A 72089-nucleotide genomic window follows, 5' to 3' on the forward strand; every position below is an offset into this window, starting at 1 on the left:
ACCCCGTATAAATGATATTTCAGCTATGTGAAATGAGTAATCCACCATTTATTTTCGTTTGGTCAAGCTCGAAGGAGATCATCCTTTACTTACTATTCGCCAGATAGAAGCTATAGATTCCATGTTTATGTTAGCGCTCCCACTCAATTGCACTACCGTGTTCCCAAAATGTACATATCACCCTGACCCAAAAGTAGGCTTAACTAACAAATCAAAGAACACGAATAACACTCTTGAGATTGAGCCTAATCATAACAGGATTAAGATCATTTGATCTAGGATCAACTAGGCGATATTGACTTGAATAGATATTACAGTAAGTTTGATAAATCTAGGTCAAAGTTCAATATCGGCCCCTTCCGATGCATACTCCATGCACCCAATCTAAGCTTTACTTTAACCAATGCTCTGGAAAGAACATAGGATTTCTCCAAATGCAAGTAAACTCTGTTGTAGATTATCATATCAGTAAAACCCTGTGTCTGATAAATCTAGGAATCTTTATTCACATAGTCATGTTTACTTTCCAATGTGTTGACAACACAATAAACAGGATCAAGTATGTGAAAAGGGTTTCACATGAATTTATAAATCAAATAGACAAGCAATTGATAACATGAACCAAAACATACACAAATGAATGAAAAATACTTCTGTTTCTTTATTGATGTTGAATAAAATGGATTACATTGAAATGGAGTTTTATTTAGGGCATAAAACCCAATAGATATATCATCAAGTCGATTAATAAGTGCCCAAGTATTCTTCTTATTAATTAAATCTGGGAAGCCATAAACAGCAGAGAAATGCCATATAAGGCCATCATAAAATACATGTAACATTCGAAATAGTTTGTATTCATTGAGAGAAGAGTTACATCAATATTGTCTGTCCATAATAACATAATTCCACCACTTAAGCTCACCCAAGGAACCTCTAACCCATTATTGAAATGTAAAGACTGTTTAAAATGAGAAATAGCACCAGCAATAGCCTTAGTTTCCATAAGAAATAACAAGTGAGGAGTTAGCTTACAAACAAGCAAACGCAAACGATAGAATGCACTCAGATTACCCAAACCCCGTGCATTCCAACTTATGATATTCATGGTTGTGAACGGGGTTGTTTAATAACAACACCCGTTGAAAAGTCAGCCATCAAGGTAGCATAATCTTGTGTTGAAGAAGAAACTTGTTGTATTGAGGAGCCATCAGTAATTGTGGTATCATGTGTGTTATTTTTGCATCTTTTCAAAACATTTCTGAGGATTCTAGGATCAACTTGACGCTTATACATGTGGTCATTTGCTCGATCATCATGTATAGCTAGGGTGAACATTCAAACTGAAAAACCGACACTGACCAGTAAACTGATTGTTAAAAAACCGAAAAAATGGCGCCACGTCATAATCGAAACCGTTTAAAAAAAAAAATCAACCACACCGTTGTAACTGGCAGTCGGTTACGATTTTTCCAATAAGCTGGCAGTTATAACCGTAACCGACCGTTTAATGATTAATCTAACATTTACATTTAATATATTATATAATATATATTAAACGTTTTTTCATTTATATATATAAATAATGTTACTTTATTTTTGTGTCAAGAAGGAGGGTAGGGAATCTTTACTTTACATTGTTCACATTTCAAAATAATAATTGATAATTTTTTCAAAAAAAATATTAAATTATTAAGATCACTCCTCTCACCTACCTCACCTCACTCCACGCCTCACCAATTACCACTCACAATAATTAATATTTCTCTCTCTCACTCTCAGCCTCTCCTTAACATTTATCTTTCTCTCTCTACTAGGGTTACCACCAACTAAACTCAAAATCAAAAGAAGGAAGGAAAGAGGAGCGGCTGGAGCGCTGGTGGCTTGCTGCCTGCTGCGACTGGAGTGGGAACGAAAATTATAAAAAAAAAAAAGGGTTTGAGCTAAAAAATTTTAGCGAACCGTCAAACTGGTATGTCTATGATCTATCAAATCTAATGTATTTTTTTTCTATAAATTTTTTTCCTTATTTTTAAATTTAAATTAGAGTATGATATGTATTATTCTCTTTATTTCCTTGTATATTTTTTTTTTTGAAAGATTTAATCAAAAAGATTAATGGTGTTCATATGAGTAAATAGTTGAATATCAAATATCTTAGGCAGTCACTCACACTAGTGTTTTGCTATTTTTCAGATCAGTCAATAAACTCATATCTCCCTCACTTCGTCGCTCATTGTTCAGTGTTCACTAGATCAATTAGTCTCTTTATTTTTGCTAGTAAGTATATCTATATATATACATGTACATTGTTAATAAATTTAAAAAATATTTGATATTTTATTTCTTGTAAATTATCATATATGTCCAAATATATTTGACTAACGCAATATATTATGGGAATGTGGATCAAATATTTGAGAGAGATCTCTCCAAAATACTTTCAGATATCCTATTTTAATATTCCCAGTTTGATTATTTAATTAAGTGATTAATTAAATGCGGAATAATGAAACTGGTACTGAAAACAGTTTTTCCGTAGTTACAGAATACAACTCTGTAATTCTAGAGAAACCCAGAAAAACAAACAGTGCATAAAAGTAAAAACACACAAGATTTTTGTACGTGGTTTCAACAATCTTTTCAGATTGTTACTAGTCTACGGGGCCACGCCCAGAGATAAGATTCATTAGATTGGTATCAAAAATACAAAGTAATTGACTTATGCATAAATAGACTCCCTCTTATTGTATGCCGCAAGCTTGATGTATTCCACCTACTAACCGAATCATGATAAAACTCCAAGACCTCGAACTCCCTTCAATCACCTTGAAGAGTGCTTGAATCCTCCTGATTAAAGGCTTAAAGGCTATCTCCCGAAAGCCTATACAACCATCTCCCGAAGGTTGTGTGCTTGTATCATCCCGATGCAAGACTTCAAAAGCAATCTCCCGAATGCTTGTAAAAACCCTTCTCCCGAAGGTGTGCTTGTATCCTCCCGATGCAAGACTTCCAAAGCAATCTCCCGAAAGCTTGTAAATACCCTTCTCCCGAAGGTGCACTGATGTTCTTCTTCATTGTAGACTTGAATACAGACTCAAGACAATACAAACAACAAATAAACAGAGTAAGAGTAGAACAACTCTTCTCTACAAAACAAAGACACTCTTTTCTTAAGATATGAAAGTGAATAAAAGAGTTACAAAACCTAGCAGCTATAGGGTGTATTTATAATGAATATACATCTCATAGACAGGTTACATTCGGTCTGAACAAGATCTCAACCCACTAGAAACTTCCCTAAAAATATTCTTTAATCAGTCCAGGAATTTCCGTTTCTGTACCTACAAAATCGTGGGCAGTAACTACAACTTTCCTTTTATAGAAAAGGAAAGTTTAGCTCCGATTTTCTCTTCAAGAAACCTGATCTAAGAAAATGGGAAACTCAACACAAGATCAGATTAACAGCTGGTTAGAAAAGAATAAATGTGTAATCAAAACTTACCATATTTACCTCAATTTCCATAAATAGGAAAGCTAGACAACTTTCCTTCCAAGTTTAGATATACACAAATAGGGAAACCATATTAAACACTCCAGCCGAAATATACATTGAATAATAAAATATTTTTGTCAATTAAATATGCTAAAAATAGAATTAACATCATATAATTTATATAATAAAAATTTCTCTTAAAAATAAATAAATATATTAATAAATCAAACTTTGAGATATACATATTACTTTCGAACACAAACACTCTTACACTTTGAAAAATATTAGACCTTTGAGAGAAAAAAAAAATTGAAAGAGAAGAGAGAGTGGTGATCGTGGGTGAGTGGGTAGTTGAGGAGATATAACATTTGATTTTACTTACCCAAAATCAGAAAAAAAAAAAAAAAAAAAAAAAAAACTGAAAAGGAAAGTAACTTCCTTACCTTTTGAATCACGTGTGGAGAGAAAAAGAAAAAAGGAAACCAAAAAGGTTTTTTAAAAAAAAATGGTCAATGTTTCTTTAAATGGAAAAAGAATCCAAATATCCCCACAAAATCTAAGAATTTAAGTACACCACCAAAACTGAAATTGCCACCAAAAAGGAAACAAAAAATAATTAATTATTTAAGGATAAGTTTCCTAAAAAACACCAAAATAAGACCAAATCTCCAAAAATAAAGGAAACACAAAATAGAGAATACAAGTAAAACATGTTTCCATAAAATGAAAAAATAAGAGAAAAAAATGTTTACAAAGAATCGAAAAAATATGCCCCCCTTTTTCTTTAATTTTTTCAAAAAATGCCCCCATTTTGAAAATAAAGAACAAGAGAACACAAAGAGACACATAAAGCACTAATCACCACTTAAGAGCAAAAAAAAAATAAGTGTCTAAGAATATAATGAAACATAACAAAAAATAACAAGAATTTTTAACAAAGCTCAATTGACAAACTCGATCACAAATTTCTTTTTTTTTTTATTGATTTTTTTTTATTTTTTGATTAAAAGACAGAAAAATAAAATAACCTTGATATTTTTGTAACTAGAATTCACAATGTCCACTTGTCTTTGTCCCTGATGAAAAAATCAAACTCATAAGAATAGTCAGAAATTATTTTATCAAGCTAATGAAGTAATAGAATGAGGTCATACCGATTACACAGGAAAAATTGACTCAGTCACCAAGAATATTAAAGCAAATCAAACAGTATGTAACAGCTTTATAACACCATTTTCGAGAATAGAAATTTTTTTACCACAAACTGTGTCAATCATAAGTGTGTGAAAGTGTAAGCAGGGAACATTGCCCAATTTGTCAAAAATACTTTTTCTGATAAATTGTAATCATAGGAGACGCTGTCACACTACCTCAATGGCAGCCCTTTTCAATGGTAGCGTATCTTCTACATAACTCATAATTACATAGTTCCAACTTAATCAAAGATGGCTTTCACACATTGAGATAGGTAGCTCTATTCATCCAATGGAGCTTGAACACATAGTTTTTAAACAACATTATTCGAAAATGTTAGCTTACATAACACTGTTTGATGAACCTGAATATTCCTGTGAGGAGTGAACAATTTTCCTGACAAACCTGTATGACACCATAACATTAAAACATTAGCAATAAAATAATTACTGAAATTCTTATAAGGTTGAAATTTTCTTCTAGGACAAGGACATGACATTATGAACTCTAAGACAACTCAAATATCAAGGATTAAGAAAAACAAACGCATTAAACAGTACAAACCCCTAAGAATTTCCTTAGAGAAATAAAGCGGACCGAGTCAAGAGCTTTAGTAAAAATATCTGCAATTTGTTTGCTAGTTTCAACATATTCTAAGACAAGAATTTTATTTTCCACAAGCTCTATAATAAAGTGATGACGAATGTCTATGTGCTTTGTGCGAGAGTGTTGAACAGGATTCTTAGAAATGTTTATAGCACTAGTGTTATCACAAAAGATGGTTAAAGTTTTCAAATCAAACCCATAATCTGCCATCATTTGTTTCATCCATAACAATTGGGTACAACAACTACCCGCAGCAATATACTCAGCCTCAGCTTTGGACAGAGAGATTGAGTTTTGCTTCTTGCTATGCCATGAAACCAGATTGTTTCCAAGATAGAAACATCTACCACTAGTACTTTTTCTATCATCTGCATTACCTGCCCAATCAGCATCACTAAAGCAAACAAGGTTAGAGTTAGTTTCTTTAGAAAACCAAATCCCAAAATCAATAGTGCTATTTACATAGCGAATGATTCTTTTCACAGCAGAAAGATGGGATTCCATGGGATTTGCCTGATATCGTGCACAAACACCAACACTATAACAAATGTCAGGACGACTAGCAGTAAGATAAAGCAAACTACCTATCATACTTCGATACAAAGTTTGATCTACCTTTACTCCTTGTTCGTCTTTGCTTAATTTCAAAGTTGTGCTCATGGGAGTGTTGGTATGTTTGGCTTTCTCAAGACCAAACTTTTTCACCAAGTTCTTTGCATATTAGCTTTGAGCGACAAAAGTTCCCTCCTCTGATTGCTTCACTTGAAGACCGAGAAAATAAGTGAGTTCACCTACCATGCTCATTTCAAACTCCTTTTGCATTTGGGAAACAAAAACCTGCACTTCAGAGTTAGAAGTAGATCCAAAAACAAGATCATCAACATATGAAAAAATAATATCAAATTGAATGTGTGTGATGAACTGTGTTTTAATAACATTTCCTTTTCTATAACCATGACAGTGTAAAAACTCAGATAGACGCTCATACCAAGCACGAGGTGCTTGTTTCAAGCCATACAAAGCCTCGTCTAAAACATGATCAAGAAGGTGGGAATCCTTAATCGCTCCATTTTGTTGTCGGGTCTTAGGAGCAGAAAGATTATGAAAAATACCGTAAGATTTACAGAATTTACCATACACAGTATTTTCAAAATTTTTTCCATGATTACTCTTACTACGAACTATCTTACCAATGTTGCAATCTTTTTGAACTTTTAATTTCAAGCAAAGATACTTAAAAACATCAAAAGTATCAATGTTTTCTCTAAAAAATTCTACCCATGAAAACCAAGAGAAATCATCAACACACACAAAAATATACCTCTTACCATTCAAGCTTTCAACCTGGATTGGACCCATTAAGTCCATATGTAGGAGTTCGAGAACTCTGGAAGTATACACATCAGAAACACTCTTATGAGAAATTTTCAGTTGCTTACCAAGCTGACACGGTCCACATTTTCCCAAAGACTCCTTACTTAATTTAGGTAATCCTCGAACAATTCCTGCATTAGACAATCTCCTCAGATTTTTAAAATGAATATGACCAAGTTTTTCATGCCATAAATTAGTGGTGTTAATAACAGAGTGACAAGTAGCATAGGTAGTGATGGTGTAACAGTTATCATTAGATCTGAACCCTTGCAAGACAATTTCATCAAGAATATTATACACATAACAATGATTACTATCAAAGCTCACAGTATAACTCTGATCACAGATTTGACTAATGCTAAGAAGATTAGCTTTTAGTCCATCAACCAACATGACATTCTTCAGTCTAGGAAGCCCTTCGAAATTGAGAGTTCCTATCCCTATGACTTTTCCAACAAGACCGTTACCAAAAGTAACTTCTTCACACTGCATTGGTCTAATGTTCTCAAGATATTCTTTTTTACCTGTCATGTGTCTAGAACACCCACTATCAAAGTACCACATGTTAGTAGCAATAGTTTTAAAACAAGAAGAACCTACCAAGCATTTATTTTTGACAACCCATTTTTGTTTTTGTAAAACATGTTTATTTCCAAGGTAATTAGATTTAAACATATTTTGCATAGTGATGCATTTAGGTCGAATGTGACCTTTTCTCCCACAAAAATGGCAAATAGGGATGAAACGTCTTCCATTCCCTTTGGAATTATCAAACTTACCGTGGTGTTTCTTTTCTGTAACAGTAGAGTGCTTTGCTGTAGAGACAGAAACCTGCGAGGTAGAAACAGTTCTTCCAGAAACAAAACTATTAGTTTTAACAAAAGTGGTATTAGAATTAGGTTGATTAGAAACATAACCCAGACCAACATGATTGGTTTGGCCAGATTTTTGAATTTTTTCAAAGATGGTGGAACGTGGATTTAGCATTTTCACATTCTTTTTAATGTTATCAAGTTCCTTGGTTAAAGAAATAATTTTAGACTCTTTTAAAGATAGTTCAGATTCACAACATTTAAGTTTATCTTCCAACTCATTAATGTTGTTACACAAGACTTTATTATCTTTAATCAGGGAGCGATTTTCAGCACATGTTTCCATCAACTTACCAAACATTACCTTATAGGATTCAGCCATAGAATTCTCACCAATTTCTGACTCATCTGATTCGGATCTAGATTCTTCCTTGTTGTCATCGATCGAGGTATTATTCATGCACATGAATTTTCCTTTTTCCTGCAAATTTCTTGACAAAACACTTGTTAGAGCAACTTTTTCTTTTTCATATTCACTACTTTCAGAATCATCACTCCAAGTAACATTCAATCCCTTTTTATTTTTCTTTAAGGTATTGGCACATTCAGATTGAATATGACCATACCCTTCACACTCTCTGCAACGAATATCTTTGTTAGATGAAAAATGTTTAGAGGGATTGTTACCTGAAATGTTACCGTTTGAGTTCTTTGAAAAGTTCATTTTATTTCCAACAGATTTCATGTATCTTTGGAAATTTTTTGCTAACATGGCCATTTCATCATCATTTTCATCATCAGAAACAATATTTTCAGAATCATTGAAAGCAATACTTTTGATTTTCTCATTCGAGAGACTTTGCTTACTCTTTTTCTTCATCTGTTGATTCAACTCAAAAGTTCTTAAAGACCCCATGAGTTCCTCAACCTTCATTTTGCCAAAGTCTTTTGCCTCTTCCATTGCAAGCAATTTTGTGTCAAACCTGTCAGGAAGAACTCGAACAATCTTTCGAACCAAGACAGATTCATCTAACTTTTCTCCCAAGGCAAAAAACTCATTAGAAATATCAGATAATCTTTCATAAAAATCATTTAAAGTTTCAGTTTCTGACATTCTCAATTCATCAAATCTAGTTTGCAACATGGTAAATCGTGATCTATTTACATCAGCGGTACCTTCAAATTGAATTTGAAGGATTTCCCATGCTTCCTTTGCAGATTCACAAGATGAGATTAATTTAATAAAGCCTTCACCAACACCATTAAAAATAGCATGTAAAGCCTTATTATTATAACCAGACAATTTTTCATCTTCAGTGGTCCAACTGAGTTCAGATTTTACCTGAGTATTACCTTTTTCATCATTTTCAGTAGGTTGAGACCAGCCTGTAAGAATAGCTCTCCATGCCTTCTCATCTTGCGATTTGATGAATGCTCTCATCCTGACCTTCCAATAAGTATAATTCGACTCATTTAACAGAGGAGGTCGAGAGATAGAGCTTCCTTCTGCAAACAAAGACATCTCACACAAAACAAGTTAAACGGAATAACCTTAAGATCTCACTAAGAATTTAGTGACTTGCCCTGATACCAATTGAAATTCCGTATTTTAATATTCCCAGTTTGATTATTTAATTAAGTGATTAATTAAATGCGGAATAATGAAACTGGTACTGAAAACAGTTTTTTCGTAGTTACAGAATACAACTCTGTAACTCCAGAGAAACCCAGAAAAAACAAACAGTGCATAAAAGTAAAAATACATAAGATTTTTGTACGTGGTTTCAACAATCCTTTCAGATTGTTACTAGTCCATGGGGCCACGCCCAGAGATAAGATTCATTAGATTGGTATCAAAAATACAAAGTAATTGACTTATGCATAAATAGACTCCCTCTTATTGTATGCCGCAAGCTTGATGTATTCCACCTACTAACCGAATCTTGATAAAACTCCAAGAGCTCGAACTCCCTTCGATCACCTTGAAGAGTGCTTGAATCCTCCCGATTCAAGGCTTAAAGGCTATCTCCTGAAAGCCTATACAACCATCTCCCGAAGGTTGTGTGCTTGTATCATCCTGATGCAAGACTTCAAAAGCAATCTCCCGAATGCTTGTAAAAACCCTTCTCCCGAAGGTGTGCTTGTATCCTCCCGATGCAAGACTTCCAAAGAAATCTCCCGAAAGCTTGTAAATACCCTTCTCCCGAAGGTGCACTGATGTTCTTCTTCATTGTAGACTTGAATACAGACTCAAGACAATACAAACAACAAATAAACAGAGTAAGAGTAGAACAACTCTTCTCTACAAAACAAAGACACTCTTTTCTTAAGATATGAAAGTGAATAAAAGAGTTACAAAACCTAGCAGCTATAGGGTGTATTTATAATGAATATACATCTCATAGACAGGTTACATTCGGTCTGAACAAGATCTCAACCCACTAGAAACTTCCCTAAAATAATTCTTTAATCAGTCCAGGAATTTCTGTTTCTGTACCTACAAAATCGTGGGCAGTAACTACAACTTTCCTTTTATAGAAAAGGAAAGTTTAGCTCCGGTTTTCTCTTCAAGAAACCTGATCTAAGAAAATGGGAAACTCAACACAAGATCAGATTAACAGCTGGTTAGAAAAGAATAAATGTGTAATCAAAACTTACCATATTTACCTCAATTTCCATAAATAGGAAAGCTAGACAACTTTCCTTCCAAGTTTAGATATACACAAATAGGGAAACCATATTAAACACTCCAGCCGAAATATACATTGAATAATAAAATATTTTTGTTAATTAAATATGTCAAAAATAGAATTAACATCATATAATTTATATAATAAAAATTTCTCTTAAAATTAAATAAATATATTAATAAATCAAACTTTGAGATATACATATTACTTTAGACCCTTGAGAAATCACAAACCAATCTTCTTACTAATTATTATATATATATAGTATATTTATGTGTTGGATAAGATAATATTGAGTATTACCAAAATTTGAGAAGTTTTTATTTTTGGGTGGGCTAGTTTGTAAATAAGACCCAATTTAGAAAAGAGAAATGTAAGTAAATGGCCCTATTTCTAACTCTATAGATAGTTAATGTCCCTTTTTTAAAATAATAAAGCAAATGTCTTTTTTACTTTTTAATACCTAAAATACCCTTTATTATATAAAAGGTATTATATATTTTATTCCTTTAATAGAAATTATGAAAAACTATAAATCAAAACTTCTCTACTGAATTTTTGTCAACTATTTTTTCATTATATAAAAAGTATTATATATTTTATTCTTTTTAGATTTTACTGCTGTTGTTGTTGTCTAATATGTTATTTAACCATATAATTAATTTTTTATTAATATATCGTATGATATACAAACAATATACCTTAAACCAATATACATATATCACAAACTTAAACTAATATACTATGAAATGAATTGTGTTCCACAATATACAGTAGCATACAAAAACTATATACCACAATCATAAGCAGATATACCATAGTCAAAAATTAATATACCACCAGCATAGTGAAAAAAAAATTATACAAAAAACTTAATTTAATATTCCACAAGTTTTTTTTTCTTGTTCTTTCCTTCATGAAATACCAATGAACATAAAATCAATATACCTCAGTCAAATATAACTATACCTCATACTTAAATTAATATTTAATAGTTTTTTTTCTTTATATCCTTCACGATATACATATCACATACAAACGATATACCTTAGACTAATATAAATATACCATAAACTTAAACTAATATATACTATTAAATGATTTTTTTTCCACGATATATAATAGCATATAAAAACTATATTCTGCAATCATAAGCATAAATACTATAGTGAAAAATTAATATACCACCAATATAGTGGAATATATATATATATATACTAAAAACTTAATTTAATAGTCCACATGTTTTCTTCTCTTTTTCTTTCCTTCATGATATACTAATGAACATAAAGACAATATTTCCTAGTGAAATATAACTATACCTCAAACTTAAACTAATATTCCATATTTTTTAATTTCTGTCTTTCGTTCATTATATACCATAGCACATTAAAATAATATACTACAATCTTAAACTAATATACTACCTTTCAGTTATTTCAAAATATATATATACTACCTTTCAGATTTTTTTTAATATATTATTGTACATAAAAACGATATACTATTGTGCAAAATAACTATACCAAACACTTAATTATTCAAGGTTATAATTGTAATTTTATCATCAAATTTTTAACTAAAAGGACATTTTGTTAATTTTTTTAAAAAATGGACATTTATTAACTTAATTGTTAGATTTAGGGTCATTTTGCATTTGGCCCTTTAAAAAATAGAGATGGGTATATTTTTTAAAAAAAGAAAAAATACCATTTTATGACACCTTATTTGAATTTACACTTAATGATTAATTATTAATTATATAGATATTTTTTGGCTTAAGATTCTATATCAACAACAATGACACTATAACATATTTGTAATGTGTTTATGTGAATGAATAATAGATTGATTAATTATATTGAGTGTTTATGTAATCTCTCATGTAAATTTTTTGTGAGAAATTAAAAGTTTTTCCCTTCAATTGAAACTATTGTAATAGTTGTTTTTAATTTGTGATTAAGAATTGAAAAAAATTTATGTTTAATTCACTAAATATTTAGTTTTTGATTGAGATGAGTTTTTCAAAATATGATGATTGTCATTAATAGTTGCTTAAAGCTTTGTTTGGTTTTTAAAAATATTTAGAGAAGTCCATAACAAATTAGTATATGTAATGTGTTTTGTAATTTTATTTTGTTTGTTTAGTATGCTTTATTGTATGAATTTTTAGTAATCTTTTTTTTTAAAAAAATAGGTAATGAGTTTAAATAAAATAGAAGAGCATGGTGAAGGTGATTTAAGTACTGAGAATGAGTGTAGTACAAATAATGATGATAATAGTAGTGATAAGTCTGTTGATTCTGGAGTTGGAAGAACAAAGAGACAAAGAAATGAGAGAAGTAGGAGTAAGAGTACGAGTAAGAGTGAACAAAGAGATAAGTCTGTTCATTATATTTTCTTATGAATTTTGTAGAGGATGTTTCTACTATTACATTAGAGTCTCTAGCTGAAGCAAGTTAAGAAGGTGCAGCAAGCTAGATGGATGAAGTGCAAACTCTTCAAGATTGAATTGAAGTTGTGTCAGGTAATGTGGAATTATAAAGTCACAATATAATGCTCTTATTTTAATTTTAATTAATTCATTTGTTCATTAAATTTTTTTTATGAATTTTGTAGAGGATGCTTCTACTATTACCTTGGAGTCTTTAGCTGAAGCAAGCTAGATTGGGCATAAGCTAGACTGTGCATGTTATTCCTTAAATATTGTTGTTTGTAATGAACTTGGTCATTGGACTCTTTATTTCTATTTTTATTTGGACATTGGTTTTAGTTTAAATTTTATTTTGTAATATGGACTTTATTATGAATTTTGATCAACTATGGAACTTATTATGGAGTATGGACTTAATTAAGGATTTTGATGAATTATGTAATTTATTATGGACTTAATTTAAGATTTTGACGAATTATGTAATTAATTATGGACTTTAGAATGATTATAAATTTTATATTTGATTATAGATATCAAAGTATTGTAAATGGAACATATAATAAGTGGTCAAATTGTCAAAAACGGTAAAAAAAACCATTAAATCTAATTTAATGGGCCTTGTAAAGCCCAAACCGTTAAAAACCGTTTCAAACCATTTATAACCACTGTCGATTACAGACGGTTTTTTGATGTTAACGGTCGGTTACAGTTTTGTGAAGAATTACACCGTAACCGCCTGGTCGGTTTGGCAGCAGGTAAAAACCGACCGTAACAGATCGAATTTCACCCCTATGTATAGCTTCATCTATCATCTCAAATTTTCCTTTTGCTTTTGTTGCCATCAGAATTGCATCAATAGAAGAAGCAAAAGAACAAACCATACCAGAACTGACCTCAACAAATAGAGCAGCAGGGGAGTATATAACAATAGGTGTAGTTATGACAGGGATATCCAAGGTAATTGGTGGGATAGGAATAGGGGTGGAACCAATATTTGTAGAGGTTGAGTGGAAAGACCTTCATCAAATAAGGGGAATTGATGTAAAGTAGGATGGGAATGGTGATGGAAAGTCAGGGAGTATAGCCTTAGACTGTGATACTATATTTTCTTTAGAAGAGGATTCGGGTTGGGTAAGGTTAATGGGGTGAGATTGACCTCCAAGAGCAAGGTGCTTGTTTGACAGTGAAGGAGAAAAGGTAGAGCAGATTGATTTTTTGGCAAGTCTAGTTAAGAAAGGATAAGCATTGGCTTTTGACAAATCATGCCTATAACGGTCATACCCCGAGTTTGGCAACTTATCCCCTATCATTTCAGGCCCATAAGGTAATTCTGGATCAAGACCATCATCAACCTCCTCAAGAAACAAAGCACAACACTCAAAAGGGTGTCCCAACAGTCCGCATATAAAGCAAAAAATTGGTAGGTGTTCATAGCAAAATTCAAGCTAGTGTTCATCACGAACCTTTGGGAGATTGACAAGTTTGCCTCGCATTAGTGGTTGATTAATGTCAATCCAAACTCTGGTTCTAATAAAAGGACCTTAGCCTTCATAAAGAGAATTCTCATGAACATCAATATACTCTCCAACCCAGTCACCAATCTTCTTTGCAAGAGCACAGGATTTACTAAGGAAAGGAAGGCGATGTGTTTGGACCCAGAATTGCACTTTGCACAAGTCTGCCTTTGTGACATTAAGCAGAACAGATAGAGAGTGTAAAACAATGAGGTTTTTATTGAAATGCCAGGGCTCCCCATTCATAATTCTATATTTGTCTCCTACACAAGCAAAGGTTAGCAAGAAAAGGTTAGACTGCATTTCAGAAACCAAAACAACAAACTGACATTTTTTCGACCAAAAATCTCCCATCGTTTTAATAAAAGATTTTGGATTTAAAGCAGGTAAAAGACATCAAGCAACAAGAAAGAATTTTGGTTCGTGGTGACCATCAGCAAGGTCAGATTCTATAAGTGTATGGACAAATTTTTCCTTCTCAGATAAGACTAGGTTTGAATTCATAATTGTTGCAAGAGATTCCATAGAAAAGAGAGTATCTGTAAGTGAGAAGAGGAAGCGTAGGAATAGGGTAAAAATACTCTGTTGCTGAGTATAAATAGTAGGGGAGAATGATTGTTGAGTCATGGGAGAGTGGAGAAGATGGTGGAGAACATGGACGGACTGGGATGGAGGTCGACTATTATGGAGTTTCTGTTGGAAATTATTTTACCAGGATCTTAGATCTACTCACAAGTATGTTGATTAACACCCTAAATATGAACTTTCTAAAACGATGAAATAAACACATATAAAGTTTAGTAAACCTTACATTGGGTGCAGCGGAATATAATGACTCCTTCCGTTCAAATATCTAGCCCTTGATTCTTTTCTGTAGCAGAGCATTATCAATATCTGAACCTGGATCTTTTTCTCTGATTCTTTGGTGCTGAAACTCTTTCTTGCTTGAAAGTCTTTCTTCACGATCTTCCTCACTATGATTGAGGTATCACTTGCTGTGTGTGGGCACTACTCTAACACTAACAAATTTTGAAATTGAAGAGGGAAGAAAGAGAAGAAGGTGGCGGCTAGGTATAGAGAGAGAAGGCTCAGGTTTTTCTCTGAAGGAAAAAGTAGAAAATTTAGTGTAAATTTCCTGAAGCCTTCACTATCTATTTATAGCATTCCACTAGGGTTAGGTTTGAATTATTTGGCATTAAAATAATGAAAATATCATAGGTAAAACCCTACAAAAGTGGCCGGCCCTATACAGTATGGATTTGGGCCTCACTTTTTGCAATTTTGCAGTTTTATCTTTTCTACATCTGATTTTCTCAAAAAATGCCAATTTTCTAATTCAACCATTTAAATGCCAATTCTAACTATTTTATAACTATAAATTATTATTAAATAATATTGTCATTTATCATATTTATTAATTGAACCATACAAAGTATCATAATTAACAAATATGCCCCTAAAACTCTTTCTTTACGATTTCGCCCTTACTTAGTGAAAAATTCACAAATAGACATAGTCTAATTTGAGAATTATAATTGATTAATCAAAACCAATTATATGAGTCTTACAAGCAATATTATCTCAACTAGTGGGGGGACCATGGGTCTATATAACCGAGCTTCCAATAAGCAGATCAAGAATTTATAACCTAAATTCACTGACTTATTAATTCTTCGTTGAATCCACGCATAGAACTTAGAATTGCACTCTCAGTATATAGAATGCTCTATATGTTCCACCATATAGACACATCATTAGTTATCCATTGTTATAATCATAATTTGATCAATGATCCTCTATATGAATGATCTACACTGTAAAGGGATTAGATTACCGTTACACCCTATAATGTATTTTATCCTTAAAACACTTAACCCCGTATAAATCATATTTCAGCTTATGTGAAATGAGATCTCCACCATTTACTTTCGTTTGGTCAAGCTCGAAGGAGATCATCCTTTACTTACTATTTGCCACATAGAAGTTATAGATTCCATGTTTATGTTAGCGCTCCCACTCAATTGCACTACCGTGTTCCCAAAATGTACGTATCACCCTGACCCAAAAGTAGGCTTAACTAACAAATCAAAGAACACAAATAGCCTCTTGAGATTGAGCCTAATCATAACAGGATTAAGATCATTTGATCTAGGATCAACTAGGCGATATTGACTTGAATAGATATTACGGTAAGTTTAATAAATCTAAGTCAAAGTTCAATATCGGTCCCTTCCGATGCATACTCCATGCATCCAACCTGAGCTTTACTTTAACCAATGCTCTGGAAAGAACATAGCATTTCTCCAAATGCAAGTAAACTCTTGTTGTAGATTATCATATCAGTAAAACCCTTTGTCTGATAAATCTAGGAAACTTTATTCACATAGTCATGTTTACTTTCCAATATGTTGACAACACAATAAACAGGATCAAGTATGTGAAAAGGGTTTCAGATGAATTTATACATTATGTACATATAATCATGAAACAAATCATGTGAACCATGCAACATTAAATGTTATTTCTGATCTATATTAATAAGTAAATCTGATTATATTGAAATGAGTTTTATTTAGGGCATAAAACCCAACAAACTCCCACTTGCACTAATATAAAAGAAAAGGTGCATTTCAAATAATCTCAACACCTTGATATACAAATCAAGTGTAGTAGTAGTAAACTCCTCGTAATAGGTACTGAAAGGTTGAATTAAATACAACCTTTTCTCCACCATTACTCTTCCTTAATCACAAAATCATTGATAATGTGAAATTCCTCTCTATATGTCTACTCTTTTTGGGATACTGGATTCTATACCTTTGGCAACTACTTTTGGTTAATCAGGAAATAACACTAGTAATTAAGGCAATTTGGAATGGTGCCAAAGATGTATAGAACTTTCCTTAGACTGAATAAGTACCTTTCCTGCAAATTTAACATTCAGTCCCTTTCTGGTAGACCTAGAGACTTCAGATAGGTTTTTACACTTCTCCAAAATCACTATTCCACCCCCAGAGTAATCACCATCTTATCAGAAAGATTTTCTAGCACAAAGGCAAATCACGAAATCTGATGTGGTGTAGTCTAAGAGTTTTAAATACACTCTTATAGACTAACATATAGTTCCTCTTCTTTATCTTAAGATTCACTTGATTGTCTTCCAATGTTCTTCTCCTGGATTAATCTGATACCTACTCATTACTCCCACTCAACAACAGGTGTCTGGTCTAAGGCATACTAAAGCATACTTGAGACCTCTCACTGTTGATTTAAGAAATTCTTTCATGACTTTATCTTTTCTGGAATAGTTGAGACTTTTCCTTAGATAAATAAAATCTATGCCTAAGAAGTTGTGAAGCTTCTATAGATTGCCATTAGAAAGAAAATGCTTCAGCATCTTACTAAAGTAAGTTGCTTGCATTAGAGTAAGTAATTACCAGGTATACCATAAGCCATAGGTTTAGATAAACTCAAACCTATAATACTAGGAACAGGAAGTTTTGTTAAGTCCATTGAATAGACTTATAAACGAAAATTTCCTTTTATGTCCTTGTAATAGAAAACTTTAGGTTACTCCATGTGAATGGATTAAACCATAGTTCTATTGGCTTTTCTTCTTAGTTTCCTATCTTGACAATCCATTACTTGTTTAAACTCACAATGGATTTTAATCACTAGTGTCTTCCAAGTCATAAGAAGGTGAGTTCCTAGAAACTCTCCCACTACGACAAGGTACCGTGAATTATGTCTAAGAAAACTAAATGGTATTGACCTCTTCGGTTGTGTCAAGACAATAGAGGCAGTGGGATCATCATATGTCAAATAAGATGATAGAACACTTTTGGAATCAAGAAAAAATATCTCCTTTATTTGCTACTTTATTTTCAGACTTAGTCATTTTCTTAGAAAGGTAGTATTTGTTTAAACAAACACTTTCTTATCTATTGACTATGGGATGGTCCACCCCTAATCACTTAGAATAGCTAACAAAACATGGTTAACAGCTCTAGCTTTTCTTAAGATTTTTATTAGGTCATCCATGAATCTAGTAATGATTTACATTAAGTATACAACCATTACATCATTCTGAAATTGTATTACCATAGAAGGATTTAGGCAACAACTAATAACTAATCATCAATATGCAAATCGAAATTTCTGGGGAGGTGAGTTTGGATATAATTCAAAAATCAATTTAATGATCTTTGAACTGCATATCTACTAACTATTTCTCCACCCCCATCAGTTCGCAAGATCTTTAACCATTTACCTTAATGGTTTTGCACCATTGCTAGAAATTAATGAAATTTTTCAAACATTTCAAATTTCTTTGCATAAGGTATAATCTAGAGTTATCGTTTTAAGAATACAACGAAAAACTCATATCCACCCCTGGATGTACATCCATCTACGAATGAGATGAACAACTTTCAGTGGATATAGGCTTATAAATTCTTTGCAGAGAATGATCTTGTCAAAACCACTATGAACAATATACAAATGTCATAGATAAAAATGTGGTTGTGTCTTTTGATGACTTAGGTATAGTTACATCAAAGAGTTCTTAGAATAGTGCAAGTGGATCCTGGTCACAGAATACTAAACTCATATTCCATACTTAATATACAGTTTTGAACCCATTAATAGAAGATGGATATTAAACACTTGTGAAAGTGTAACTGTATTGTATTCTGGAAATAGAAATATAAGAAAATTTCTGTTTGGAATCTAAAATTAAAGTCAAAGACTTAAATTTATACCAAATATAATGAGTAATTCTTTCTTGGACCACCACTACTAATTTAAACTCTAAGTCAGATTTGCCCATACAAGTAGGAGATTTCTAAGATTGAGGATTTATATCAGTTTGGAATAGAATTTCGGGATTATAATCATATGCGTCATTTAATTTCTTAAGAGAAAATATAATGCCATTAAATGATATATAGACCATTCATCCAATGATATGTTATTTAGCAAATTCGAAATGAATAAGCTAAGAGGAATTAGGATAATTTCGTTTATAAATAAGAATCTAACGATGCTTCAATTAACGAGAGTCAAAGTAATCTTATTATGTAATCTTCTTGTTTCATATTGTAAAAATACTAGTCTAAGGTGTCATCAATTGATGAACAGCTAGATGTTGCATATACAATATTTATCTTTCGAGATCTTAACACTATTATGTATGTCTAATGGTGAAAATCCATTACGGATTTATCTCATTAGATAAACAAACCAAGTTAGACCAACAATGAAGATTCGAAATTAAACTACAACTTAATAACAGAAAATAACATGGTTCAATATAAATTCATACACAATTCATAAATTATTAAACATATAGCAAGTAGGAATGACAAGTGAAAATACTAAAACATACAATCCTAAATAATTTCTAAGATTTTCAACAAACTGATATTAGTGTCCCGTTTAGGCGAGAGTCAAAGCTACCATCCATTGAATAGAGTTGTCAGCTCATCTAAAATGTTAAACATTCTAGCAACCTTTTATTCGATCAAGATTGGAATTCAACGTTGTCCCGTTTAGGCGAGAGTCAAGGCAATTCTATCTTATGAGCTTCCACCATTGTTTCATAATTTGTAAGTCAAATATGGTCGCCACCATTAGGGTGATCCATACCATATAAAACACTTACAAACTACTTATCTTTCGAGATTAAACGGTGTGAAATTGCTAATGAACGTTCCTCCATTAGGGAGGATTACTCACTAAAACAAACGCGATGTAAAACCAACAATGGAGATCGAATATCTTAATAATAAAGCTCATAATTTTAAAATGTATTTTCATTATTATTTATAATAAAATATATTCATTAAATATCGAATTTAGAATTAAAATTCTAAATTAAAATTTAATTTAATATTTATAAAATTATACTTAGATGGTGATTAAAATAAATTTAATTATTCCCATCTCAGTAGTAATTTATATATAAATATTAAGAAAATTATTTAAGTTTTATTAATTTAAATTAATTTGCAACTCAAAATAAATTTTCATGAGAATATATTTATTGTATTTTGAAAAAGAAAGTATATATAAACTTTATGTTTTTCGAAATACTTAAATAATAATTACTTAGAAAAATACTTCAAGCAAAAATATCACCTATCTAGATTTTTATTTGACTAATTAATTCAATTTCTAATAATAATATACTTTAATACATTTATTTTAAATTAATCAATAAATGAAAAAATCGTTGGTCCAAGAATTAATTAAAATAAATAATTAATTTACAACTTAATCTATTTTTCAAGATAAATTCAAAATCATCTTGCATTATGAAATGCAATTTCAAAAATTGATTAATAAAAATAAAAAAATATATATCGAAAATTATTTAAATTTAAGTTGAAAAAATAAATTTCAACTAAAAATAATTTTCTATTTAATTAAGTGTCATGAAAAAGAAATATTTAAGTATCATGATTAAAATCAACTTAGATATTTAATTTTCAATTTAATTAAATGTATTAAATTCAAGAAATAAATAATTAAGTGTAGAGAAGGCTTAATTATTAATTTCTAGTTTAATACTAGGAAAAAATATAATTAAAATAAATTGTACCAAAATTAATTATTTAAATAATTAATTTCACAATGTATAATATTTTCCTAGAAACAATAAGTAGTCTAGAATGACTATCTAGAAAATATCTTATTTGACTAAGTATCTTTTCCACAAAATTTGAAAAAATATCTTGTTTAAGTTGTTTTAGAAGAATCTAAAAAATCAACTTAAATATCTTTCAAATTAGATTTAATTAAATTTCAAAAATTAAGTTATAACCACTTAATTTGAAAATATTCCATTTTAAGTTAATATTCGAAAAGATATCAACTTAAAAAAATAACTAAAGAATATTAATAACCAATTCCTAAAATTCCTCAACTTAATTTTGAAATTTTAAATCCAAAAGATATTCAGATTTAAGTTGATTAGTTAGAGATAACTAAATATCAACTTAAATAGGCATATTTAATGAAAAATTTAAAGAATCTAGATGGTTATAATTCTATATTTAATTAAATACAAGAAAATACATATAGTTTAGCTTAGAATAAAATTCTTTAAACTATGGTTTTCTTAAATTAATTTCAAAAAAAAAATAATAATTATGTTGCTAATCAATTTTATTAGGTTAAACTAATTTAATTAACCTAGTACAGTTATTCAAATCAGGCAAATGGGCCTTCACAATTGGGGTAGTTCATGTGAGGGGGTGCTGGGTTCAGTATGTCGTACCCACTACTATGGCTCCCAACTCTCACACATGGCCCAAAAGAGAGGAATTTAACCTTAAAATGAACAACTGTTATTAATTGAATAGGCCCAAAACTAAATGGGCCTAAATAAAATCTATCAAAAACTATGATATTTTATTTAGCAGCAACAACCTATATGCATCTATAACAAAATTAAACATATAGGCTCACACAGGCACACAATTTGGATGGATCCTATCATGTTGCTAGGTCATACACAGATGAAAGAATATTGTGAAAATTACCTGTTACAAATTATTTACTTGACCAAGGGAGCCATGAGTTAAAATCAGATCATTGGATCTGTCAACAAGTTAACCATGGCTATTTGCAATCAAACAATAATAGGTTTTAAAAACTTACAAACAAGCTAAAACACATACTCCTGGAACAAGGTTAGCTGAATAGTTGGATGTAGGATTTATTTAATTTTAAATAAATAATTTCAAAAAATTAATTAAATAAAAAAAATTATTTTCGAAAAATAATAAAATAAAATAAAATTTAAATATGTTCAAAATTAATATAAAAATATTTAAAATTAAACCTACAATTTTGAAAAATTAAGTTTCAACCAACCTAAATATCATTTCAAAATTTGCTAACTACTTTTAAAAATTTAATGTTATTTTATAAATAAAAATTAAAAAAAAAAAGATAAATAAATATCTTTTGCAGATTTTAAATGTAATTTAAATAAATAAAATAACAAAATTTAAAAGTTAGCAAAATATCTTACATCTATTTAAAATTACATGATTATAGTTATCTTATTTTAAATTTAAATAAGGTCAAATTATTTAAAAAAAATATATTTAATTTAAAAAATTTAATATCTGACCTTAAATTTAAAAATAAGATAAGATATAATCAAATTTAAAAATAAAATAGATAATTAAGCAAAAAAATAGATATTTACTATTTTTCAAATTCAAATTACACTAATATCATGAATTAAATTTAAAAAATATTAATTTAATTATGATAATTATAATTGAATTAGGAATAGTAAATGTATAAATACAGAACTACACAAAAAATCAGAAGTTAAATCCATGAAAAAGCATGAAAAATCGAAGAAAAACGAAAAAAAAAAAATGCGAGTTGTACGAACAGTGCGCTCAAAGGGCTGCATGGGCGAGAAATCACGGCGCAAAGGGACGCTGCATGATTTCCGAGCGCGCGCGTGGTGCAGCGACACCACCCCGATATTTTCAAAACTTCAAAAAATCATAACTAAAATTCAAATTAAATCGAAATTGAGTTCTGTAAGAAAGTAAATGGTTTAATTTTTTCCATACTATCCAATAAAAATAATTCCAGAAACAGAATTTCAATTATTTTTAACGAAAATTCACAAAAATCAATCAATCATCATATAACACTCAATACAACATGATACCATCCAAAACATCAAACAATCGTTTTAAAGTCCAAATTTCTTGCAAGCAAATCAATTACCATGGCTCTGATACCAGTTGTTGGAAATTATTTTACCAGGATCTTAGATCTACTCACAAGTATGTTGATTAACACCATTAATATGAACTTTCTAAAACGATGAAATAAACACATATAAAGTTTAGTAAACCTTACATTGGGTGCAGCGGAATATAATGACTCCTTCCGTTCAAATATCTAGCCCTTGATTCCTTTCTGTAGCAGAGCATTATCAATATGTGAACCTGGATCTTTTTCTCTGATTCTTTGGTGCTGAAACTCTTTCTTGCTTGAAAGTCTTTCTTCACGATCTTCCTCACTATGATTGAGGTATCACTTGCTGTGTGTGGGCACTACTCTAACACTAAGAAATTTTGAAATTGAAGAGGGAAGAAAGAGAAGAAGGTGGCGGCTAGGTATAGAGAGAGAAGACTCAGGTTTTTCTCTGAAGGAAAAAGTAGAAAATTTAGTGTAAATTTCCTGAAGCCTTCACTATCTATTTATAGCATTCCACTAGGGTTAGGTTTGAATTATTTGGCATTAAAATAATGAAAATATCAGAGGTAAAATCCTACAAAAGTGGTCGACCCTATAAAGTATGGATTCGGGCCTCACTTTTTGTAATTTTGCAGTTTAATCTTTTTTGCATCTGATTTTCTCAAAAAACGCCAATTTTCTAATTCAACCATTTAAATGTCAATTCTAACTATTTAATAACTATAAATAATTATTAAATAATATTATCATTTATCACATTTATTAATTGAACCATACAAAGTATCATAATTAACAAATATGCCCCTAAAACTCTTTCTTTACAATTTCGCCCTTACTTAGTGAAAAATTCACAAATAGACATAGTCTAATTTGAGAATTATAATTGATTAATCAAAACCAATTATATGAGTCTTACAAGCAATATTATCTCAACTAGTGGGGGGACCATGGGTCTTTATAACCGAGCTTCCAATAAGCAGATCAAGAATTTATAACCTAAATTCACTGACTTATTAATTCTTCGTTGAATCCACGCATAGAACTTAGAATTGCACTCTCAGTATATAGAATGCTCTATATGTTCCACCATATAGACACATCATTAGTTATCCATTGTTATAATCCTAATTTGATCAATGATCCTTTATATGAATGATCTACACTGTAAAGGGATTAGATTACCGTTACACCCTACAATGTATTTTATCCTTAAAACACTTAACCCCGTATAAATGATATTTCAGCTTATGTGAAATGAGATCTCCACCATTTATTTTCGTTTGGTCAAGCTCGAAGGAGATCATCCTTTACTTACTATTCGCCAGAGAGAAGCTATAGATTCCATGTTTATGTTAGCGCTCCCACTCAATTGCACTACCGTGTTCCCAAAATGTACGTATCACTCTGACCCAAAAGTAGGCTTAACTAACAAATCAAAGAACACGAATAGCCTCTTGAGATTGAGCCTAAATATAACAGGATTAAGATCATTTGATCTAGGATCAACTAGGCGATATTGACTTGAATAGATATTACGGTAAGTTTAATAAATCTAAGTAAAAGTTCAATATCGGTCCCTTCCGATGCATACTCCATGCATCCAACCTGAGCTTTACTTTAACCAATGCTCTGGAAAGAACATAGCATTTCTCCAAATGCAAGTAAATTCTTGTTGTAGATTATCATATCAGTAAAACCCTGTATCTGATAAATCTAGGAAACTTTATTCATATAGTCATATTTACTTTCCAATATGTTGACGACACAATAAACAGGATCAAGTATGTGAAAAGGGTTTCAAATGAATTTATACATTATGTACATATAATCATGAAACAAATCATGTGAACCATGCAACATTAAATGTTATTTCTGATCTATATTAATAAGTAAATCTGATTATATTGATATGAGTTTTATTTAGGACATAAAACCCAACAGTTTCATAATAGAACACGATGAAGAAAGGGACCAAGTCAAGCAGGAAGAAGAAGAAGAAGAAGGTAACCCCTACAGAGGAACCCCACTCGGGCAAAAATTTTACAACTTTTTTTATCCTGTGAATAGTTTGGAGACTATCTTTAACAAAATAAAAAATTCAAGGGACATAATAATGCATAAGTTATAGTTCAGGGGCAAAAATTCTAAATAACTTTTTTTTTTATATGAGATACCACTATTTTAGGAAAATTGGATAAAGAATAAAAAACTTCATTTTTTTTTCTTATATAAAATGACAACTTCATTAAATTAAATCATTCATCAAATACATATAAACTCCCAAGAAATATTGCTCTCCCATAAAATATGCACAATAATCCACAACATTATTGGATGATCGCTTAACAAACTTTGAAAAAATTTATTAAAATTTCGTGTTTATAATTACTAATTTAATTATTCAAATTAAATAATTAATTATTGTACAATTGTAGAATTATTTACATAGATACAAAAACTGTTTGAATACACACCTATAAAATAGTCTTTTTGCATCGATCAACTGCCAAAATTGATGCAAAAAGAGCACACAATTTTATTTGTCAATTTGGGACCAATAGTACTTCCATTGATTTAAAACTGACATTTTAAACATTTGTGTCAATTTAAAACATGCTATGTAGCATCAGTTATAAACCGCCGCAACTAAGATAAAAAAGCTCATATTAAAGCTATTATAATTTACAAAGAGAAAAATTGCGAATGTGATTCGACGAAGAGATAGATTCAGAGAAGAGAGAGAATTGGAGAAGATAATCATTTTTTTTGGAACAAAAATGAAGATTTTTAAAGTACTTTTTTCATTATATAATTTTTGTTTTCACATATTTTTTTTTTTGAATGAATTGTTTTCACATATTTGAATACTTGCACACTTTTAAATACTATACGTTTTTGAATAATTATTTTTTTTTCCGTAAAAAAGGTAAATTTAATGGTATTTTCCCATAAATATATATATGAAATTTCCCCATTTTAAAAACATTTTTACACCTTATTTCAAAAATACTAAATATAATTAATTTTATCATCTAACTAAAGACTTTACATCAACCTTGTATTTTGTCATACTAATCCAGAATGAGCTATTTATATCCTGAAGATTATACGTACTCAATAAAATTTTGCATATATCCTGAAGATTATGCAAACGTAATATTCATTATATAGTTGATGGATATATAATGAAAGAGATGAATACATATTTATATATATACTAGGTAGGAGTTACGTGCCGAGGCACATAAATATTAGTTTTATGTAAAGTTTAGTTTTTTTTTTTTTATTTCTTCTTATTTAGATTGTATGTAAAGGCATGATCATACGAATAATTTGTTTTATCAAATTAATATTTGTGCTATTATAATTGTTGGTAAAATATAATTAGGTATATATAAATCATAATAAAATAATACTTATTATTTACTTTTAGAAAATTGGGTATATGAAACAGTGACGAAGCCAGAAATTTAGTTGAGTGAGGGCTTGAATAAATATTTAGTCAAAACTAATAAAAATAATGATAAATGTATCTTTCAAATTTTCATCTTCAACAAAATAAAATAATACTGTTGACAAAAATAAAATAAAATATTGTCAATGGTATTATTTTATTTTTTAATAAAGTATTATTTTTTTTATTATTTGTATTGGACTACTTTTAAAATGGGCTTGATTAGAATAAGAGTAGGCTCATGAATATATTGAGTGAGGGCTTTTGTGAATTGGACTTTAATAAATTGAGCAAATTGAATTAATATATGTATATATCTACATATAAAAAATTTGATGTATATATTTGAGTGAGGGCTTTAGCCCACACATGGGCTAAAGTCCCTCCGTCCCTGATATGAAATACTAGCATACACTACTCCATGTAAATCCATAAATAACAAGTCAAGAGAAAGAAAAAGAAGCTCGGCACCAAGAAAAGTCTCAACACTAAATAAAATAAAATTACTGTAAAAAAAAAAAAAGGTAACTTCTGCCTAATCTTCCATTGGTTCAACTGCTTGAATGGTGAACTGATTGTACTTTGAAGCCATTGTTCGGTTTGCATCTACGTACAACTGAATTCTCCATTTTTTGGCTGATAATTGCTTCGTAGTTTTTTGGACAAACCACTTATGTTTCTGTAAAAAAAAAATGATTAGTTATAAGTTTTAATGTATTTCTATGTACGAAAATGTATAAATTTTACATATTTATTTTTTTATAGTTACCTCGTCCTAATATGATCTTAATTGAACTGCAGTACATGAGAATATGTTTTCTGCAATATCACCGAACATCACAGCATCTAGCAACTCTGTACCATCGTCGAGTTGTACATATGTCCTTGCACTAATAATTTATACAAAATATGTAACGGTTAGTATGAATATGCAAGAAGTTCAAATATTAATTTAGTTATAATGTGCTTAACCGACACAAATAATCTAAATATCACAGTAAATACATTAATAAATATAAATTAAAATGAGTAAAAAAATACCTGATATTCAAATGGAGAGTACGACACAAATAATCTAAACCGACAATAAATGGCAGGAATCTACAAGAAAAATGACATTGTAAATAAAAAATGACAATGACCATACAAACGCTCTACGTCCAATTCCATTCAAAATGTATATTTATCTAATACAAAAAATAAATTCCAATTCAAATTGCATAGACTTCTCAAACACCAAAGAAATAAAAAAGCCAATAGGACTTAGGAAATAGTAAAACATCTAAAGAACATCATTGATTGCATTAAGAAAAAATAGAAAATAGTAATGTAGTACACAGTAATAAAATAGAAAATAATAATTTGAAATGTTGGTATAGACACACAAGGATATATACCAAGTTTTGATCTTCAAATAAGAGTATATAAAGCTATGTTTAAGTTTATGTCCAGCTTTATATAAAACTAATATTGAAAAATTTTAGCTTGGTCAATGACAGTGGCTCGCGACTGTGCTGCCCTCAAAAGTCGTGAATGGTGCAACGAGGTACTGGCTTTGAAGTTCAAACCATGGGTAGTATTATGGTGGTAGTGGTTTATGAAAGGCTGAAAAATAAGTATCTTATAAAACTGCTTCCTTAATTCATGGTGATATTTATAGGCCTAACTAAAAATATCTAGCTGTTTCAAAAAATAAAAAATAAAAAATAGTAATTTAAATATAATTCAAATAATTTTTAAATAGAAAACAAATTTATATTTATTTAACACAAAAAATATATATTTAATTCAAATTCATATTTAAACAAAAACAGAAAAACAAAAAAATCTATCTACCAGTCCGCTTGTCTTTCTGTAAAGTACCAACAGAAAAGACAAAAGACAAAAAAAACAGTGCAATAGAATTTGAGAGTAGACAAAATTATTAACTTGTTAAAATCCATTTTTCTACTTAGTAGTTAATGAATGTGTGGGTGTGTGTGTTTGTGTTTATGTCTGTTGTTTAATCTTTTTTCTTATGATAGAGCTATCAAGAGTTTTATACATACATAGCATAATAATTAATTACACAAATATAGTAAATATGTATACCTATAATCCATTAGCCATGAGTTTTGTTGGCAGAGACAACATTGTTGCACTTGCATTTTTTTCTTTAATGATCCTGTACAAAACGGCACATACAATACAAATGCCATACTGCAAGCTCTTAAGTTTCAGACTCTTGTTCTTGTTTCCGCAATCAACTCAACTTCTTTTGTTGCTTTTCCTTTGACTGGGATATTTTTGCAATGGATCGATCAGCATTGATTTGGGCTCAGCAAAACAAGCCAAGGCGCCTTGAAGCGTTCTCCCATGGTAGTTCTGTTTAAAACAATCACATATAGTTAGTTTAGAATAAGAAAGAAAAACATGACATCTGAACATAACATAAGAGTTTGCTTCGCGTTTATAGACCAAACCAAAATCAGTAAAAGGTTATATCCAAGCAGATTGAAACTGTTATTGATTTGATTAAGATGCTAAACCAGTACGAAAAAGCTTATAGAGATTAAGCTTTACTCAAATATCCATCAAACATTATTGGCCCTTGTCTAAAAAAACACTTATATAAGCTACCGAAAAGGGCCTTCACCATATACAAAACTGAATTAAGCAAAAGTAATGCTAAAACTAAGGATTTCATTAGAAATCGTATCTCCCGTACCATGGAATTATATTGAATAAATATGTGTCAGTATATTATGTGAGCATGCTAATCTCATATTGAATAAAAAGATTGATCCAATCACCACAGAATAACCAAACCCATCAAAGGACTAAAGTTCTTACATTCAAATATATAGCAGTAGAAATTAAATGTTTGAACATATACTAAAGTACACAAATCATATATTACTGCCAAAAGATTTAAATAGAAATTAAATTTAAAGTTTTTTTAAAAAGTTTCTGGAGTAAGAACATGGTAACATCCAAAATGAAGAGACACATACCTCCCAATCAAGATGGTTGTCACCGGTTTCATAATCAGTCAATACAGAAACTGTACACTCCAAAGAGGGCAATTCTTTGGCATGTATGGGAGGAAATCTACGATCCCTCAAAGCACTGCAAAGTATCACAACAAAGTAAAGCTAAGAACATCATCAGTCAAAACAGAAACTGCATGTTGACAGTAAGAAGATTATAAGAATCTTGGTCTAAATATCCCATGCATGTTGTCCCTGTCGATTCATGTCTTTCATTTCAGCAAGAATGTACATTTTCCTAAAACAATACAGAATTGAGGTAACTCGGCTATCGTTTCTTTCTACCATTTTGTGTGTGAGGTATAGTTCTCAAATACCTAAAGATACAGTAAACATACAAGCAGATGAATTTACATGATTTGGCTTGTGACCATTAGAACAATACATGAAATTCATTTTTTTTTTTACGATACCTGTTTAGAGCATAATCCTTGAACCCATTAACCAACCACCGTGCTTCCAGGGTTCCAATGCATCCACGTAGACGAGGTCCCCACCATTTACAACTTTTTTCCAAGTGACAAACAATGGGCTAAGACCAAAGTAAAATATATTATGATTTTCACAGAAAAAATGTAGATATCTACAATTCTACTTCGTAACTTTTCCATTAACAAGAAATTATGTGAAAAGAATATATTTATATGGTGTTTATTTATGTATAGAGACCATGAAACTAAAAATTTCCTCTTTTTTTATTGTAATTTCTTCAAAAAAAAAAAGAAATTATGAGAAAAGAACAGAACAGAACAACATAATATAAGCACCATGAAAGATAACAACATAGACAAAGAAGAACAGCCAAAATGGAATTTCACTGCAGACAGTCCCATTTCTCCCAAATTTTAGCATTATGCTTCAAAGTGACTAAACTTACTATGATTGTTATTATCTTTTACAATGGACATATGGGGAATCTGAAATTTTAACCTCCAATGACTTCAACATTGGAGATGTGACAAATCTTGCTGAAAAAACATAAAACTATTAACTACAAAGATTAAGCCTTTATTCCAATGTAATATCTTCCCCTGTTCGAACATCACTAATAGAAAAGCTTAAGAAAACTATAATGATTTTATTGAGTTGAGTACACACTTGACCATTCAGTTGCATTATCGAGTCACAACAAATACTACATTATGAAAAAAGGACCCTCAGTTAGAACTCAAATTGATCAAGCAAATGAACTGTTCAAACTCCCCTTAGTCTTCACAAGGAAACCCAAGAAAGGCAATATTGCCAATTCAAACACCAAGACAAAACGAAACCCATAAAAATAACAATAACAGTAACAAAAATGAAATCCCAAATCGCCCTTTAGAGCTAAACTCAACTCAGTACGTAAAGGTTTAAACTTTTTAAAAACTAAACGCCACTCAACCACACACAACACAATATAAATTACGAAACTTTCATCACTTCAATAATTTCAGATGAAACCCAATTATCATTTTAAAAAGATAGAAACTTTTAAGCTGAAACGATCATGATCAGTCAAAAGATGGTGTTTAAACATTTAAATTCCACATGCATATTCTATGATATTTTAATTAAATAAAAAAAAACCCAGAAAAAAAAACGGAAAAGAATAATTACTGTTGACCATCATCGAAGGCTGGAGGAGGAACCTCTTCGTTGTTGTAGTAGGAGACAAGAGTATTGAAGCAATAGACCACCATTTCCTTGTTCGCCGACACCATCTTCTTCTCCGATTTTTTAATTAAGAATGAATGAGTAAAAGAACCGATCGATGAAAATCGAAGAAGATAAAGGAAACATAGATACTAATCGAAAAACAGAAAGAGGCGAAGTCATATTACGCAAACACAACAGTAGAAAACCATAAATTCCAAAGCATAAAAGTCTATCTTGATTCGAAAGCCCAGAAGGCAAACCATTAACTATATTTACAAAGTGTAATGATTAAGCCATTTACTTTTCATTATCCTTTTAAACAGCAACCCTTGATTCAAATGGCAATCCAAATAAAAATGTACTTCACTCCAAGATAAAAGCCAATTCAATCCTTACTATTATTTAACCATAAAAAACCAATTTTTCTTTTTTAACAAATCAATCTCTTCTCAAACTTTTCAAAACCCTCAAAATTATATCAGAGAAAAAGAAAGAGATGGCGGAAAATACCTCCCAAACGATCATAGCATCCTGGTTGACCCCCTTTTGCCCTTGCTTTGTGAAAAGCGAGGTGACATCAGAGCAGCCATTCAAGCAAATCCGACCAGGAACACGGTGAAGCCGTTTCTCTATATGTGAATCGATTGTGGAATAGGGAGAAGAAGGTGATGCTGAAGAAGACGAATTAGAAGAAATTGTCCTTCGAATCTTTCTCCTATCCCTACTCCTTCCTCCGGGTGATGATGGTGAAGCCGAACCATAAGGAAGAAGACCTCCGGCCCCGGCAGATGCTCCTTCCACCGAAAGACACGAACCCATACCCAGGGCTCTGACTATGTCTAGCAAGCACTCCAGGCCTACCAGACAGTCAGAGCTACTCCGACTCTCCACCAACAGATCCGTAGCGCCGTCGTCGTTTTTACGGAATCCCGCTTCACCTGTTTTCCCGGTTGCCAAACACAAACCACTATTCAATCACACCAAAATCCAAACGCAAAAAGAGAAAGAGGCAAAGGCTTTTCCCGAGGAACTGTAGAAAAGGATCGACGATTCAATTTAATCCCCGGATCAAAGCCAGACCGGTGTCTGGGATTTTGGATTGTGAGAATTTTAAGAGAAACAAAAGAGTTTTCAGAGAGAGAATATGTAGATTTGACAGTCACGATTCAAAAAATGGTGGACGATTGTTTTTGGGGTTAAATTTAACAGAATATTCTTTTATTTGTAAAGCATATTCTGTTAAACCAAGAATTGCCGTTAAATAGGCACTTTTAATATATAAAGATATGTTCTTGTATTCTTTGAGGAAAATGAAAAGTAATCTAATATCGATATAGATTTTGACAAACATTTCCTGAAGTAAATGTTTTATATTTGTCGAAAAAAAAAAGATTGTATTTATGTGAATACAACTAAAGAATCATTAAAAATGATTATTATTGATGCAATTTTATAGTGGGTTTTGAAACCCAAAAAAGAATGTTAAGAAAATTGCATTGAAACATCAAAGTATAAGAATAACAATGAGCATGACTAATGTTATTTAAATACATGAGGCATGTATTTATTGTTCATCATTCCCTGCAGAGAATGATACGAATTGAACTCAATTACTTTTAAAGATTGTTCGTATTAGTCATGTTATTATACATTGTTATTACTTGCAATGTTGGAAATTATTGAATCTGACATATATTAAAGATTATATTTTGCATACATCTTGGAGACTATGCAAAAATTGCATTAATATATTCTTTGAAATATCGTAAAAGAAATTGTTGAATGATTTCTTATATTTTTATAGATGAAAAAGTAATAAATTTTTAAGAAATTTATAATAATGTTCTACTTGTTCAACGTCATTCCCCGAAGTGAATGTAATGATTTTAAATAATCGATGGCATTATTTACTACTCAAATATTTCCAAAAGAAAGTGGAAACAACTAAAAGATGAGATACCACACACAATCAAAGTGCATGAACTCTATATATCATGTGTGGAATTGAATAATAGTGGTCGCGTACCTGTAGTACGGACACACTTATAATCAAGATAAAAGTATATTTGATTATTTAATAGAATGTGAATTGTACAAATTTATTGTACATTTAGAATATTTAAACATCATTCCCTAAAGATAATGAATAGACATAAAATTCTATTTCAAAGAATATAGATTTCACATATATTGGTAATACCAGAAGCAAATTAATATATACATATTTTATTATTTCTTGAAATCAATAGTTTCAAACTATTGTTGGTACAAGATATGTATATATGCAGTTACTATTTAATTAAGTTTGCATATTCCCAGAAGTGAATATATAACTTACTAATATTTGTTAGTGATCTAATATAATCAAAGTGATAAAGAATCACAAAATGATTATTTGAAAAGCTTCCTGAAGAAGTCTTACATACAATTGCTACTTGGAGTAGTAAAATATATTTGTATGTACCTAAGATGTATAACTTTTATCTAGTTATGAAAGTAATAATAAATAACTTATTATATGTACTGGTTGTACATTTAAATATATAATATATCAAGTCATGATAATTAGACTGATGAATAATCTATTAATAAATTAGACGACTTGTTAAAAAGATACTAGGAAAAAGGAATGATATATTATGGTTATATCTATTTGACCATTACAATAACATGATAAAGTTGTCATGTATCTTTTAAATTATACACATCATTGAATTGATGATAGTGATTCCTGAAGAAATATAAAGTTTGATAAACATAATAGTGACTCCTGAAGAGTGTATATGTTTTGGAGAATAATATAATTATATTATTCATGTATATAAAAATTAAACTTGTTATGATTACTTATATGTTGTAGTGATTTTACATTACCTTGTGAAAGTTTCATTGAAATACAAATTATACTGAACCTGAAGTTCATGAATTGAGTTATTTTGACATGATCAATCATATGCAATAAATTGTCAAAGGATTTGACTAAATTTTGTTGAAGAACCAGAAGATTCTTCTCATTGTTAATTTATAAGACTCAAAAGAAGAATGTGCATATATTTGCACATAGAAAATATTTAATTATATTTCTTTAACAATCTTGAGTCATTGTTAGATTTTTATTGCATAGTTTCTTATCGATGTGATAAGATTATATGATCATGTATTTACAAAATGTGTAAATTTATGTATTTCTAATTATACACGTATGACTCATTCTTAGAAATGAATTAAGTTCATAAATATTGAACTTGAAACTAAAGTTTATTGAACCTGAAGTTCAATGTCATATAGTATATATGAGTTTAAATAAATATTGATTCATTGTGATATATTGAAATATCTACAGGTATATTAATATTATTATATATCACAATTTTTAAAAATTCTCTCGATCAGGGGGAGAGAAGCAGTTGAGATCGATGATAATTTTTGAAAAATGATCCTTGCACAAAGTATATAAGAACGATATAGTTCAAAATAATATATACCAACTGCAAATCAATATTACTCAAAGTTGAGATAGAATGAGTTGAAAACGCCTAAAGCGTAAATGAACAATGTAGAAATTATTAATAAATGTTCATTTGATTTATCTTGAAGTTGTTAAATCTAGAGGTACTCATGGAGATACCTTAATGTTATAAAGTATTGATTATTTAAAAATGATAATCGTGATGGAAACGGTACTCTGGAAGAGACTCCCAAAAGAAGTTAGACATAACACATTTAATTATAATTGAATCCCTGAAGTGGTTCTATACAGGTACCTATAAATGATAAACATATTTGAAAAATATGTAATTTAAAGAGATCTCTATAAGTTATGTCAATATGGGAGGAAATTATCATATAATGAAATTTTTGTCGACAATAGGTGTTGAATGTTTGTATATGCAATAAACTAACATGAGATAGCAAGGATCATGATATTAGATTTGTCGAGAATTATCGACATGCATTTTGATTTTTGGCCAAAATATTATGACACGTCCAAGCAAATTTACTCACATAAAGTGAAGTAAGACCTATAGGGTGTGCAAATAAATATTTCTAATGAGAAATTTGCATATATGTATTTGTGCATAATGAATTATTGTACAAAGTTTGCATAGACATGAGATTGATTGAAGTAAGGCTTGAATATTGAGAAGATATAATCATGATTTGATTATAACCTGGAATATATTTTATGAGGATTTATAAGCGTCACATAAATGTTGTAACAAAAGTTATTTATTTGGAGCTCCTAATATATTGAGAATTCGAAATAAGCCTTATCTAAAAATTCTAGAAGAATTTAATACATGTCTTAAGTGATATAAATGTAGGAATTAATATTACCAGGATCTTAGATCTACTCACAAGTATGTTGATTTAACAACCTAAATATGAACTTCTAAAACGATAAATAAAAACACATAAAAGTTAAGAAACCTTACAGTGATGGCAGCGGAATTAAGTGTCTCCTTCCACTCAGATCTCTAACCCTTGATTCTTGTCTGTAGCAGAGTATAATCAAGATATGAGCCCGAATGTCCTTCAGTTGGATGTGCTCCTTCACAGTCTTCCAATCTATGATTGAGGTACTGTATGCTGTGTGTGGGCACTTCTCTCTCACAAGGAATTCGAAATTCACTCTCTTTTTCTCTCTTGATTTCGTGTGATACAATAGCATACAAAGAGAAGAGAGGGGCAGCAATATATAGGAAAAAGGGAGAGCTCAACTTTCCAAATAAAACAGTTTCCTCTTTTACTGTGTAATTGATTAACTGCCTTATTTAGTGTGATCCACCACTTTCCTATTATTGCTAGGTTTAGGTTAGTAATTACTTGGCAATTAAAATTGAAAATAATAATTGGGAAACAACCTATAGTGGCTGATAGGTGTGATATGGGCCTCACTAGGGTTTTGCAGTTTCCTCAATTTTATTTCTATTTCTCTAAAAATGCCATTTTCCAATTTTAACCATTTAAATGCCAAAACTAATTATTTAATAACTAAAATGGATTATTAAATAATATTGTCATTTAAAATAATTATTAATTAGACATACAAAGTCTCTTTCAATTAATAATTAAACCTAGAAACCCTTTTATTTACAATTTCACCCTTAAACAGTGAGAATTCACAAATTAGACATAGTCTAACTTTTAGAATTTTTTTTTATAAATCAGCAAGATTATTATTGATCCACAAACTATTCAAGACAAATACAATGAAAGAGCGCCTTTACATATAAAGACCTCAACAAATTTTTTTTTACATTTTTACAACTTGTAAAACCATTCTCTATCTTTTTTACCACTCTTTTTAGGCCAAACTAGCTCTACTCTATGCTTAATACTATTCTTAATTCGTCTAACTTTTAGAATTATAATTGATTAATCATAAATCAATTATAGAGTCTTACAAACAGTATGGTCTCAACTAGAATGGGGACCATGGATCTATATTACTGAGCTTCCAATAAGTTGAACCGAATTTACCAAGTAAATCCCTAACTTATTAATTCCTTGTTGAATCCACTCTTAGAACTTGGAATTGCACTCTCAGACTTATATAGAGCATACTATATGTTTCACGATATACATATGCTATCTCATTTAACCATTGTTATAATATTAATGTGATTAAAAGATCCTCTATATAGATGATTTACATCGAGATGGGATAAATTTACCGTTTCCATCCCTCAATGTATTTTGCCCCTTAAAACACTTAGTTACCTGTAAATGATATTTTAGTGATCTAATATATAGTCACTGAAACAAGAGCTCATCCATTTACTTCTATTTAACTAAGCTCGAAGGGAATCATCACTTGACTTCTATACACCAGTAGAAGCTATAGATTCCATATTTATGTTCAGCACTCCCACTTAGTTATGCTATCATGTTCCCAAAATATACGTATCACCCTGACCCAAAAGTAGGCTTAACTAATAAATCAAAGAACATGAATAGCACTCCTGAGATTGAGCCTAAGCATATCAAGATTTAGATTCTTTTAATCTAAGATCAACTTCTGATATTGACTTGGAAAGATACAACGATAAGTTTATAATATCTTATCTAAGTTCAATATCGGTCCAGTCCAATGTATACTACATACATTCGAAACTAGTATACTTTACCAATGTCCTGAAAAGAACATAACACTTACTCCAAGTGTAAGTATACTTCATCGCTGATTATCACATTAGTGTAAATCCAAAACACTGATGAACAGGGACTTAGTCTTTTGAATCATATAATCACAATCACATTCCACTGTATTGACAATACTGTAATTGTGAATGAATGTATGTTCTGGATTTAACTGATTTTGTGCATATATTACATATGTATATTAAACCATAAACATGTAAAATACATGTAAACATAAATCACTTCAAAATTCTAAATTGATAACTAATCAGATTGTAATGGGTTTTATTTAGGGCACAAAACCCAACAATAAATTCAAAGTCGCGCGCACTATATGACAAAGATCTTTGTATGAAATAAAGACATGTAAGTAAATTATTGTTTGAAAAATACCTATGGTTGTCTATGCAGTATAAATTTGTAAATTATACGTTGTGATAGACTCTTGAAGAGTTTTTGATTAATTGAAGAACAAACTTTTATTTCTTTTGTATATCGAGAAATATTAAATGTATAAAGTTTGTTCATTAGTAATGAAGTCCTGAAGTACTTCATATGTATCAAGAATTATAGATATATGATCATTTGATATGGAAATTAAGATCATACAACGAGATGGAACAAATATATGGTCTTAGAGTACCATCATTGTCACAAATGAAAATTTATAGTACCATTAATGTGTTATGTTCATATCTACTTGAAATTTTAAATTTTAGTATGAACAAAGTTGTCTACACACATGAATGATACAATTAGTTGGATAAAGATTACTGTTCCACAAACCCCTCATCTATAATTGGAAGTCCATACATACTCTGGAAGAGTTATAGAAAATATATGATCAAAGATTGTATATGGTGATATTTTGAAAGTGATAACAATAATCTTATGAGATCTATTATCACCAAAAGAATTATGGATCATATGTGCATGAGGGGGAGACATATTTATGTTGCACTCTTTTTCCCTTAGTTCAGGTTTTGTCCCACTGGGTTTTCCTGGCAATGTTTTTAACGAGGCAACTTGCAAATAATTATGAATATGAAATATATATTGTACTCTTTTTTCCTTAGCTCAGATTTTGTCCAACTGGGTTTTTCTGACAAGGTTTTTAAAGAGCCAACTTTAAATCATACTAACATACTTGCATTTTATGAAGCAAGTAGAGAATGTGTGTGAGTGAGATCATTGACATAACATATTTGGGAAACATATGGATTGCACTCAATAAAGAAGTATCAACCCAAGCAATTCTCTATGGATAATACTGCTTGCATCGCTCAACTAAAAGGAGGGTACATTGAAGGAGATAGTGTTAGAACACATTTCACCAAATTCTTCTTTATACGCTTCAAGAAAATGTATATTGGTGTTCAACATATTCAATCAAGTGTCAATTTTGCAAATTTATTCACAAAGTTATTACCAGCATCAACATTTGAGAAGACAGCAGACAAGATCGAAATTCGTCGATTAGAAGATCTTCATGAATGCCTAAATGAGGGGGAGTTAGTTTGCACTATACTCTTTTTCTTTTGATTAAGTTTTTCAGCAAGATTTTTAATAAGGCAGTTATTATGGACATCCAAAGGGGAGTGTTATAAATATTAATAATTATGTGGATGTCCAAATCTTTTATTTATTACCATTAATTGTAATCAACATTTCTCTTTTTCTTAGTTTCCATTTTTTTAGTTTCTTAATATTTGACTCTTGTATTTGTATAAATAGGAGTTTACCCCATTGGAATAAACAACTGATAAATTCTCATTCACTTTCTCTTTCTCTCTTCTTCTTCTTTCTTCTCATCTACTTTATGTAATTTTATATTATTTTATAATAAGAGTTAATATATATAAATTACTATATATAAGATGAATGGACTATACTCTTCTTATTGTCAATTAGTTTTAAGATTTAACCTCATTCATCTTATTTTAAATTCTAACATAGTATGAAAAACCAAACTAAAAGTGAGCTAAAAGAGCTACTATCTTAAGGGAGATGTTGAAGTTCTACATCACTAAATTGTAAAAATATAACACTATACATAAGATGTACAAATTACTTTTCTCATTATTAATTAGTTTGAGATAAAATCTCCTACATTTTGCTATAAGCTGTGTTTGTGATACGGTGTGAGCTTAAAAGCAAAAACACTGTATTATATTTCAACATTAAGGGGTCTTGCATAGTATAAAGATTGAAATAAGATGGTTTACAAAAAGAAAGATGCCCAAAATTCGGTCTAAAAGCAGCATTACTAACAAAAGAAGAAAACTTAGGAGGAAGGGAGATTCCGTGTAAATGAAAATGGGTCACGTGGGCTCCACTCTCACAAAAGTAACATGCATTTGCACTGTGTAATCGCACTGATAAGATTCTACTGTCACGTAATTCTACCTCATCCAATGGATATTTTCGTCCATTCCTACCCCTAATTACGCGGCGAAACTAGTTTTCAACCCAATAATTTTGCCAAATTCAGCTAAAAGTAGCTGTTTTCCACATCATCCATTTCCCATTTTACCCCTCGCCTTTTACCTTTTGACCATCCTCGTACTCCTCACTAATTTGTCTCCTTTCCCTCAAAGGCTCTCACTTTCTGGCCCTATCATCATCTTCTTCTTCAATCTTCACCAGCAACCAGTAACCGAAGCTATTTACAACTCTGCTAGCCAATTACAAACCCTAACTCATCTCTTCACTCACTGAGTTTCTGTTCCAAACCAATCATGAGTCGACTCAGAAGAATCGAGCTCATCGAGCCTTACACCTACTTCCCTGCTTCTTCCCCTGTCTTCATCCGCGAAACCACCTCCATTTTCACTCCCAAAGCCCTAGCTTTCCCTTCGTTTCTTGAAGATTTGGAAGCCTGCGAGCTCGACTTGATTATCCCTAGACCTAGCCCCTTCGAGCTCTTCGAAAGCGTCACCGATCTGATCCGGGTCGAGCGAAAGCCGTCGTTGTCGTTGCAAAAGCGAATTCAGCGATTGGAAAAGCTAGGAGGAGACATTGCCGTGCAGAGATTGAGTGACCGAGTTAGTGAGTTGGAAGCTCGTTTCGATCGGCTGGCGAAGATCAAAGACGCCGGTGTTGATCGGAAGTACACGTGGACTGCGGAGACGAGAATCCCTGCGAAGAACGTTGATCGTAAGTACAAATTGACGGCGGAGATCAAAGACGGGAAGAAGAAGAAGGAGACGGAAGTGAGTGGGAAAACTTACAAATTGACGGCTGAGATTGAAGGGAACGGAGCTGACGGTCCGATCTCGCGTACGTACACGTTCAAAGCATCCAGCGGTAATGCAAGTGAGTGTGGAGAATCAAAGAAGAAGGACAAGAAAAAGAAGAAAAATGGTGAGAAGGATGAGCATGCCACGCGTCTAGTGAGGATTGAAGAGACTTCTGATCATGGGGCTGTAGTTTTGAGACAGGTATGACTGAAAGTAGCAATTTAAGCCATGGTAGCTTTGTGTTATCTTTTGTTGTTGGGTTTATTTGGATGATGATGGCCCTCCTCTCTTTGTACATTGCTTTATTTAAAAATATTTTATTTATATTTTTGTATAAATTGAAAACGTCAATCGAATTGGGTCCACTAGTTGACCAATTATAACTTGAAATTGAGTTAGTTGAGCTTCAGCTAAGGCTCCATTGATTTTGACATTGAATGAACCTTGAAACAAAGTTAAAATGTGTTAGAAATCAATCGTTTCTTGCAAAATTTAATGTGACCCACCCACTTTGTATTATGACGAAAGAATTACTTAGTGTTTCATCGAAATGCACGAATTAATCTTTTATTATATGTTTTGTAAGACCCTGTATTGATTTATTCATTTATTTGGTGGGTTGAGGAAGGCTTTTGCCAAGAGAATTGGAGGTAGGAGTGAGAAGGGTAAGAAGAAAGAACTATCGCCTCAAGATGCAGCAATGATGATCCAGATGACCTTCAGAGCTTACCTAATTCGAAGATCACAGGCTCTTCGTGCACTCAGAGACCTGGCAGTTGCCAAGACCAAGTTGAAGGAGATTCGAGGATTGTTCAACAATTACTCTTACCGCAGCCTTGTGGCTCGTGATGCTGCAGAGCGTCAAAGGTTCTCAGAGAAAATAATTGTCCTTCTCCTTACTGTTGATGCTATTGAGGTAACTTATCTTTCTCAGTATGAAATGAAGCTCATAAGGATACTCTTGATTTTGAATGAAGTATCAAAATATAGCATTAAGAACTTAACATGAGTATAATTTTAACAACCTATTATATGAAAGCACAAGCTGCTCGTTTTAGTTTGAGGTTTCAAAGGGAGGGAAGGATGAAAAGTGATTATTGGGGTTTTTATGGGACTGCATGATCACAAATGATTTTGACTTATTGGGGAGCAATGCTTAAAGAAACCAAATGTATAAGTTCTTATGTTAAAGTACTTGGATACTAGAACACGACACAATTTCATTTGAAGAGTATAGCTTCTGTTTAGGTACATCATTTCCAACAATGTCAAATAGGAATTTATGTCATTAGTTGCAAATCTTTCTGCTTCTTGTTGTGGTATTAGTGATTGATAATCTCTTTCCTTTGAAGTAAGACTTCGGCCAATTTTGAGATTTTGTTTGCTTTCTTATTTCTTCTTGAATGTGGTTCTGATACTTTGCATTGTACTAGGGAGCTGATTTGATGGTGCGTTCTGCAAAAAGATCAATGGTGGACGAGCTGGAAGCAATGCTTGATGTGGTTGATCCACAGCCTGGGAAATCACTTTCCATGAGAAGGAGAACCTTCGATATGCCTGACAGTGTCATTCAGAAGGAAATTGCTGCAGGTGTGGCCGAGGTTGTCCAAATGCTTAACCACGGAGAGAATAGTTCCAGTACCTTTGAAGCTTGCTTGTGAAGAGTTCCTGGCAAATTGGGTATTTGTGGTGATCAAACCTCTAATTGGGTAGTGTTGTTTTTTCCAGTAGTTTGTTGTTGTAGCTGAGATATACAACCCAGTTGAGGAGATTTCGGGGGACTTGTTTTCCCCCATGAGTAGATTCTTCTTAGAGCTGCTTTTGTCTCCTTCTCCCGTTTATCTCTGGTTGAATTGAAGTCAGTTGTTCCTTGCTTTCAGATTCCATTTATATTTATAATGAAGACCTTTCACTTTTGTATTATGCATTTATCCATTAATGTTCTGTGTACCTTCTTCATTCTTCATTCACCACTCAACGCAACCCATTCCAGCAAATAACTTCAGGTGGCCTTTTTTTTTCTTTTTCTTTTTTGTTTTTTTTGGAGAAAATTATAAAAATATATAAAAAAGAGATATAGGCACGATAAAATTAGTGCCAACAAATGCAAATTTTAGTGCCCATAGTTATTTTGTCGTGCCAATAGGTTCGTCCCTAAAACAAGCAACAAGCACTACAAAATCGGCATGCCAATTGACTGATCTAATGGCACGACTAATGTGGTGCCAAGCTGGAAACGTAAACTTTAATAATCATACGTTTAGGCACTACAAAGTTGTGCCAATTAGATTTTATGTAAAGAAAAAAAAAACAAAATATATATTTTAATTTAAATATAAATTATGAAATTAATAAAAGTGTTTTCTATCTCATAAATTAAAATTCAAACTACAATAAAAGTATTAAAATAACAATAACTAAAAAAAACATTCAAATAAACAATACTTATAACATCATATTCATACCATTACAAATAATGATACTATAATACTAATTTTGTAGACTCCTAATCGTCATTATCATCATTCTCTCCAGACTGTTGTTATGGAATATTCAACATTTGGGGATAGTAAGGCTACTGTGATACTTCTGGTATTTGCGGATAGTTTGGTTGTTGTATGTGAGACATCTGCTGCATCGATGACAATGGTTGCATCTGAGACGTTGGTGCCATATGCTGCGTCAATGGCATCGAAGGCGTATGCGGTGTCTGCTGCATTGAAGGCATCTGCTGCAAATGTGACATTTGATGCATATGTGTCATCTGCTGTATCTGCTGAACATGTGGTGTGTGTTGCATGGAAGATAGTTGCATATGTGGTGTCTTCATGGAAGGTTGGTGCATCTCTGGTGTTTGCTGCATCGATGACATATGTTGCATGGAAGCTTGCTGCATTTGTGGAGTCTTCTGCATCGATGTCATCTGTTGCATGGAAGGTTGCTGCATTTGTGATGTCTGCTGCATCGATGGCCTTTGTTGCATTTGTGGTGGATGTTGTTGCAGTTGTGATGTCTGTTGCATTTGTGGTGGATGTTTTTGCATCTGTTGTGTTTGCGGTGTTCGCTGCATGTTCATCACTTGCATTTGCGACATCGGCGATGACATCCAAGGAAAAGGGAATATTTGCGGAGGTGATGACAAAGGATACATAAAAGGAGGCAACTGTTGGGCTTGGTGATATTGCGAAGTCCCAGGCTGTGAAGATGAAGCAGACCCTCCTCCAGACATTTGAGGCATTGCCATTCCGAACAGCTCCTCATCAGTAGGTAGACGAACATCAGGTCCTAACCTTTGAGACATCCACAACATAAGTCTAGTCAATTTTTCAAATTTTTGCTCCACTCTTGGATCCATAGGCATATCTTGAGTCAGAGTAGGTTGTGTGTTCCGCGACGAAGATTGCCCCTTCAATTTTTTCCCCACTCCACGATTATGACCACGCCTTTCACCAAGTACTTCACTAAGTACACTCATTTCAATCTCATCAGCAGCTCTAGCGTAAGGAGTATTGGCTCGTTTTATATAAGCTGAAACGAGCTCACCCTATTTTAAGAATATAAGTTAGAAAGCATTAAACATACATAAAATAGTATTTTATTTAGAAGTTATGAATAAATACTTACATATTTCTGTGCAGCCAATTGATTAACAAATGTATTTGACGATTTCTTGGTGTGAACTTCCTTCCAAGTCTCAATAAAATTACTCTTATTCTTCTACGAGAGATTAAAAAAATCAGAAAATGTGCAATGTAATATAATTTAACTAAATTGATATTTTAACTTACTTTTTCATAACGCCTCTCAGCCATAGATTTCGTTCCTTGTGTTGTAGGGTACTGCATCTTTTTTCTATTTTCTGCATTTATTTTAGAACGAACAATAAACTCCGAACTAGTGAAAAATTGACAAATAGGAAGCCATTGCTCTGAAGTCAATTCACTAGGCGGGTGGGCACCTTCATTGTCCTCGTGAATACCGTTGACAAGAGGTCCATCTATTTCCCCGTGCCAAATCCACTTTTGATAACTACTTTCAAAGCCCTTGTCAAAAATATGTGTCTCCACGGTTAATAGTTTATGTCGTCTCGTATTTCGACATCTCACGCATGGACATAAAATTTTTCCACTAGAGTCTGTATGTTTTGATGCAAATTCAATAAAGACTTGAACACCTTCCCAATAAGCATCATCACAACGATTTTTTGTTATCCAACTTTTATCAATCGCCATCTAAAAAAATAAATGACGAAGATTATTATGATGAATTTTTAAACAACTTATGCTCACTTATTATGATGAATTATCTTTATTATTATGAATTCATTATTTATTCACTTAATTTTTTTAATTATTAAACTTATTTATTATTTTTAATTATTATGAATTAGTTTTTTATTTAAATTAATTTTTTAAAATTATTTAAAATTATGAAACTTTTCAACTGAATAATTAATATATCATATATTTTTTCCATTTTCAATAAATTAAAATGACTTTTATGATGAATTATTTAATTATTCATATTTTTAGAAATCATAAATTATTTTTACAATCATTTATTTATGATAAGGAAACTTTTAGAAATATTATATTAATTTGTATCTCACTTCTCACATTTTCTCCATAATTAATAACTATTCATCATCATACTGATTTAAATATAAATTTCCCACTTATTAAATTATTAAATTATGTAATCGTAAAAATATTAATCTAAAAAAAATTGAATTATTTACTTAAGTTTTAATATTTCAATTTTTTATTAAGTTAAAAATAAAGTTCAAAATTGATTTATAATTTATTTTAAATTTTCTACTACAATTTGGGCAACATAACATTTATAACTAGATATTTTCTAAAAATTTTAAAGAGAACAGCAACAATTAAAAGAACCAATAAAAATAGCTAGCAATTGAACTAAAACAACATTAATTTCACGATACATATATTAAATAAAAAATAACCAATACTAACCTTAAAATGCAAGTTCTTCCCAAAGATAAAGAACAACAATAAAAAGAGATTAACTTCTATAAAATAATCATTTAAAAAATAATTAGTATTTTATTTACACCTAAACATTAAGCACATATGTAATATAAACAAATTTATACGTGGCAACATACATATACACAAAATATAATCAAATTAACATAATTTTTTTTACCTGTAACTAAACATCACACATATACATTCATACATTCACATTCATAAACTCACCATCATATATCCCCACACACACACATATATATATATATATATATATATATTCACACACAAATATATCCACATATCTATTAATACATTCACATTTATATTCAGGCATATATATTAAAAAGATATATATATTGATTAATGGTCTGAATCTGATTAGATTTTGTTGTATTCACTGAAAATTCTGGCAATTACACCTACTGCATTTTCAGTTGAATGAAAAAGAATAGTTAAAGAGTTATAATATATGTCTATATGTGATTCAAGATGATAGAATGGAGCACATATAATTTTTTCATTTTTCCTTGTTTTAAACCCATCAAAACTCATTGTGGATTACATATAAATAATTATATAGGACTGGCCTACGTGTAATTTATTGCCTGTAAATGGTCTAAAGCTCACAGTTTATATTATACTGCTGCTAACACAAAGTTCTTTTTTTCTTTTGGAAAAAAAACAACACAGTTTATACTATACTGCTGCTAACACAAATATCACCATTTTTTCTCAAAGACATTTAATCAAACACCTTTATTACACAGCTTGTATTCTAATTTCTAATTATAGTGCCACTATTAAAGAATACATATACACTATCCTGTACACCGCTGCAACATATCTCTTTTTCCCTTTTGTATTCTTTAGTCTACTCCTCTGATTATAAGGAAGTAGTTAGGAATTCTGTTAGTTAGTTAGGTTCTTTATTTCTTTTCCTGTTTATAACCGACTTAGGCTGAGCTCTTTATAAGGCTCCCCTTCCTTTCTTTATTTTCATTGCTTTTGTACATTTTCTCTCAGAGTAAATCAAAATTCCTTTTCTCTGTTTTCTTGTTATGGTATCAGAGCGGGAAACATAGGTTTTCCCGTCCGATCCTTCCCTCTAGCTCACTGCGTCGTCTTCTCCGGCGAAGCTGTGTCTTCTGCTTTCTTCCACGGTGGTTCTTCTCCACTTCTGTCTGTACTCTGATTTCTTGCGATGGCAACAGATGGAGATCAAACTGAGATTTCAACTTCAAGTACTGAAACTGGAAACATTCCAGGACGGTTCAATCAAGGCTTTCAAGCTGAGTTATCAAAGAACCCTCTCGAAGATCCATCGAGTCCTTACTTCCTTCACCATGGAGATAATCCAGGGAATTCCTTGGTATCACAACCACTCACGGGGCAAGACAACTACGTGTCCTGGCGCAGAGCTATGCAGCTCGCAATATCCGTGAAGAACAAAATCGGTTTTCTTGACGGTTCTATTCCGAAACCCTCTATTTCTGATCAAAGTCTTTATAATGCTTGGTATAGAAATAATAACATAGTTATTTCTTGGATTTTAAACTCTGTGTCAAAAGAAATTTCTTCAAGCATACTATATGATGAATGTGCTTCAGCTATTTGGAATGATTTAAGGGTTCGTTTTCACCAGAAAAATGGACCACATATATACAATTTAAAGAAAGATCTCATGAACCTTAAACAAGAAAATCAAACCATTAGCATGTATTTTACCAAGCTTAAAACCATATGGGAAGAACTAACCAATTACAGGCCATCTTGCACTTGCAATGGATGTACATGTGGTGGAGTCAAGAGGCTCCAAGACCATTACCACATGGAGTATACCATGTCCTTCTTAATGGGACTCTCGGATTCCTATTCTCAAGTTCGAGGGAGCATCTTGCTCATGGATCCTTTGCCCGAAGTTAATAGGGTGTTTCATCTTGTAACTCAAGAAGAACACCAAAGAGGTACCAACAATTCTGTCAATTCTAATGTCTCTAACCAAGCTATGGCTTTTGCTTTTCAAGGTGACAAAAGGGGAAACCAGAAAGATGAGAATCAAACATCAAGATCTCACCCACCGAAGAAGAATAGGCCCTTTTGCACACACTGCAACATCCATGGACACACAATAGAAAAATGCTATAAAATCCATGGCTACCCCCTGGTTTTAACAAGCAGAATAAACCAAAAGAAGCAGGCGCAAACCAGGCGCAAACTGTAAAAGAAGAGGAAAACAGCACCACAGATTCGCATACCTTACTTCCCCAATTGTCTAGTGTCCAATACCAGCAGCTGTTGAACTTACTTGCTTCACAACAAAGTGGTAACAATGTGACCGAACCTGGTACTTCCTCTGGAAATTCAGGTATTATCTTATCTCATATATCTATGCTTCCTTTACGCAACTCTTGGATTATTGATATCGGAGCAACAAGACATATATGCTCCAATATCAAATTATTCCAAAGTATATGTAAGGTTCCTCCAACTAAACTCATTCTTCCAAACAATATTTTTTTGATGGTAAATCAAAGTGGAACTATCGATCTTGGTAATAACATAATTCTTAACAATGTTTTATATGCTCCAACTTTCAAATATAATATCATTTCGGTTAGCTACCTTACCAAGAATGCTCCTATTTCGATTCAATTCAATTCTGACAATTTCATTATGCGGGGACGAGTGCCGTGAAGATGATGATTGGAAGAGGGAGTGCAGTCAATGACTTATACATTCTTGATGTTGCACATGAAGCCCCTCAAGTCCTCTCTGTTGCTGCAGAAACCTGGCACTCACGGCTGGGCCATCTCTCCCATAAACGATTAGATTTACTCAAGGATGTTCTTAATTGTAACACTTCTGGTTTACACAAAATTGAACCTTGTTACATATGTCCTATTGTTAAACAAAAGAAACTTCCTTTCAATAATAAAGCAAAGTTTGCTGATAAAATTTTTGATCTTATCCATTGCGATATTTGGGGACCATATCACATTGTTTCACACACAAATTACAAATATTTTCTTACTTTGGTTGATGATAGTTCTAGATTTACTTGGATTTATTTATTGCAGCACAAATCTGATGTATCTTTTGTTGTTCCTCAATTTTTGTCATATGTTCAAACCCAATTTAATACTATTTTTAAGGTTTTCAGATCTGATAATGCACCGGAATTAGCATTCAAAGATCTCTTCTCAAAACATGGAATTATGCATGATTTTTCATGTGTCGAAACGCCCGAACAAAATGCCATAGCTGAGAGGAAACACCAGCATTTATTAAACGTTGCCCGTGCATTGTTTTTCCAAGCCAAAATGCCCATTAAATTCTGGTCTGAATGTATCCTTACTGCTGCCTATTTAATAAATAGGACACCTACTCCTCTTCTGAAGAACAAAACTCCTTATGAACTCCTATTCAAGAAACAACCAAATTACCATCATCTACGCTCTTTTGGTTGCCTCGCTTTTGCTTCCACATTAACTGCTCATAGGACCAAGTTTTCACCAAGAGCACGCACATGTGTTTTCATAGGATATCCCCAAGGAGTCAAGGGATACAAACTTTATGATTTGAATACAAATCAATGTTTTATCTCAAGAAATGTTATCTTTCATGAAAACGTTTTTCCTTTTAAGAAACTTAATACTGACAGCAACAATATGGATCCTTTCACTCAAATTGTCTTACCAAATTCTGTGATTAATAATACTCATATTGCTGAGTACCCTGCAGGTTCAAATGGCTGCTCAACTCCCACATCCGACATACATGAAAAGGATGAGAATAACTCTGAAAAACATGCCACTTCCACTGCTGCTTCACCTGCAGAATTCTGCAGCAACGACAACCAAAATATTGCAGCAAGACAAGCCGGTTCCCAGGATGCACCACGAAGATCCCAAAGACAGACCAAGCCTCCATCCCATTTGAGGGATTTTGAGTGTTATTCACTCATCCAAGACACCTCTTCTACTCCTCATTCTATAGATAAATATATTTCTTATTCAAATTTATCTGACACATATAAAGCATTCATTCTTGCAGTGTCCTCTATCAAAGAACCAAGGTCATATTATGAAGCTATACAAATTGTTGGTTGGTTGCAGGCAATGCAATACGAGCTAAAGGCTCTAACCGACAACAAAACATGGACCATAGTACCACTTCCAGCTAACAAAAGAGCCATAGGATGTAGATGGGTTTACAAGATTAAGTATAATAGTGATGGGAGTATAGAACGGTTAAAGGCTCGTCTTGTTGCGCAAGGCTATACGCAACAAGAAGGATTAGACTTCTTTGATACGTTTTCTCCCGTTGCTAAAATGGTCACTCTTAAATTGCTTCTTGCTGTTGCAACTATCAAAAACTGGCATATTTTACAATTAGACGTTAACAACGCCTTTCTCAATGGGGACCTCAATGAAGAGGTCTACATGTCCATACCACAAGGTCTAACCCTTCCTTCTATTCTTAATGCAGAAAACAATCTGGTTTGCAAGCTACACAAGTCCATATACGGCCTCAAACAATCATCAAGACAATGGTATAAAAAGTTGTCCGATGCCTTAATGCAAGAAGGGTTCAAACAGTCTCAAGCCGATTACACCTTATTCACTAGAGGAACCGAAGACACTTTCATTGCTCTCTTAGTTTACGTGGATGACATCGTCATAACTGGACCAAACATCAATATACTTCACGAGCTACAGATTTCCTTACACCATAAATTCAAACTCAAAGCACTTGGAAAATTAAAATATTTTCTCGGCTTCGAAGTGGCCCAAGCTCAAGAAGGACTATTTCTCTCCCAAAGAAAATATACTCTCCAATTGCTTGAAGATTCTGGGTACATCAATAGCAAGCCTAGTAAGACACCTATGGATCCCAAACTCAAACTTGACAATGAAGATGGTGAAGCATTGGAAAATCCTTCTCATTACCGACAGCTAGTTGGGAAACTCTTGTACCTAACTCTGTCTAGACCTGACATCACTTTTGCCGTAAACTCCCTTAGTCAATTTATGGCAAATCCTCGCACTCCACACCTCCAAGCCGTGCACCATCTGCTTCGCTACATTAAAGGAAATCCTGGACAGGGACTTCTGTATTCAAAATCATCAACATTACACCTCCGTGGCTTCTCAGATTCTGATTGGGCGTCTTGCCCAACTACAAGGCGATTCACGACCGGTTTTTGTATCTTTTTAGGAGATTGTCTTATCTCTTGGCGCACCAAAAAGCAGCCAACTATCTCCAAAAGCTCCGCTGAAGCCGAATATCGCGCTCTTGCTGCCACTACTAGTGAGATAACATGGTTACAATACTTGTTACACGATTTTCACATTCCTCAACCACATCCCGCCTTCATCTACTGTGATAACAACTTAGCTATCCATATTGCAAACAACCCAACCTTCCATGAAAGGACCAAACACATAGAGCTTGACTGTCACTTCATCAGAGATAAGATCAACAACTCAACAATCAGGCTCATTCCCATATCCAGCAAACTCCAATTGGCGGATGCTTTTACCAAACCACTAACCTTTCCTATTTTGAGTTCCCATATTTCCAAGATGTCCGTTTATGACATACACGCTCCATCTTGAGGAGGGGGTATTAAAGAATACATATACACTATCTTGTACACCGCTGCAACATATCTCCTTTTTCCTTTTGTATTCTTTAGTCTACTCCTCTGATTATAAGGAAGTAGTTAGGAATTCTGTTAGTTAGTTAGGTTCTTTATTTCTTTTCCTGTTTATAACCGACTTAGGCTGAGCTCTTTATAAGGCTCCCCTTCCTTTCTTTATTTTCATTGCTTTTGTACATTTTCTCTCAGAGTAAATCAAAATTCTTTTTCTCTGTTTTCTTGTTAGCCACCACTATATGACAAAACCCAAAAAAATAAACATAAAATAAATCTAAATCAAAACCTAATTCAAAAGGAAAAAAACATAAAATTTATTTTATAGATTTAAATAACATAAATTCATTACTCACATTCTAAAGGATTGAACTTTTTATACAAAATCGGTGGTCTTCCGCCGCTTATCGAAGGACTCCATAGCCAACTCTTGCACTCCAAACAAGTGAGAGTGATTATTGTGAGAGAGACGAAAATGAAAACTAAAAAGTGTAGGGATTTTTGGGCTTACCGACGGCTTGGAGGGTGTGCTCCGACGATGGGTTGGACGGCACCGATGGTCAGATTTGGCCAAAAAAAAAACTGTATTGGCTGAGAGAGAGGCCAAAGATGGAGAGGGTTGGAGGAAAATGGTGAGGAATGAGATTTTGGGCTGAAATGAAAATGGACATTTCAACTTCTTTTTTTTTTTTTTGAAAATAAAACAACTTGGCCCGACACCTGTCGTGCCATATGTCGTGCCAATGTGCAAATGGCACGCCAAATGGGCCCGACCATATCGTGCCAATGGTCAAATGGCACGCCAAATGGCCCAACCATGTCGTGCCAACTTTTTTGGGAGGGAAATTTCCCGCCTTGACCCAACGACATGTTTTCAAATTAACTTTGGCACGATATTTTGGTGCCCATTGCACTTACTGTCGCGCCAACATCCAAAAAAATTAAAAAAAAAATGGCCCGACATCCTGTGTGTCGGGCCAATATAAACTCTGAGATTGGTACCACTTTAGGTCGTGTCATTATTGGACGTGCCTATATGGTATTATTGTTGTAGTGCATATATAAAAATATGAGCTAGTTTATTCATTACCAACTGATTTTGAGATGAATCTCATGTTTCTCAAATACAAAAATCTTGTATATTGTTTTATATCATTTTAGTATTTTTGTCAATAATTAAGAGAAGATATGGTGAAAATGAATGAGAGAAAGGCTCAAGAACACCGTAATGAATGGCTGAGTAATGAGTTGATATTTATAACCAGTTTACAGAAGTTGTTGAAACAACCAAAATAAACAATACAATAACAAAGCATAAGAGAAAAAGAGAAAGCTAACGACTAACTATATATACTAACATTTTTCCAAATCCAAGTTTAACTATTTTCTTTGCCGTCTCAAAGTTTGGGGATAACAAACAGAGTGTGCCAGAGAAAAAGTTTTTGAAGGCAGGCAGAGTATGTCCCTGGTGACTAGAACTTTAAAAGAGAGTATGGCCAAAAATCTCAACCGGCTAAATGAGCTCCTTTACTGTTCCTTCTGTTTCAGGTAATTTTATCATCACTCTCTAGCTGAATTCTCATAAAAGGCAGAATTTATGCTTGCATTCCTTTTGCTTAATTGTTGATTTGCAAGTAAACTGGTGTGGTGTGAAACTGGTGGACTTTGTGCTCCTCCTCAATTCATCTAGTTCCTTCCAAGTTTAAAAATGCAAAGACATAACGTAAAGTGGTGAACTTATCTAAATCGATGCTACTTAGTCAGAGTCTTATGAAACTAATTGATGCAATTGGTACAGAATAAGTTTGATTTTCTACTTGGTCATTCTTCAGAAGATTATGCATTGGGAAACTTTGTGGCCTTGGCCTACGTTTAGTATTCAAGGGGTGAAAAAATTGGTTTAGTTAAGATGTTTAGGGAGGGTATATAGAAGAAAGGATGTGAATATTTCTGTTTGTAGGCTCTAGTATAGATCCTAAATTTAAGACAAGTATTATTAATATGTTGTAGTAGATTGAGACGCTGACTTGAGTGTGTTACTACATACTAGTGGATCTTCTCCAGGTTAACATCTTATTATTGGAGGAGAAATATTGGGCCTGTTCCTGATACAAATTACATACAATTTAGGTGTTGAAACCTCAAACCTGGTAATATATAATCTAGTTATTAGCTTTGGCATATTGATGGAGCTTCCAGCTAGCTAAACACGCATACAACTTTGTTGTTGTGCTAAGTAACACCAAAGTCTTCAAATGGCAGAAATATAATATGGACGCAAAACTTAGCTGAAACAAAATGCAAAGAATATAGCATCAAATCTATCTTTTAATTTAATATATTGAGAGAGAGAGAGAGAGAGAGAGAGAGAGAGAGAGAGAGAGAGAGAGAGAGAGAGAGAGAGAGAGAGAGAGAATAGTTTGAAGGATTTTTTTTTGTTACAAAGAATAGCTGAAGGAGTTTTTTTATTTAATTTTATTTTTTTTATTTGAGAAAATGCAAATCGAACAAAATCAAAAGATATAGTTCAGAAAGCAAAATTATCAACAATAGACTTACAAAGAAGTTTTACCTTAAAAAAGAAGAAAACAAATCTGTTATTTTTAAATTTTGATGCAGTAGTTAGAGTTGTACAGAAATTTTCTTAAATTGTCCAACCTAAATTAATCATAGTATCATTCTTTTTAGTTTTTTATTTTTCAATTCTTAACTTTTATTGTCACATAAATAATAATATATAATATAATTATATATATATAAACTCCAATGTCCTCTCTCACTCTTTCTCACTAATGTTTTATGTGTTGAAATTTTATTTGGGTAAATATCATTTTGGACCCTGTGTTTTGCAAAAATTACAGATTGGACCCTGTGTTTTGTTAAATGACAAAATGGACCCTGTATTTTCTAAAATAGTAAAAATAGGACCCTGAGCTTAATTTTTAACAACTTTTTTTCAATACAACCAACTTGAAGACAATGCTTAATACGAACAGATACAAAAAATGTAAACAGTTTTGTCATAGCACTTTTAGATCGGATTATAATTAAACTTTATTTTGACAAAAAAATCAATTCAGGGTCCTATTTATACTATTTTAGAAAATACAGGGTCCATTTTGTCATTTAACAAAACACAGGGTCCAATTAGTAACTTTTGTAAAACAGAGGATCCAAAATGGTATTTACCGATTTTATTTATTTTGAAAATTAAAAAAAAAAAAAAAAAAAAAAAAAAAAAAAAAAAACCTTAGGTCAGTTTGGTCGGGTTAACCCGACCAAATAGATCAAACTATCAATTGGGTTACTAATTTTTTCTAAAACAATTGAGCGGGTTGTACTTAGAATTTCGCAACTCGATGTTTACATTGGATTTAAAATATGTAATATAAACCCACCAAACCGACCGATATACAACTTTAATAATATAGTTTTTACTAACAATTTTTAAAAAATAAAATAACAATTCCATAATTTTTTAAAAAAAAAATGGGAAAATCCAAGTCTAAAATTCCACATTTATATAAACTTAGAAAATATGTATTTTTTGCTGAATATTAAAAGAAAAATTACACAAAGTACCAAAAATATTTTTGGTACAATTTTAACATATTACGGTTTTCAATTTTTACGTTTATTATTATTTTTTTTTTAATTACAAATTTACAGTATACTATAAAATTAATAGGGAAACAATAAGAAATAATAAAATCAAAACAAAAAAATCAACAAAATATGCAAACAACAAGAAATTAGTATGAAAATAACATAAAAATACAATAATATGAAACAATAGTTTGTATTTTTGTAAAAAAAAAAAAATTATAAAAAGTAAAAATATTTAAAAATCTGTACAACCGTATTTTTATAATTTTTTAAAATATTTTTAATTAATTATGAAATAATCCCAAAAAAAAAATGCAATTTTCTGCTTAGAGACCAATGAGCCAATGATGGGCGTACTAATTCTACAATCTTCCAACAAAATTAAAGGGATAAGTTGATAACTACCCATTTTTATTATATATTAACTAAATATAACAACAAAATAATTTTAATTGATAAATAATCTCTTTTATAATTAAAGTACTAAATATAACCTCACAGAACTTATCAAAATTAGAGTTTCTAATACACATAATAGGAATATGACCTATAAAACTGGACATAAATTTAAAAATAGTAAAATAAAAGTAAAATTTAAAATAAAAAATAAAAAATAGATATAAAATGTAATTTCCTCAAAATTAAAAGGCCAAACCCAAAACCATTTGAGAAAACCAAGAGCAGGCCCAAGTGTTTTGGGCCTTGGGAAAAAATCTAACATGATATATTTCTTGAAAAAAAAACTAAGTTTATATTAAGAATAGTCTAACTAAAATTAAAATGAAATCAAAATAAATTAAACAAAAACAATAAATATACATATATATACTAGGTAGATGTTACATGTCAAAGCCACATTGTTAATTTTATTTGAAGTTTTAGATTATTTTTTATATTTTTCTATTTTTATTGCTTAGGCGTTTTTTATTTGAAAGAAAAATATTTATACTCAAATGTATAAATAGGCAAAATTAATAAATATAAACTGGCAAAATGTATTAAAGGAATAATATTAATGTTTTGAAAATTAATTAAAATAAGAAATTGTAACTTTTGAAAATTAAAAAAAAAAAAAGTTTAAAGTTTAAAAAATTTGAGAACATACTCTAACAATATTAATAAAAAAAAACAGTGAATATATAATTGATTATATAGAAATTATTCTGTACATAATTAAACCAATTTATCAATGCTTGTGTATAAAGTAAAACAAATAGAATATATAAGACAATGCTCTTTGGAAACGAATGCACATACAGTATCTACTGTTTTTATATAATGTGGCAAGTATTGAGTCATCTTTTTTAATATTTATTTTTCTTTATTAATTTTTTTAAATAATATGTTTCTAAAGAAAGTTTCCATAATTATTTTATTATTTGTTAAAAATCAAAGAGAATAACCATAACCATGACCCATTATTACACCATCCCTTTCTCTGTGAAATGTAGTCTCATTTTCATATCATCATCCCCACAAAAGGAAAAAAAAAATAGAATGCCTTATTATTTCGCCATAGGAAGTGGTCGAACGAATCCCAAGCAAGACTGAAAAAATCATAAACCTGCTCCACTGTCAATTATGTATTGTGCTCCACCAAAATATATTCACCTACCTTTAAGCCTCAAAAAATGTCAAAAAGCATATTAATGATGGCGAAAAATCATAAAAAATGTAAATGTACAAACAAAAGATGGTAAAATTCTTCAAAGGCATTCTCAAGAAACAAATTAGATCAAAATAGCACAAAATCAATATTTATAATAACTGTAGGATAATTTCAATGAGGTATGGTGTACTAATATTGGTGGTCGTAATCACACATATGTAACAATCTTTTTTTAAATGATAGAACTGATCACATATATATTTGCACTAAAAAAAAATAGGCTTCAATAAAGATAAATATGATTGATACGTGCAGTCATGTATTGATTTTCAATGGAATAAAAATTAGAAAATAAACAATACATTAAAGAGTGCATATCAAATTATCGCTCACAACAATCAATAAACAATATCTATTTAAAAAAAAAAATGCTAAAACTATATATGAAGAAATTATTATTGCGATAGCAAAACCTAACACATGTTTGATTAAGTGCTGAGCCAGAAATCTCACATCACCCTGCAATAAAAAAGTTTTAACAATTATAAAAGTTCAAAATGCAGCTATTCTCAACCACCAACAAATTAATATATGTTAAATACATCCAAAAAGCTTATGCAGAAATTACTATTGTTATAACAAAGCCTAAAACATGTTTGATTAAATACCAAGGAAGAAATCTTACACCCACATGCAATACAAAAGTTGTAGCAATTATAAAAGTTCAAAACACAACTACTCTTAAACACCAACAAATCATATTAAATACATTAAAAAAAACTTAATTATATGTAATATGGCTCACACATAGATATACACAAATACAAAAAAAAAATTATCAACCAAGCCTACTTAGCTGATGAAAATTGCCTCAGAGAAGAGATAAATTTATTAGTACCACATGGAGACAAATGAGAGACAGAAAAAGACAAAGGGAGAAACCAACGTGCATGCTCTTTAACTTGATTACGCATCTCGAGACTGCAATATTAGGAGAGAAAAAGATTTTAGAGACATGCAAAAAATGAGAATCAATTTACCTTGATGAAAAATTCCTCGATGTTTGAAGCGGTCCTTCTTGCGACACTAAGGCCATTTTCTGTGCTCCTGGCAATATCATATTCTCGTTGTTGGGCTTGACTTAGAAAATTTCTTCAAAACTTAAAAATAGATTATTCAAGACTCTTTGAAAGGTTGATTGAGAGTGGTGACCCAGCGATTTGATCCTCATTAATTTAGGGGAGTTGGTTTACAATTTCATCAACAGAATTACGATTTCAGTGGAGTTAGGTTTATGATTGTGTAGAGAAGTTAGGGTTACGATAAAAACAATTTACTAATATTTAGAGAATAATCAATTGAAGAGAATAATCGCACTTCACCAGGATTTTAACAATAATATTAATAATATAAGATATTAATGATGTAGTTTTATTTTTCAAACACGGAGAGTTCGAGACTTATTTTGTTAAAATTCTAAATATGTGTTATTATTAATATTATTAATATCTGTTAAATTTGGGAATATACCGTTTGTTAGAGAGATATGTGGTTAAATGATTTTTTTTAATTAAAAAAGATTGTTTAATTTTTTGGGTTTAATTATTGGGTTTATTTGTTAACGGGAGATCAAACCTATTAACATCGTTAAATTTAACAGAATATTCTTTTATTTTTAAGGTATATTTTGTTAAACCAAGAAATGTCGTTAGATAGACACTTTTAATATATAAAGATATCTTTTTTGGGAATGTATATATTGTGGCACGAATTTTGCACTATATTGGTGCAATCTGCGAGTGGTTGCACGTGACAAATCATAATGCGACATTATGGTATGGCTTCCCGCACCAGAAGTCCCTTCTTTTTCTTTAAAAAATTAAAAATATCACTTCAGTCTGTCAGTTGGGTCAGAATATGTCAGTTGGGTTAGAAAAGTTGCATGGGTTTTAGGGTCGTATGCAACAGATTCTAAAGGTTAGGGTAGTATGGAGTCTTAGGACATTGGTGAAGATATAATGTACTATGAAAACTGTTGTATTGTTAGGAGCTATGGGATATTTATTTCCTAATTAAAAGTGAGTGGTAGGTGTATACATACTTGAAGCTTTTATTGGACCTTTACACCTACAGAGTTATGGCTCTTATACACAAGGTGTATCACTTTGGTTATTTTTTTGGAATGACGACTGACCCTATGAACTAATACGGGTGTTTTCAATTACCTGTTGACTTAGAGTAACCCGGTAAGTTACAGTTAACCCAATTCATCACTTCACAATGTCAAGCAATGTTGGCGTTAATGGATATGCATTGTGTTTTTGATTTTACATAGTTCTCGTAGATCCATTTATTTTTTTTTAAAAAAATAATAAACTAAGAAAAACCTAAAAGTTGTGGGGTTATGAAACCTTATCCACCCTATTCTCCAGCTGTACAACTTTACGGGTTACCTTATTTCCTAAACATACATGGCACAGTTACCTGGTTACTTAGAATTGCCACATTTCATCGCTTTACAAGGGCCAAGGTAGCGTGATTAGATGTGCCTTCTGTGTGACGATGTTACACTTCGTGAATTCGTGGATGGGCTTGTAAAAATGAGCTCAATGGAGGTAGTACCCGACAACGTAAAGTAACCTCGTGAGTTATAGTTAATACAATTCATCACTTCACAATGATAAACATTGAGGGCTCGTTTGGTACGTCGTATTGTAATGTATTGTATTGTATTGTGTTGGATTGTGTTGTATTGTATTGTATTAGTATCATTTAATACAATATAATGTTTGGTATTGACTTGTATTAATTAATTGTGTAAAGTTATAATATATTTTTAATACTCGATTCCAACACCAACTACGAGTTTGGGTCCCAGGTCCGAGTCCCGGGCCACGTCCCGAGTCCGGGTTCAGGTCTGGGTCCGAGTCCGAGTCCGAGTCCGAGTTAGGGTCCGTGTCTGGGTCCGGGTCTGGGTCCGGGTCCATGTTCGGGTCCGGGTCCGGGTATCGGTCCGGGTTGGGTCCGAGTCTAGGTCCGGGTCCGGGTCTGGGTTCAGGTCCCGGCCCGAGTTCAAGTTTGGGTCCGGGTCTTGGGTCCGGGTCGGGGTCGAGGTCCAGGTCGAGGTCTGAGTCAGGATTCGGGTTTGAGTCAGGGTTTGGGTCTAGGTCCCGGGTTTGGGTCCGGTCCAGGTCCGAGTTCGACGTCCAAGTCCGGGTCTGGGTCCGGGTCCGGGTTTGGGTCGGGATTCGGGTCCCGAGTCCGGGTTCGAGTCCTGGGTCTGTGTCCGGGTCCGTGGTTCGAGTCTCGGTCCCAAGTATGGGTTCGGGTCACGGGTCCAAGTCCGGGTTTTGGTCCTGGGTCACCTGGGTCCGGGTCCGGGTCTGGGTTCGGTTCCCTGGTCCGGGTCCAAGTCCAAGTCTGGGTCCGGGTTCGAGTCCCAGGTCCGGGTTCGGGTCCGGGGTCTGGGTCTGATTCCCGTGTCTGGGTTCAGGTCGGATTGGTGTTGACCATAAATCTTTTGTAAATATTATAATACAAGCTAATACAAACCATTTATTATATATTAAATAATACAACATACATTGTATTAAAAAATTTGGTCGTAATAATTAATACAATACATTGTTTTATCCAGACATAGTGTTATTTATTATTTAATACAATACAACCATTATACGCGTACCAAACGAGCCCTAATAGTGTTATTGGATACGCATTCTACATCTGGTGTTTATACTGTTCCACTAGAACCATTTTTTCTAAAAAAAAATATAATTATATTTTTTCAACATATAAGTATGTCATAACTATAGGCTGTCAAAAACTTATCAAACATATTTCTCAATGTTACAACTTTTTGAGCTACCTTCTACCTGCTAGAGTTACTCAGTTTTTCAAATTACCCAATTTTTTTGCTTTACCAGAGCCAAGGTAGCGTGATTGGATATGACTTATGTGTGATGAGGTTAGAGTTTCGAATAGGTGTACGAACTTTTAAAAAATAAACTTACCTGAGATAGTTACCTGATGTCTTAGACTAACTCGGTAAATTACAGTTGACCCAATTTATCACTTCACAATGTTGGGTGTTGTTGGCGTTAATGGATATGTGTTTTTGTCTGATGTTCATTTATTTTAAAAAATAATTAAAAAAAGGCTCAAAACTCTAGTCTTACAAAACTTATTACTCTATTCTCCAATTTATAGCTTTACGAGTCACTTTCTTTCTTAAACGTACATGACAGAGTTAACCGGTTACTTAGAACTGCAACATTTCATCGCTTTACAAGAGAAAAGGCAACGTGATTGGATGTGCCTTCTGCGTGACGAGGTTAAACTTTGTCAATATGTGGAGTTGTAAGTGAGCTTACATGTGATAGTTACCTGGTAACTTAGAGTAACTTGCTGAATTACAATTAATCTAATTCATCACTTCACGATGCCAATTCATTTTCTTATCTTTATTAGATATGTATTCAACGTCTGTTTTTTTTTTTTTACATTATTCAACTAGTTCCATTTTTTTCAAAAAAAAAAAAAGCACAATAAAAGTTCAATACGTATGTGTATCATAACTGTGGGCAGACAAAATCTTATTCTCCCTATTCTAACGTTACAACTTTATGAGTTTCCTAAACATACCCTCTATAGTTACTCAGTTACTTTGAATTATCCCATTTCATTACTTTACCACAACCACTTCTTTTTTTCTTTTTTAGAAATGTGTTCCACCTATAGGAGCTTCTTTTCAAGTAATGTAGTTGCACAATTTTTGTTAGGGTTGCATGAATTAATAGGGTCTTATGGGAGAGATTGTACATGTTTTTATGGTCTTATGGGGGAGATCGTATAGGTTGTTATGGGAAAGGTCGTATGGAGTGGCCAAATGTATTAGATTATAGATGGCTTGACCACGTGTATGTTGATATTTTTCTCATTGACAGAGGGAAAGTGAAAAAGAGACGATGTAACTTTTTCGTATCATAACCGTGAACTTTTTCGGTCACTGACATTTTTGGCTCTTCTGATTTGGTAAAGCCTTCTATAATCTAATGGTATGTTTACTATTAAGCAATGAGAATCAATAGTAAGAGAGTCATTCCCTTAAATTTGTTTATTTAATTTATTAAATTTATGAAAATGAGAACTTGATTAAATAAGGGAGAAAAGAAAGAGAGAACTTCTTTACCAATTTTCTAAGGAATGCCATTATAGGTAACGACTTTTATTTATTTTTATTTTATTTTTTAATATTAAATTTAGAATGATAATTTTATCCTTTAAAATATGTCTTATAAAATAACTGCCGTATATTATAGTTTAACTAAAAAGGATTATTTAGTCAATTTAAGCATTCCGATTACGTTTCTTGACAAAGTAAACAAGATAAATAACTATCATTCCATTTCCAAGCAGTTTTAGTAGATAACATATTACAAATATTTATTCCGATTATTCTTCATTTATTCCGTTATATTTTTCTATTAATTTATTCTGATTTTGAATATTGGGTAGTAAACATGTCATAATACCTTTTGCCACTAGTATCCCGATAGTCCACATATATAAGACCTTAATTGTAAAGGCCGCTTAACTTTAATTTGGAAATTAGTAGATAATTAGGATTTAATTATGAGAATTATTTATTTATGTTTAATTATTAAATTATGATGATTTATTTGAATTCAGAATGCATTTTTATGTCACATATAGAAATTTCATAATTTTGCTTATTTTGGTGCCCGACAACATTGGAACGCGGTGTATGGCTTCTTGAATCACATCTTAGTATTTTTTTTAGTATAGCGGGACAATAGTTAGACATTTGGAATGTCGGGAATAGACGGGATTTTAGAGTTTCCCAAAATACCCCTAAGTACCCCTTTTATGGTTTTTAGTGTGGGAGGGGCAAAATGGTCATTTTGCCCCATTTGGCCTTTTGTCTTTTGTGAAATTATTAAGTTAATTAAATCAGTTTTTTTTTTAAGTTATTTTGGCTGAATGTAGTGTAGTAAAATCAAGGTTTTTCTCATTTATTCAAAAAAATAAGGAAATTGAAAAGATATATCTCTCTCTCTTCAAACACTCACTATCTCTCGTTTTTTCCTTAGAACCCAACTAGGGTTGTGGATTTGGCTACTTCATCTAGGGATTTCAAGAAAATTCTTTGTGGTTTTAACTCAAGGTAAGGCTCTAGCAACTCTCTTTGGTTTCTTGATTTTAAAGATAGTGAATCATGCATGTTCTTGCAAGTTTAGTGGCTGTTCTTGTTGTTGTTGATTTATGTTTGCTGAAGTTAAATTATGTTTTTATAGAGTGTTTTGATCAGATTTTTATAGCTAGTTAATTGGATGAGCAAGCTTTGAGTTTTTGAACTCAAGCTTGACTCATCAATGGTGAATTTTGATTCTAAGCTTCGAATGTTATTTTGTTGCTTGGAAAATGTTTATTGGAGTATAATATGCAGGTCTGGAAAGTTTGGTTGAGTTTGGAAACGTTTTGATTAGGGGTTTGATTTTTGTTGGATTTCTGGGTAAAACTAGCTAACCAGTTTTACACTGCTTGTAAACCCGGTTACCCGAATTTTGCAGCAGGGGGTGAAAACCAGTTTTTTCAGCTGGTCGTTTTGTGTTAATTTCAGGTTTTCAGGCAGTTTATTCCCTGCTAGTTTGGGATATTTTTGTATTAAGTTGCAGTAGGTTAAGTTTGGTTTTAAAACCTTTGTCCCGGTTGTGATTTAGCGGATCACTTAATTGTTTTGGAATCGATGTGATTTAGGAGCTTATAATTCGCCGAGCAGTTGTTCCACTCAGGTTGACCGGCACACCTGAATTCAGAATTAAGGTAAGATTAGTATAATATCATGCATATGTTATTACATGTTTAGCGTACATGTGTTATTGCATGTTAGATTACATTGATAGCAATAATAGTATACATAGAGTTGTACTGAGTATTGATAGATGTATGTTGGCTAGAATACTGATCGATGTTGTCACACCAATATGGCTAGAGTATGACTAGCATATTGAGTATAGGCTGACATTATGGTCAATAGTATATGATTAGCATATTGAGTATAGGCTGACATTATGGTCGATAGTATTGTCTTATGAACGTTCTAGACTCAGTACCGTGTGGGACGGGGATTAGGGTTATGATCGGGTGTATGGGCGCCAGATTATAACCCGGGTTATTTTTATGTTTATATTATGCTTTTCTTACTGAGTCCGTCGACTCACAGTGCTATGTTTATGTGTAGGTAAGGGCAAAGCCAAAGCTGAGGAATCGTGAGAACGAGCAGATGGAGGTTGTACATGTCGGGGCGGTTAGGCCTGGAGCGTACGATCCTCGGGACATTAGGGCTTTCGTTAATTAGTCGCTGGGCGACAAACTTTTGATTATATGTATAGCAAACTTTTATAAATGTATTTTGTAAACGGGATCCCGGTATTTTATTAATGTAATATGTTATGTTTTAATTAAAAAGCAAAATTTTAATTAATCACGTTTTCCAATAACCTCGTTGATTAGCAACGAGCTGCACAGTAAGTTTAAAATCACGTTAACACGCCTATGCTAGTTAGGGTGTTACATTAACGACCTAACTGATCTCTCCCATAAGACCCAATCGAACATCGATCAAAGATCGTAACTTTAAACTTTAGCTAACATCAATAATTTTAAAATATCACATTTTATGAGAAAGTGAAACAACTATTAACAGTGTAATATATATTCATAGACACCAAATGGTCAATCAGCCCAATCCAGAAGTCCTACTGTCACAATTAAGAATACATGCAAAAATTTTGAACTGACGAATTTATGAACTTGAAGAAGATATTTAAAAAACAATCATATTTTAATTTTACTTAGTATTCATAGAAATTCAGACATTTATACCAAATTAGAGAGGTTACGTAATTTAAAAAAAAAATAATTAGATTTTGATTTTATTCAATATTCATAGAAATTCAAATATTTATACCAAATCAGAGAGGCTAGGTAATTTCTAAATAATCAGATTTTGATTTTATATTTTTAGATTTAAACCTAAACTTTGATCAATAGCAGACAATATCAATGAGAAATAAAAAATATTGCTTCTGAAATCGATGAAGAAGAGACGGTGGAAGAAAAGGAATAGAAGAATAGAGAGAAAGTGAAAAAAGAGACGATGGAAAAGAGAGTGGAAAGTGAAGAAGAGACGATAGAAGAAAGGGTAGAATGACCGCCTGGCGTCATTTAATGTGACCTATTTCATATATTCTTACTCAACTGATATATTGAAGTGACAATTTTAATTTAATCCTGTTTTTAAAAATAAATAATTTAATTTAGTAATATCGACTTGGTAGTTGGAAGCCCAGTTTATGTTGGTATTTTTTACAGAGATAGTGTGTGTCATTAATTTGTATTGTGTGGCACTTGTGAAAAGAGGGTGTATTGCATTGTACTCTCTATTTTTTTTTTTTAATTTAAGACTATTTTTTAGAAAAGACAAAGTTGCCAAAAAGATTTTGAAGAACCTGTTTATAAAATTAAAATACCACTTAATTTACTCATAATATATATGGGCTTACTTTTAATAGGTATTACTCATTAATGGGTAATATTAGAAAAAATTGAGTTTTTATGATTAATTTTTCTATTTAATTAAAAAAATTTCTTATTTTTACATTATATGGGCTGCAGGGGTTGTTCCATTAGCTAAAAAAAATAATAAAAAAAAATTCAGCAAAAGAATGATAAGGAAAAAATTGAGTTTGGCTTAAATATATTTCATATAAACATATTTTTCGATATTGTTACGAAAATTATAAACACTACGCAAGTATACGCAGTCAAGTAGTAGATCACGCAAGTGAGGTCGAACCACAAGGAATTTGACTAACTACTACTAAACTATACCTATAATTCTATTTGGCAAATCGCAAATAATTATGATTTAAAGTAATTCAGAAAACTTAATAACACAATTTAAAGTTAAGCAAGATGAGATGATAGGGAGGAGAATCCTGTTGTTGTTTACCCAAATCGTTAATGCCTAAATGCTATCCTATTCTTGAAGTAAATGACAGATTATAAAGTAACCTAGCTCTTTTCAGATCTTCTAGGTTCTAAATCACATGTTCTCTAATTAATTCCTTAATTAAACTAACATGAAATCAGCATCAGGTAATAATCTACTAGTTACATAAGTCACGTGAATACTCTCGTTTCACATAGAACATTGATCATCCAATTTTAGCATTCTCAATTCTCACTTTTCAGATTTCGAATTGAGATCATAAAGCATGCACAAGGTGATCAATCTTAAACAGCACAAATAAAGATAATTTCACAACAAGAATGGAGGAATGGCAATTAAACATTAACTAGGCAAAAACATTAAACAACAATCATCATCCTCCCTAAATGGGAAATTTAGTTCAGAAATAAATCCATAACCATTCCTATGATAATATTCAACATAAATAAATTAAAGAGGAATAAAGAAAGAAACTGTTGGTGGATGAATTCCGGTCTTCACTTTGAATCACTCTGCTCTTCCTGCCGCTCTCTGCTGTGTTTTTGGGTCTCCAAATCGCTTCCCTTGACTTACAATCGTAGTTTTCTATTTATAACTAATTTTTAGGGTTTGTCGGACGAAAATACCCCTGGGCCGTACGGGATCTCGCCGCGGCCAAGTATGGTCTCGCCGTGGCCAGATAGGTCCTCAAAAATACGGTTTTGTAACTTTTATATGGCCGCGGCGAGGGTGTATCTCGCCGCGGCGACTGTAGCCTCGAAAATCCTGCGTCTGCTTCATGATCTAGCCGCGGCCAGATATGCATTTTTTTTCCTCACAAGGTGCTTTTCTTGGCTCAGCTCGTCTTTTACTGGACTTTTTCATCCCGAGACCTCTATTACTCCAAAGAACCTGAAAACATAGAAAACAAGCATAATTTCGTCCTAACACAGTGAAAAACGCACATAAAATCGATCCAAAATATAGGCTAAAAATAGCCTAACAAACTCCCCCAAACTAAATCTTTACTCGCCCCCGAGTAAAACTAAGACTCAAACTAAAGAAAAACAAAGCAGTAGATAACTAAACTTTCCAACGATTGAACTGCTACCACCACCTGCACAACTTCAAGCCATCGATAACCAGAATTTCAACTCGCTAACTCTAAGAACTAATTTGGATGTACAATTTAGAAGTAAGCAATTCATACAAACACAAAACATCGCATTTGACGTTCATATCACAACCATTCTACACTTTCCGACATTCCGCTAACCCATGCACAATAAGTTTGGATGACATACCTCTCTCCACTAATGTTGACAACTTCTTCTTTGGAATCAATAGGTCTTTTTCGGTTATCACAACGTGGCTTAGGTACATGGGTAGGTGACAAGTCATTTAAGCTACATTATACCATAAGCACAATTAACCAAACAAGCACCCACACTTATCCATTTTTTCTTCATATATCCCAAAGAAAATAGTAAGAGATTGCATATTTTTTCCCTATGTGCCTACCTCATTGTTCACAATTGATTTTCAAGAAGACATTATCACTAATATTTTTTTCCTTTCTTCTTCTATTTTTTCAATAGAGGCACAACACATAATAACTTTATTATATATATATTTTTTTTTAATCTCTTACTAATAAAATTTTATTTCCCCACTTACAACAATTTATCCCCCCAAACTTGCTTAAAGGCTTATGGCATAATAAGGTATGTTTAGGGTGAAAAGAGTTAAGGATAACGAGTTTAGCTTAGTTAAGTGGTGAGAAATGTTTAGGATAGGTTAAGGCTCAACTTTGGGTATACTAGGATAAAATTTTCGGGTAGGCTCGAAAGGCTCAATCGATCCAAAGAAAACTTGCCTAAATCATTTTCCAAACAAAAATCATCAAGGATTTCGCTTCAAGAGAGTATGTCAAACAAATTCTATCCATGACAAGTCAATCATTCCACCATCCAAATAGAACACAAGTGATATGCATCAAAAACAAATATTTTACATCTACATGAACAGCCTTCTAATACACATTCACCTTACTTCAAACAGTTATGAGTCAAGCACACAGTTAAGGTTTTAATCCATTGCACAAGTGAATAATAGTAAGTCAATCAATCTTCCAACTTAGCTATCAACACATGACACTAAAAAAAACTAACTAACTAAAACAAAACGAAAAGACTAAAATAAACTCAAAAAAAAAAAATTAAGTCTCTCCCCCCAAACTAAAGATGCACATTGTCCCCAATGTGTGAAAATAAACCAGGATGAGAGAAACTTACCTGAGCCCCCTTAGAAGGGGTTTGGCGGAGGTGGCTGATCATAGGGGTTGAAGCGGGGTGGCATGGCAAAATAGTTGGGATCGTCCACACCAACATTCATTCTCGTGACTAGCATGTTCAATTGGGCCACCTGCTGCTCATCGAAAACACTCCGTTGGGCCATGTAATTCTGCATGTGCATGTTTTGCTGAATCAAATAATTCAGCTGATCATGAGTGTACTGCATGGCTGGGTCGAGAGGCCCAGCAAGACGTGGTGGTTCAACGTCTTCATGCTCCTCTTGTTCTCTTGCAGGAGGATCTCTCTGAGCTGGTTGTTGACCATAAGGGTGAGGTGGTTTGAAGTGAAGCACAGTGGACAAAGTAATACAGCGTTGTGGCATTGCTTTTGTATCATAAGAGTACTGTGGTACTCCATGTGCCTCACACAAATCGGTTATAATGCCAGCAAGCCCAAGTCCACCTCCACAAGAGCCCTCAACCATCATATCAAATGTCACTCTAACTATGTCCCCCACATTCAAGTTGTAACCTTTCATAATTCCATAAACAAACTTAATCCTGTCAATCTGAGCATCAGAATAATGTTTGTTCGGGACCAACCTTGCACTAACGAAGTATAGCCATGCCTTGGCTTCCGGGTTGAGTTCACACCGATACAATTGATACGGTTCTCCATCAAATTCATGAAACCTAAGGCCTGGATACCTAAGGGTTTCGGCTATGTCCTCATAATTCAAGCTCCTTGCTTGAAGTTGCTGCTTCAATGGTTGCTCTTCTAAAGTGAAGGTTGGTAGATCATAAATAGCATGAATTGCGGCTGTGGAAGCAGGCACTTTAACCCCCCTAACTCTCACTTTGTCATCCTCTCTTTCTGGCCAGTTGGCTAGGAATTCTAAAGCTAATGTTTGGTTGTTGTGCCTAGTGACATCCACAAACTTAGTCCACTGCCTATTTAAGATTTGATCTCTGATGGATGCAAATACAGCAGGAATGTTTGTGTTTGGTTTTGTGCCCTAAATAAAACTCATTTCAATATAATCAGATTTACTTATTAATAAAGATCAGAAATAACATTTTATGTTGCATGGTTCACATGATTTATTTCATGATTATATGTATATAATGTATGAATTCTTTTTAAGTCCAGAACATATGAGTTTGTTAAAGATTATAGTGTTGTCAGCAGAGTGGAATATAATCTTAATTATATGTTCAAAATTTTATTCCCTGATTTGTCAGAACACTGGATTTAGACTGACATGGTATAATCAGCGATAGGTATTCTTACACCTTGGAAAAGTGTTATGTCCTTTTCAGGATATTGGCAAAGTTTACTAGTATCAGATGTATGGAGTATACATCGGAAGGGACCGATATTGAACTTTGATTAGATATAGTAAAATTTACCGTAATATCTATTCAATTCAATATCACCTGTTGATCCTAGATCAAATGATCTTAATCCTGATATGGTTAGGTTCAATCTCAAGAGTGTTACTCGTGTTCTTTGATTTGTTAGTTAAGCCTACTTTTGGGTCAGGGTGATACGTACATTTTGGGAACACGGTAATGCAATTGAGTGGGAGCGCTAACATAAATTTGGAATCTATAGCTTCTATTTGGCAAATAAAAAGTAAAGGATGATTTCCTTCGAGCTTAACCAAACGAAGATAAATGGTGGAGATCTCATTTCACTTAGCTGAAATATCATTTATACAGGGTTAAGTGTTTTAATGATAAAATACATTGAAGGTGTAGCAGTAACAGTAGTGCCTTTTCAGTGTAAATCATCTATATAGAGGATCATTGATCACATTAGGGTTATAACAATGGATAACTAATGACGTGTCTATATCATTGAACATATAGAGCGTTCTATATGACTGAGAGTGCAATTCCAAGTTCTAAGTGTGGATTCAATGAGGAATTAATAAGTTTGGGAATTTACTTGGTAAATTCAGTTCGACTTATTGGAAGCTCGGTTATATAGACCCATGGTCCCCATACTAGTTGAGACCATACTGCTTGTAAGACTCAGTTAATTGATTTTGATTAATCAATTATAATTCTAAAAGTTAGACTATGTCTACTTTATGAATTTTCACTAAGCAAGGGCGAAATTGTAAAGAAAAGAGATTTTAGGTTTATTTATTGATTAAGAGACTTTATATGTCTAAATTAATAAATATATTAAATGGCCATATTATTTAATAATTATTTTCAAGTTATTAAATAATTAGAATTGACATTTGAATGGTTAAATTGGAAAATTGGTATTTTTGAGAAAATGGGAATGAAAAATAACAAAATGGGAAAGTTGTAAAGTGAGGCCCAATTTCCTATTTTGGCCGCCCACTATGCATAGGCCTTTACCATTTTATTTTTTTTTATTATTTTAATGCCACACAATTCTAACCTAAACCTAGAGGGTTTTATATAAATAGAAAGTGTTGGCTTCAGGAAACATACACACAACTTCACATATTGTTTCCTTCAGAAAAGGCCACACGCCACCTTCTCTCTTTTCTTCTCTGTATTTTCGAAATTCCTTGAGTGAATGAGTAGTGCCCACACACATCAAGTGGTACCTCAATCATAGTATGTAAGACTATGGAAAATCTGCATCAAAGAAGGAGAAAAGAAGATCCAGGTTCAGATCTCTGTGATGCTCTGCTACAAAAAGGAATCAAGGGCTAGAGATCTGAACGGAATGAGTCATATTATTCAGCTGCACCCACTGTAAGGTTTTCTAACTTTATATGTGTTTATTTTCATTGTTTTAGAATTCATATTAGGATGTTAATCAAACATACTTGTTAGTAAATCTAGATCCTGGTAAAATAATTTCCAACAACTGGCACCAGAGCCATGGTAATGATTTACTTTCATGTAATATGAATTAAAACGATGATTTATATGTTATTGTGTTGATTTGGATGGTTTCATGTTGGTTTATGTGTTGTTTGATGAATGTTGATGTTGTACAGTACCTTTTTCAATGAAAAATATTTTTTCGATTTTTGAAAATATTTTATTTGGATTCCTTGTGAAAAATTAAGCAATTTTGTTTTTTACGGAACTCGATTCCGATAAAAATTGAAAAAGTTATGAATTTTGGAAATTCGGGATTCAAGGCTGTCGAGTGGGTGTATCGTTCTGCACCAGGCACTCGGACAACCCATGATGCGCGCGCGTGAGCCTGGCCCAGCACCCTGCTGATCTGCCCATGATGACGCTGCATCCGCCGAGTTTTGGCGCACATCCCACCCTGCATCGTCCCTGTCCGCGCGCGTAAGGCCCTGCATGCAGCCTATTTTGGGCTGCTAGTGCAGCCTTTCTGCCAGCAGTCCTAAAATTGCGATTTTTGGGGATTTTTTCCCAAAAAATACAATTTTTCATGGGATTGTTTCCCAAAATTCATTTTTCCTATTTTAAATATTTCTAAATTGAAATGTTTCCAATTTTAAATATTTTCAATTTTGAATTTTTCAAATTTTAAATATTTCTATTTTGGAATGTTTTCAATTTTAAATATTTCCTATTATGGTCAGATTTAAAAATTTGTTAACTTCTTTAATATTTATTTATTATTTAATTATAAGATTAGATATTTTGATATTTAAGATATTTTAAATTAAAAGATAACTTTGTCTTTTTTATTTAAAATATTATATTAAAATTATCTTATATAACAAATTAAATAATTAATAAATTTAAAATTAACATAGATATTTTTATAGATATACTTACCATAATGTTTTTTAAATTTAAAAATTTATTATTTTGTTAAATATTTAATTATTTATATATATATATATCATTTTCTTTCTTATTAGAAATTTATAAATCATATCTTAAATATTTAAATAACATAGATATTTTTGTAGAGATTTGAATATTGCTTAATTTGAGATATTTTGACATATAATTATGGTAATTATTATTCATTTATTATTTTATTCCTAAAATAATAATTATCTAACCAAATCTATTTTAAAATTGGTTTATTTTATTAAATTATAAGATCTGAAAGTGATATTGAAGATTCTTTCCTTTCAAATCATTGATCTTATTAGATATTTTAATTTGATTCAAATAAATCTAGATATTTTAAAATTAGTTTCCTTTATTTGGTTAGTTTAAGAATAGTAATTTAATTATATTAATATCTTATTTTCACATCTGTTACATGGACAATGTTTGTTTATTTATATTGTTTATTCAAAACTTTTTTTAACAAACCTATTATTTATCTGATCTAAATTGCTATGATTAACTTGTTGACAGATCCAATAATCTGATTTTAATCATAGTCCAATTGACGATAGATCTTATAAATATATAATTTGTAACAGGTAAATTTTGTACTTCTTTCATCTGTGTAAACCTAGTAACATGATAGGGCCCATCCAAATTATTTGACCTGTGTGAGCCTATATGTTTGCTTTTGGGCTTAGATTCATATAGGAAGCCCATTTAAGTTTTTACTAAGTAAATGGACTAGGTTGCTAAAATAAATTTTGACATAAGGAAAGTTATTTAGGTCCAATTA

General features: G+C 32.0%; 3 protein-coding genes, 2 long non-coding RNA genes and 1 pseudogene across 8 annotated transcripts; 1 reads left to right on the forward strand and 5 right to left on the reverse strand.

The window, feature by feature from the left end:
- Window positions 1-26777: 26777 nt before the first annotated feature.
- Window positions 26778-27405, reverse strand: LOC133039866 (uncharacterized). Its single transcript, XR_009688804.1, has 2 exons — window positions 27352-27405; window positions 26778-27200 (listed from the first exon to the last, which is right to left on the reverse strand). It is a non-coding gene; the product is annotated as an uncharacterized LOC133039866 (long non-coding RNA).
- A 928-nt stretch (window positions 27406-28333) lies between these two features.
- Window positions 28334-32162, reverse strand: LOC133030210 (probable protein phosphatase 2C 74). Its single transcript, XM_061102615.1, has 2 exons — window positions 31488-32162; window positions 28334-28674 (listed from the first exon to the last, which is right to left on the reverse strand). Exons 1-2 carry the CDS (start codon window positions 31794-31796, stop codon window positions 28558-28560), a joined length of 426 nt encoding a protein of 141 aa, XP_060958598.1. The 5' UTR covers window positions 31797-32162; the 3' UTR covers window positions 28334-28557.
- LOC115714551 (uncharacterized protein At2g38710-like) lies at window positions 29152-31479 on the reverse strand (annotated as a pseudogene).
- Window positions 32163-39276: 7114 nt separating the features above from the next.
- LOC115705067 (BAG family molecular chaperone regulator 7) lies at window positions 39277-42283 on the forward strand. Its single transcript, XM_030632306.2, has 3 exons — window positions 39277-40561; window positions 40989-41276; window positions 41794-42283. Exons 1-3 carry the CDS (start codon window positions 39860-39862, stop codon window positions 42019-42021), a joined length of 1218 nt encoding a protein of 405 aa, XP_030488166.2. The 5' UTR covers window positions 39277-39859; the 3' UTR covers window positions 42022-42283.
- Window positions 42284-42711: 428 nt separating this feature from the next.
- On the reverse strand, window positions 42712-51674 carry LOC115705102 (altered inheritance of mitochondria protein 3-like). Of its 4 annotated transcripts, none has more exons than XM_061102631.1 (6): window positions 51522-51674; window positions 51367-51439; window positions 44319-44592; window positions 44149-44219; window positions 43985-44077; window positions 42712-43904 (listed from the first exon to the last, which is right to left on the reverse strand). In XM_061102631.1, the coding sequence occupies exons 3-6, from the start codon at window positions 44590-44592 to the stop codon at window positions 42936-42938; spliced, it is 1407 nt and encodes a 468-aa protein (XP_060958614.1). In that variant the 5' UTR covers window positions 51367-51439; window positions 51522-51674; the 3' UTR covers window positions 42712-42935. The 4 variants fall into 4 exon arrangements, with proteins under 4 accessions (XP_060958614.1, XP_060958620.1, XP_060958617.1 ...); XM_061102637.1 differs by lacking the exon at window positions 44319-44592 and adding an exon at window positions 45337-45392; XM_061102634.1 differs by lacking the exon at window positions 44319-44592.
- Window positions 51675-55591: 3917 nt separating this feature from the next.
- LOC133030216 (uncharacterized) lies at window positions 55592-57949 on the reverse strand. Its single transcript, XR_009684083.1, has 2 exons — window positions 57266-57949; window positions 55592-56744 (listed from the first exon to the last, which is right to left on the reverse strand). It is a non-coding gene; the product is annotated as an uncharacterized LOC133030216 (long non-coding RNA).
- Window positions 57950-72089: the final 14140 nt, after the last annotated feature.

The sequence above is a fragment of the Cannabis sativa genome, chromosome 1, assembly GCF_029168945.1.
Source record: "Cannabis sativa cultivar Pink pepper isolate KNU-18-1 chromosome 1, ASM2916894v1, whole genome shotgun sequence".
Lineage (NCBI taxonomy): Eukaryota > Viridiplantae > Streptophyta > Magnoliopsida > Rosales > Cannabaceae > Cannabis > Cannabis sativa.

Coding starts and splice junctions, on each gene's coding strand:
- LOC133030210 (XM_061102615.1), bottom strand. CDS start 31,796: ATGGGTTCGTGTCTTTCGGTGGAAGGAGCATCTGCCGGGGCCGGAGGT. Junction 28,675..31,487: donor ATGCTATGATCGTTTGGGAG/GTATTTTCCGCC, acceptor TGTTTTAAACAG/AACTACCATGGGAGAACGCT.
- LOC115705067 (XM_030632306.2), top strand. CDS start 39,860: ATGAGTCGACTCAGAAGAATCGAGCTCATCGAGCCTTACACCTACTTC. Junction 40,562..40,988: donor GGGCTGTAGTTTTGAGACAG/GTATGACTGAAA, acceptor GGGTTGAGGAAG/GCTTTTGCCAAGAGAATTGG. Junction 41,277..41,793: donor TTACTGTTGATGCTATTGAG/GTAACTTATCTT, acceptor GCATTGTACTAG/GGAGCTGATTTGATGGTGCG.
- LOC115705102 (XM_030632341.2), bottom strand. CDS start 44,592: ATGGCGATTGATAAAAGTTGGATAACAAAAAATCGTTGTGATGATGCT. Junction 44,078..44,148: donor CTGAGAGGCGTTATGAAAAA/GTAAGTTAAAAT, acceptor AATCTCTCGTAG/AAGAATAAGAGTAATTTTAT. Junction 43,905..43,984: donor AATTGGCTGCACAGAAATAT/GTAAGTATTTAT, acceptor TTCTTAAAATAG/GGTGAGCTCGTTTCAGCTTA.